This window comes from Diabrotica virgifera, chromosome 7 (assembly GCF_917563875.1).
Source record: "Diabrotica virgifera virgifera chromosome 7, PGI_DIABVI_V3a".
Lineage (NCBI taxonomy): Eukaryota > Metazoa > Arthropoda > Insecta > Coleoptera > Chrysomelidae > Diabrotica > Diabrotica virgifera.
The window spans coordinates 43,858,384-43,930,472 of NC_065449.1; positions in this window are offsets into that span (position 1 = coordinate 43,858,384).

The following is a 72,089-nucleotide window of genomic DNA, read 5'->3' on the forward strand; positions in this document are numbered from 1 at the left end:
TATAAGAAATTAGATCGGACAAAAACTATTGTAAATAATTAAAATGAAGTAAATGTTAGTGTCACTAAGAATCTGCATATTAGTATGAACGTTCTCATAATCTCAGTGTCTAGTACGTCGAAACTATTCTAGTAAACTTTGAAAAGTTTCTCTTCTTGGTTGACATCTTCTAAAAATTTCATGTGTTTGTGTTGCAACGATGATTTATTTTTCTTATGAAGAAATAAGTACTTGATTTGTAAAATCCTCTTTCATAGTATAATAAAATAGTTCTAAATACTATTTTTCAAATTAATTTCTTCGAAGTTCACATAAAAAAAATGGATAAACCGTTGGGGTGCAAATGCACCCCGCACCGTTGTTTACGTAAGAATCTGGGATCCGCTTTACGAGGGTTAAAAGAAAATTACTAAAACAAAACAAAGTTATCAACTAATAGACGCATCTGTAAATGAGCGCAATGGGCGCATCTGTAAAAATATTAGTACATTTGGACCTTGAGAGGTGACTCAAATTTTTTTGCAGAAATTGCTTGAAAATAACTCAAATAATAATAATATTTGAGTTATCCTCCCTCTCAAAAAGGTCCGTAACATTGTTTAAATAATCAAAATGTCAAAAAATTAAGGAAAAATTCGATTTTTATCTTAGTTTTTTTATTATAACTTAAAAAGTATTCATTTCCGAGAAAAGTTAAACTAACATAAAGTTTGCATAATTAAATCTCCTACAATACAAAAGTAGTTAAAAGCTTAAAAAATCGTCACCCTTGTTGCAAAATAGCAATAATTGCGAAAAAAACATACAAAAACAAGTATTCGCATTTTACGTTTTTCAAACATTTATGTTACACTTATGACCTTCATATTTCACCTAGAAAAACTTTATGATACAGTAAAACAGTACTGTAAATTTCATTAAGATCGGTTCAATAAATTTTGCAAAATAAATTTTGCAATCCAGCTTTCGCAAAAAAATTCATTTTTTCAAAATGTTACAGGACTGAAAATAAAGCAGATAGCAAGTTAAAATTTTCATTTGCAATTTGCAAAATTAAAATCGATTAACTACCACGGCGGCGTCAGGAATTTTTTTAAATAAACATTAATTATTGGTGCTACGCGCAGGACAGCGGATAGATTGCTCTGATTGGGCATTCCAATGACCTTTAAGAATGATTGATACATTTTAATTTTTAATACATTTCGATATAAAGAAATAAATTTGTTTATTGCAAAATAAAAACACATACTCTATCCTTTGAAATTACACTTTTTTTAGCAAAAATTTTCTTTGTTCATATATTTTAACTTAGAGAATGAAAGTTGGTTATTTTTTAACATATGCAATTGTTTAAACAATATTTCACAAACAATAATAAAATTAGTTTGATTTTTGTGGAATTAAAATATTAAAATACCAGAAAATATAGATTAAGAAAATAATATATTAGATAAAGATTGGAAGAAATTTTGGTGGAAATCAACTTGTGTGAATCGAACACCGCTGTCCTGCGCGTAGCACCAAAAATTAATGTTTATTTAAAAAATTTCCTGACGCCGTGGTAATTAATCGATTTTAATTTTGCAAATTGCAAAAATGAAATGTAAAGTACACTTCTGATTAAAAAAAAATTCAACTTCCTATCTGCTTTATTTTCAGTCCTGCAATATTTAAAAAAATGAATCTTTTGGCGAAAGCTGGATTGCAAAATGTATTTTGCAAAATCTATCAAACCGATCTTAATGAAATTTACAGTGTTTTTTTACTATATCATAAAGTTTTTCTGGGTATTTATGAAGGCCCTAAGTGTAGCATAAATGGTTGAAAAACGTAAAATGCGAATACTTGTTTTTGTATGGTTTTTTTCGCAATCATTGCTATTTTGCAACAAGGGTGACTATTTTTTAAATTTTTAACCAATTTTACATTATGGAAAATTTAATTACGCAACTTTTATTTTAGTACAACTTTTCTCAAAAATGAATAGTTTTAAAGTTATAATCAAAAAACCAATAAAAAAATCGAATTTTTCCTTCATATTTTGACATTTTGATTATTTACACAATGTTCTGGACCATTTTGAGTGGGAGGATAACTCAAATATTATTATTTGAGTTATTTTCAAGCAATTTCTGCAAAATAATTTGAGTCACCTCTCAACGTCCATCTCAAAGCAGATGCGCCCTAGACTATAAATAAAATCCACAGAAATTGCAATCGAATAATTATTCAAAGAAAAATAGAAAACATGTGACATATTATAGCGTTACAATTGGATTTGTAGTTAATTAGTAATTGACCTTTACACGCGCCCTCATATACAGGGTGTTTCATTGGGAAACGGAAATACTTTAACAGTGAATAGAGGTCATCGAGCCGGTCTTAGATATACTACATTTTTTACCCTACCGACTTTTATAACCGAGTTACAGGGTGTTTTATCGATTTTGCCCATTTCTTTCCTAAGCCATAACTTTAGAACCAACCTGTATATTTTTTTGATATTTGGTACACATATGTCTCATTCAAAACCCAAACGACCGACATACTAACCATAAGAAAAATCCAGGTCCGGATTAACAAAAAATTATAAAGTAATTGTGACCTTAAAACAACACCCTGTATATTCAAATTTTGAAAATCTGTTTGCATTACGTATTTTTTATGGGAAATAAGCCACAATTTTACTAAAAAATGAATTTATTAACGTTTCGAAGCCATTTTTTAATTTTTATTTAATTATTAATTATTTATTTTAATTATTAATTTATTTATTTATTTATTAATTATTTATTAATTATTAATTATTAATTTATTTTAATTATTAATTTTTTAATTTTTTATTTAATTAAATATAAAACAATTTTACAAAAAAATTTATTTTTTTGCGACGGATATTCTTGAGTTGGGATTGATTTCATGTAATCGAATGAACTATCTTTTAGTAAAGTCGTCCCAGGAACGCAACTCATAAATATTGGCAATATCATTTTAAAGTCTTCTACTTTAAAATGTATAATATACATCTGAATTGCCAATATAAATGAGTCAGATTAAATAAATTATTAGAAGAATTTTTTTACTTAGCAACAACATGTTTGTTTTATTTTAATAGTATTTTGTATTTTGACACCGAAACCCGATTTGGGCTTCGAAACGTTAATAAATTCATTTTTTAGTAAAATTGTGGCTTATTTCCCATAAAAAATACGTAATTATAAAAATGCCACAAGGAAATAGCTTCAGAACAACATCTGTTTGCATATTTGAAAAGAGCACAAAAAAGTAAGTTTAATCGTTCTCTTCAATTTTTCGGCCAGATAATTTTATGACTTTAATTTTGAAATTATATCGAATTTTTTAAGAACTCTGACAATAAAAAGCAGATATTATTAACTTTTACTTATAAATTATTAAAGTTAACGAATAAATACTCATTTTAAAAATAATCAATACTTATTTACCACATTGGAACGACCCAATTACCAATGACAAGAAAAATCCAGGTCCGGATTAACAAAAAATATAAAAAATCCACGAGGAAAATAAACTTCCTGTAGCTGGCTGTATACCATAAATCACAAAAATACCAAGTTTCTTGTAAAAGGTATATATTAAAATACCCTAAATAAGGGACACAATACAAAACGTTTTCGGATTAAGGAATCCATCATCAGTGTTTAAAAGCCAAAATTTGCATGCCTGAGCCACCAAAATGTATAGGGTAAAAACCCTTTAAATGTAAATAATAAAGTTATTTTACATATTTATATAAAATTCATCGGATGTTATAGATAAACCTGGATGTTACCCAGGGCAACACAGGACTTTCCCCACGTGGTTGGGACTTTTTTTGGAGAAAACCTCACATACTGGATTTCAATGGCCAACTGACCATTGAACTGACCAAAAAATATAAAGTTATTGTGACCTTAACCAACACCCTGTATATTGAAATTTTGAAAATTTGTCTGCGCATTTTAAAAGAGCATGATAAACTGTGATTAAAGATTTATTTTAATTTTTTTGCGCCGTTGATTTAAATATATCCATTTTGAAATTATATTGAAATTTTAAAGAATTCTGAGGTTAAAAACCAGGTGTTATTAAATTTTTAAAAATTTAATGTTAATGAACCCATACTTATTTTAAAAATACTTAATATTTATTTACTACGTTTGCTTCATGGATTCTATGGATTTGTAGCTGTGTGCACATCATTAAAAATTAGAATTGCGAGAATTGGGATATTTTAATGATTTAGTAAATTATTAAAAAAAAGCTATATCTAATAAAAAAAAAATGTTTAAACAATTCAACAATTTAACATAAATTAAAAATATTTGAACTATAACAGTTGCTCAAAATCCGCCATTTTGTTCGATGCATTTCCTTGCTCGTTTTAAAAGATTTCGAATCGATTTTCTAATTACATTGGGATTGTTCTTAATTATTTTGACAGCTTTTTGTCATCTTTACAGAATTAATCAATATTATTTCAAAATTGCCGCAATTAAATTATCTGCGCAAAAATTTGACATGCACCTTTTAACTCAGTTTTTATGCTCTTTTAAAATACGCAAACAAATTTTCAAAATTTCAATATACAGGGTGTTGTTTCAAGGGCACAATTACTTTATATTTTTTTGGTTAATCCGGACCTGGATTTTTCTTGTGATTACTAATTGGGTCGTTCCAATGTGGTAAATAAGTATTGATTATTTTTAAAATGAGTATTTATTCATTATATTTAATAATTTATAACTAAAAACTAATAATATCTGCTTTTTAATGTCGAGAGTTCTTAAAAAATTCAATATAATTTCAAAATTAAAGTCATAAAATTGTCTGGCCGAAAAATTGAAGCGAACCATTAAACTTACTTTTTTGTGCTCTTTTCAAATATGCAAACAAATTTTAAAAATTTGAATATACAGGGTGTTGTTTTAAGGTCACAATTACTTTATAATTTTTTGTTAATCCGGACCTGGATTTTTGTTATGGTTGGTATGTCGGTCGTTTTGGTTTTGAATGAGACATATGTGTACCAAATATCAAAAAAATATACAGGGTGGTTCCAAAGTTATGGCTTCGGAAAGAAATGGGCAAAATCGTTAAAACACCCTGTAACTCGGTTATAAAAGTCGATAGGGCAAAAAATGTAGTATATCTAGAACCGGCTCGGTGACCTCTATTCGCCATTAAAGTATTTCCGTTTCCCAATGAAACACCCTGTATAACATAAGTGCACGCGTGTTGTATTGTGTACATCGCCATTAAAATATTGCATTTTGACGATATGTATTTGAATTCAAACCTCAAAGAAAATAATATATGTAGAATACATGTTTTTATAAAGTTCAAAGCCCGATTTTACAATATAATTAGCAAAAAAATTCAAAAGCAACGATTCACGAGAACTGGAATTTGACGCTATGGCTTTATTAACTCGTATTTCTTGTTCTTGTAATTTCCTATTCTTACTGTTTTCTTGGTTATGTGTACATATTGAACAAGTAGCAGCAATAAAGACGTGTTCTTTACAAACCGACTGTTGCATGCAATGCAAATGATTGTCGCAACTCGATTCTTTTGCCTACTGAAGCAAGCACACCTTTTTCGGATGTTAGCAGGGGGCTCAATATGCTCATTTAGAAGCTTTTTATATTGTGGAAGGAAACGGTGTGTACAAGACAGAAAATTTTTCATTTCATGTCTTTCTTCGAGATGAGGTTCAGTCAGTGACAATACGAGCGTTTTGAGGTATTGTGTTTTGTATTTACGTGGATTTTCAACCTGAGCGGCATTGCACATTACTTGACTATTTATTTCGTTTATGTGAAGCAGCTAAAAAAAGAACAACTAATGCCATCTTATAAATCTCCTAGGTATAGAATACTTGCTACACATAGTATCAAGTATATCGACTATACACCTTATTAGAGTAATAAGCCATATAATTATTTTCCTAACAAATGCAGAAAGTCATACTTTTTCGCACGCGATTGCAGTTTGCCGAACGACGCGGAGCGGGAGTTCGGCAAGCAGTCGAGTGGAGAAAAGAGACTTTCTGCAAGAGTTAGGAACAACGTTTTTTCTACGAGTCTTTAAAAAATGAACAAATCTTAATCAATTAATTTAATTAATATGAAAACACATACACAAATTAATTCTTTGACAAGGTTGTCAAAACCAAACTTTCAATATAATTAGTTAGCATGACGACGATCTTGGTTTCCATGACGATGATTCAAAACGACTGTTATGGGCCATTCCACGAACATACGCCTGTTTTGGATTATTTCGACAACGAATATTTTACTGTGCAACATAAGAAGTACGAAAGTAAATGGCGCTAATAATTATTCCAATAAACAACAATGTAATTTGCAATTTACTTTCGGTCTTCTTATTTTGCACAGTAAAATATTTGTTGTCGAAATAATCCAAAACAGGCGTATGTTCGTGGAATAGGGTATATTAGATTTGTTCTAGCAAACAGTCAAACTAGCCAGAAACCATCAGCAAACAGCTGGTCAGTGAGAGAACATAATACAGTCACCAGTGCTATCCCCTCTACTCGCGCTGGTCCGCTATTCGCTGATGGTTTCAAACCGTAACCTAATAGGTTTGTTCTAGCATCAGTTTCAAACGGTTTGAAACCATCAGCGAATAGCGGACCAGCGCGGGTAGAGGGGATAGCACTGGTGACTGTATTATGTTCTCTCATTGACCAACTGTTTGCTGACGGTTTCTGACTAGTTTGACTGTTTGGTAGAACAAACCGAATGTCTACCGATTTGACTTTCGAATATTATGTCAAAATAATTTTATTTTATAGAATTGTCGCGGTAATTTCATTAAAACAGGAACACAATAAGATACATTTGAAATAAAATAGTAAATAATATCTAAATATTAGTTTAAGGCTTGTATTATAATTATTTTAAGGCCATATTAAAATATCTACACGCGTGCGGAAAAGTAAAACGCGTGCGGAAAAATCAAACGCGTGCGGAAAAGTAAAACTCGTGTGGAAAAGTAAAACTATCTAAACTAAAACGCCTGCGCAAAAGTAGACATTTTGGCACGCTCGTTGAAAAATATTTTTTTTTTAATTTCTCACATTTTTTTTACCTAATTTTTTCTTTGTGTTTCTTTGTAAATAGTATTCCTTAACATACGGCACTGCTGAGTATCTCAAGATGCATTGAAATTCCTTTGCGGTTTTTTGCTAACTTGTGAAAATGTAACATATTTCCGTCCAGGGTAAGGGTTACATAAAAACTGTATCCTTTCAAAACCACAGGAGGTATATTTGTAACCACAAATTAGACACCAACGTCTTTCTGTAATAACCTTTTAATTCATTTAAATAAAATTAAATAAGCCTAAGCCTAATAAGTCCTAAGCCTTACACTAGAAAGTCTTAGGACTAAGTAAGTAAGTTAGAAAGTGGCCATAATTATGTCACTGGAATTTCTTAGGAGTGCTGGTAACTTTCCTAGGGAAAAATCAACACTTCTGTTTGTACTGTTTAAGGAGGCATATCTATCTTTATCTCGCAATTTTGTTCGATTTCGTAAGTGCCGCAATAGTCCAGTCATTTGGTAGTTTTTGGATTTCGGTATGCTCTTTTCGAATTTCAACTTGGCTACTTCGTATCTCCACCGCTCGCGCCGTCAGTTTGAAAAAATAGCATCTAATAACATTTGTTTTGGAATATCTTCTTTCCGACGAATTTTACGAAAAAAATATATATGTGTTATAGTCAAAGCCCGAATTTCAGGCACTCCTAGGTTTGACTAGGCAATCCTCAGATCAGACTGACGGTTTTAGTCAACACCCGAAATAAATTACAGCTTCGGTCTTTTAGTCAAGCCGGGTCTCGGTGAATTCGTAACTATTTTAATCCCCCATCCTAATTACAGGCCAACTCGTAACTCTGGCGCGCAGGTAATTCTTCGATAATCCACTAACTACCGGTGAATTAGTAACTTTCATTTTTAAGTAATGTTGATAATTTAATACCGGTATTCCAGGTATGTACCTGTAAAAATTACTCTCTTTGAAGGTGGTGTAAAAGGTATTCATTATTTATGTATTGTCTCTTGGAAGAGTTACTAGAGAAAATCCAAATAAATTTTGTGAAAATGACTGAAATTCTTGTAACAGATAACAGATTTCGTAATGAGTGCACGTGGGTGTAAGTTATTGGTGGTAAATAATTTTAAATTTCGATTAAAGAAAGTGCTAAAAAGTGGAAAACATTTATGGTACTGTTCTGCATCTGGTTGCAAGGCAACCTGTTATACCGACGGAATCATACGGCCTGCTATCATACGGCCCCTATTTTCATTTAAAAAAAATCATCGATTGAGTCATCACGCTCAGATGGATTACGTCACTATTATGATATGTACAACAAAAAATTAGAATTTAAAAATAAAAATCGACTTATTTCGTGATTTATCTCCAGAGACGCCCATTCTCGATAAAATGAATTTATTCCAACTCAAACGTCCTCACTGTATTTGTTTATAAGCCAAAAAATTGTTTATAACTTTAAAACAGTGCTGAGGCCTTTTAGACAATCCGATTTTAATTCTGTAAAGTGTATTAGATAGGTAGAGAGCCTCTTTATATGTAAAAAAATTAGCAAACTTCTAAATGGTCTACTTTCTGTTCAGAAAGTTTTTAAAAAATTTGAACTTTTTAAAAAAAAATTAGATTGCAAAATTATTATGCAAAATCTATCAGGTCGATTTTAATAAAATTTGGTGGACGATTTAAGTATGTTATAAGGATTTTCTATGCGAATTACGAAGGTTCTAAGTGCAACCATCCTATCGTAGTGACAAAAAAAAAACAAAACAAAAAAAAAACTAAAATAAAATACAAAAAAGAATGCATTTATTTTAATATTAAGATTAATATTTTTATTTGTAAAATGTATACACTATGTGTTCTTGATAAACATTAAGTAATATAATATATTTATATTTATTAACATAGTATGTACATTAGCTGTAATGAGTAGGTAAATAAGAAGTAAAAAATTGTAATAATATTATAATAACCAAGTTTCACTAATTGGCAATATCTTTAATACATTTACTTTTGATTGAGACTGGCTGAATGACCATAGTCCAAGCCAAAAAAGAAAAAAAAAAAACAAAAAGTGCAACCAAAGTTGTTGAAAAACACTGAATAAAAAGACGCTTATTTTGTCCCCTTATTTTGTATTTATTGCTATTTTGCAGAAAGGGTAATAATTTAAGACATTTTTAACTAGTCGTGTATCATAAAAAATTCAGTTATCTTTATTTTAATTCCCTACGACTTTGCTCCCAAAAGAATCGTTTTAAAGTTATAAGAAAAGAATAGAGACAAAAAATAATGCTTTTCGAAATTTTTAAATCTTTAAATTTTTTATTAATGTTCCGGGCATATTTGAGAAGGAGCATAAGTCAATTATTATTATTGAAGTTGTCACCTAACTTTATCTGCAAAAGTCCGAATGCCACCTCGCACATCTACAAATAGACGTTTTTTTACAGATCCGCCCTGGTCTATACATATAATATTGTTTCAATCAAAAGAGATTTCAATTTTTGTTTTTTTATATAGGTACATATAATACACAACATGTTTTTAAGCAAACCAAGAACCATTCGCTTATATAATAATATATGCTATATGCCCCGTGTTGGCTTAATCCGTTACTGTTCAAATTTATTTCTTACCTTTTAACCTAACAACTATTAAACAATGGTTTCGAATTCACCTGTATAAAGTTGCGAGTTGGTCAGGTAGAAAAGTTACGAATTGGCCGGTGTACATTTTGATTTAAAAAAGTTTGTCATTAAGAGTTACGAGTTGGCGCGTGTCCGTCAAGCCTAGTAGAGACTAAGTTGGTCAGGCAAAGGTCGAAATTTAATTTTATGAAATCGGGGTTTGACTAGACTTCAAACATAATTTAAAATATGTGTCAAAGATAAAAAATGTTTGTAGGTCTTTCGTTTGGCCCCCAAAGGCGATTAAAAATTCAAATTAAAACAGGTGGCCTAAAACGCGTCGTGACGTCATTCGTTTTTAGATTTACATTTTTCCAACAAAGTAAACAGAATTTTAAATTAGACGTTATAAACGTCAGTAGAAAATACATTTATTTGACGTTACAAGTGTTTTGACCGTTTGAACTATTCATAGAAAACTGTACTTTTACAAAATGGTTGTATTTTCCGTAGTAAACTTTCTTTGCTTTCCTTCAATAACTATATCAAACTCCAATGTCAACAAACTGGTATATATTATTACAATGACATACGATAAATGTTAGAATATAAATATTTTTCCTTTATTTCGCGACGAGGTATACCAAAATAGGTGGAGGCCAATAAACTAACGAAGAAGAAGAAGAGTATACCTAATTATAACCATAAACGGAACCATATAGTTAAACTGAGTGACGTCACAGGCTGCTTGACCTATTTTAAGATACCGAAGACTTTAAATTTGTACTTCTAAGTTATTATGAGTTTTTGAAGCGTGAAATTTTGGAAATCCCATTTTTGTACAAAACTGAACATTAATACGTAATAAAAAAAAGATGTGCAATTTCCCTATTGCACAAATGCTCTAAAATTATCGAATTTTTCCCGAGTGACACTTTGACAGTTTTAATTTCACGACCCAAAAGGAGTGAAATTATGTCAAAGTGTCACGAGGGCAAAAATTCGATAATAATTTTAGAGATCGAGTGCAATTTGTTGCGATTATTTCATGAATAAAACTGTTCAAAACCAAAATTTTATTGTAATTTATTTATGTAAGCACAAATTAGTACAATTAAATACACAGTTGTTATAAATATTTGACGGTTGAAAGTCACTACTTTTATAATTTTTAAAACATTAATTGTCATTAATGTCACTGAATGTATTTTTTCGTAGCAACGAAGGGCATCTGACGTAATATACTTGACAACGGGATATTATCAAAAATTATCACTTTAACTTTTATTTCTGTAGCTTTCTATTGGTCAGAATATCCTATGAATGAAATAATCGCGCTAATTTCATTAAAACATTCACAAAATGAGATAAATTTGAAATAAGTTAGTAAATAATATCTAAATATTAGTTTATTGCATGTATTGTAATATATTATAATGCCATATTACAAGGTATTTTACTTTCCGTGCGGGAAAATGTACTTTCACGCACGCCGTGCGGGAAATTTTTTCCTTTCTTGGTTTGAGATTTTGAGAAAGTACATGTTTAATCGCATACATAGAGCTGTGAAAAGAATCTGAAGATCTATATCTTCGACGAACACTATTACAGTACCAAATGCTGGTGAAACATTTATTGCGGTATTGACGATTAGCGTATCCGCATCTTCCGAAAATATAGAATCGAGTAAAAAAGGTTTGGTGCATTAGGAATGTAAAAAATGTATCCGTATGTTCCGTTTCAAAGTATCTTTTTAGGGGTAAACCGCTCCCCTATAGGATGTGGGATGGGTAAAATAGGATGAGATGGGATGAGATGGGATAAAATACAACATCACGTGTAATTAGAAGAACATGTTATTAAAAATATTGTTTGAATATACTTATTTTTTCTTCCCTTTAAATCTCTAATTAATATTTATTAATAAACTTTTGTTACATGGGTTATCATATTTAAATGTATAAAAAATAAAACTCAATTTGTAATTTCCATTTGTTTTAATAAACATAAAACAAAACAATAACTTTTAACTCTTCGCTCTTTATACATTCATAAATATTAAAAATAAATAGTGACTTCATAAATTGTGTAGCTAAGGTCTAAATATTTAATTTCATTTAATGTTTAAATATTTCATCTAAATATTTAATGGCATACATTAAATTATAACATAAAGTATTCAAAGGATTGGTAAGTAAAATATTTGATATAAAGTAAGTAAATACAGCAGTTGATTGTACAATTAGTATGGACTGATCTTTATTTTCCATAAGTATAAAAGTATATTTCATACGAGTATGAAAATAACAATCTATATGGGTTTTTATTTATATTTTTTATAGGTATACCGGGTGTCTATGAAATTTGAAATCTAACCTTCATTTTAGCGATAATATGTAGTCCAACAATATATTGAGGAAGATTACTGAACAACATGTTTGCTTGGGAATTTGATCCCAATAAATGCCTCCTTACTTCCCAGAATTATTCTCTTTATTTTTGTTAACGTGGAAACTAACTGTTATTACAGTTGTAATTAAAGTTATGTTTATTAATTTAACGAATCAGTAACGGGATAAACATGTTTAACACATTTTATGTTTCGTGTCTCAAAATATATTAAAAGCCTTTAACACAAACAAATATTTAAATACATACAAACTTTTAACAATATTTTTAAAAGTTTATCCCTCTTATTGTTCCTTAAATTTACATATACCTAGACAAAGGAATAATGAAGTAATTCGTGAAATATTTAAGTCAACAACCGTCTTTAGATATTACCAATTTTCTAGTCAAAATTTTGTAAAGGAAAGATTATAATTACCTGTTATTATAATAAACCTTGTGATTGGTTATAGCGTTGGGATATTCAATCAATGGTTATAGTTGATACAAGGGGTGGCTTTTAATACTTTAATACTTGGTCTAAATACTCTTCTTCTTCTTCTTCTTCTTCTTCTTCTTCTTCTTCTTCTTCTTCTTCTTCTTCTTCTTCTTCTTCTTTTATATAGGCAGTACTGCCTGTTTTTCTTCAACGGTGCCTTTCATTCTGCCCCTAAGTTGTCATTCTATCTTTTCCTTGGGCGTCCTATACTTCTCCTGCCTAACGGTGACTTGTCCCTGGCTATTCTTACTATCCTTGATTCAGACATCCTGCTTATGTGCTCATTCCACTCTTCTTTTCTGTTCTTTACCCAGGTATTTATATTGTCTATTCCACATATGCGTCTGATTTCCTCATTTCTTACCCTATCCTGTAGTCCTTTTCCAGCAATCCTTCTTAAGATCTTCATTTCGTTGGTTTCCAGATGTCTTCGTGTTTTGCTTGTATCTGGTCTTGTTTCGGCCGTGTAAGTCATAACTGGCCTAATAACTGACTTATATATTCGGGCCTTTGTTTCCAATCTTAGGTGTTTGTTTTTCCAAATTGTGTCGTTTAGGCATGCGGCCGTTCTGCTGGCTTTAATTATTTGGTGTTTTACCGCTTCTTCGATATTGTTGTCGGCTGATAGATTAATTCCCAGATATTTGAAAGTCATTACTTATTGTATAATTTGATTGTCTAACTCCAATTTGCATCTTATTGGTTCTTTGGCAATTACTAAGCTTTTTGTTTTTTGGACTGATATTTTCATATTCATTTCTTTTGCGTTAATGTTGAACTCGTGCAATAATCTTTGTAGGTCGTCTTCGCACTCTGCTACTAACACGGTGTCATCAGCGTAACAGAGTATTTTTATCTCTCTATTGCCCATTTTGTACCCTCTTTTTTTCTTCACTTGTTTTATTATTGCATCCAATATTATGTTAAACAGTAGAGGGCTTAGTGAATCTCCTTGCCGGATTCCTGTGTTTGTTTCTATGGGTTCTGTTATTATTCCATTGACTTTCATCTCTATTTTATTTCTTACATATATGTTTTCTATCAGTTTTATGATATCCAGTGGTAAATTTTTCTCGTATAGAAGGTGTATCACATCTTTTAATTGGATTCTATCAAACGCTTTCTCTAGGTCTATGAAACAGAAAAAGGCTGGTTTGTTATATTCTAATGATTTCTCCGCTATTTGCCTTATCACAAAAACTGCATCGTTACATGATCTTCCACTTCTAAATCCTTGTTGTTCATCCGATATATTTATGCACGCCATTATTTTCTCCATAAGTATTTTTGTTGTGAGTTTCAGTATAGTGCTCAGTAAATTCATCCCTCTATAGTTACTGGGGTCTGCCCTACCACCTTTCTTAAATAACGCTATCATTTGAGTGGTTCTCCATTCTTCTGGAATTCTTCCTGTATTTATTATTTTACTTATAAGGATATTCAGTTCTTTGTGAAGTCTATCTCCTCCGTACTTTAAAAGTTCATTAGCTATTCCATCTTTCCCAGGAGCTTTTCGATTTTTCATCTTTTTTAAGGCGTTCTTTATATCTTCCTCTTTAATTTCTGTTTTCTCATCCGATTCTAATCGTGGTGTTTCCAGTTCTTTGTGATTAGCTGTTTGATAAAGGTTTTTTAGGTAAGTTGTCCATGTATTTGTATCAATATGTTTTACTTCTATCAATTCCTTCATCTCTGCTCTTTGACTTCTTATCATTTTCCACATTTCCCTTTGCATCCCATAAAAGTCGTGCTCCATCTCTTTTGAAAATGCTTCCCAATGTTCTGTTTTCTTCCTTCTTACTATTGAGTTTAATTCATTTCGTACTCTTTTATATTCTTCATATGTTTGTCTCGTTCTTTTGGACTTGTATTCTAGGTAGATTTTCTTTTTTTCTTGGCATTTTATTTTTATTTCTTCACAGAACCATGGAGTTCTCCTTTTCTTTCGTATATGTTTACTTATCTTACGTTCTCCAAGTGCTTCCGTTGCTGCCATTTTGATATTATCTCTGATCTTCCTCCAACTTTCTTCTATGTCTTCATCCGGTGTAATGTAGTTTTCATTCAGTACTTTTTGCAATCTTCTCTGGTATAGATCTCGTGTTGACAAGTCTCGTAGCTGTTCTACCTTTATTCTTGTCTCACATTCAACAGGGTCTTCTTTCCTGTTTCTTTGTAGCTCTATTCTGATTTTTCCAAGTACTAGGTTGTGATCGCTTCCAATATTAGCTGCACTTAAACATCGTATGTCTAGTACTTGAGAGTGGTGGATGTTTCTGTTTGTCAATATATAATCAATAACGGATCTGTGTCCTCTTGTATTTTGGAATGTATATTTTTGTTGATCTTTATGTCTGAAGAACGTATTGTTTATTCGAAATTCGTTCTGAGAGCAAAAGTTAATAAGTAGTTCCCCATTTTCATTTTTGTTGTCTTCATTGAATCGTTGCTTTATTCCTGGTATAATAATGTTACCGACTCTTGCGTTCATGTCTCCTAAAATGTATATTATCTCATTGGCTGGTATTTCGTCGACTGTTTGTTGAAGCTCGTTATAAAAGTGGACTCTGTCGACTTCAGGTTTGCAGTTTTCTGGGCTATAAACTCCTATGATATTTATTTTTTGCTTCTCTAATTTGATCTTAGTAACTACGATTCTTTCTGATATATATTGACATTCATATATGTTATCTGCCCATTTTTTGTGTATCATTAAGGCCACGCCTTCTTTGGCTCTCATATTTTTTGGTACACCACCATAGATCAAGAAGTATTCCCCAAGCCACATCTGTCCTTTTCCTTTCTTTTTTGTTTCCTGGATCGCACATATCTCTATCTTATTTTCTCTCGGTTCCTGTTTTAAATACTTTAGCTATATTCTGAAACCAGAAATATGAAATGCCTTAAAAATGTTTATCCTGATACTGATTCGTTAAGTTGATAAACATAATTTCATTTATAATTGTAATAACATTTAGTTTCCACGTTAACAAAAATAAAGAGAATAATTCAATTTGGACGCTACGAATTGTCCGTTACGAATTTGTATAGTTACGAACTGTCGCCGTTACGAAGTGTCGCCGTTACGAACTGTCGATGTTACGAATTGTCCGTTACCAGTTGTCCGGTTACGAATTGTCGCGTTACGAGATGTCATGGAAACGCATAATATAGACTCCCCATGTCTCTGCATTCATCATCCTTTTCCCTTGCAAAGTTTATAATGGTTAGTAGTCCATTCATTAACGGTAAAATATTGCAAAACCTTTAAATTTTAAAGAACCGCTTGGATTGACATGAAATTTGGCATACACACAGCTAACAAGTCAAAGAAAAAAAGTGATATTGTGCCGATATGTGCTTTTGCCCTGGGGGTGGTTTTCACCCCCTCTTGGGGGTTAAAAAATATTCGTCCAAACAAAGTCAGGAAATGGATAAACTGGCTAATTTAAAGTAACTTTTGTTCTATAGAGTTTTTTCACTAAGTCAATACTTTTTGAGTTATTTGGCAGTGAATATGTTCATTTTTTCAACAAAATAACCACGCTTTTAGACGGTTTTTCGCAAATAACTCAAATTGTAAGTATTTTGTCGATAAAGCATTCGTAGCAAAAATATAGCCTATAAAAAATTTAAAAAAATAGTGAATATATCACGTTTTTTTTATTTAGTAGAAGTAGAGTTATAGCTAATGAAATATAGGTTTATATTCGTCAAATTCCAAGTGGAATATTTTAACGTGAAATAACCAAAAATGAAGCTCATTTCGGGGAAAACTCATTTAAACTTATTTAAAGTGTTTAAAAAAAGATTCATTTTTGTTTTATAAAAAAAATTTCTAGCATCAAAATTAAACAAGTTACGCTCAAAATAAAGTTAGTCCCTTTTGGTTTTGGTAAAAAAATCGAGAAAATCTCCCCCTAATTAGTATCTTAAATGAACTTAATCGTAACGACTTCACAAGTTTCTTGACTCGTGTATATATTGTTTATATGGTCTGTAAGTTTCATCGGTTCAAAGTCCTTATTATTGAAACGGCTGTAGTTAAAAGGGGTTGAACGAGTCACTGATCACGAATGTATGCAAATTTAGAAACACCAAATCTTGATCAATTTTTGTCTAACAGAAAAACAAAAAAATACATGATATTCAGAAAAGCAAATCTGACTTTTTTTGTATTTCGAGACTTTTGGTATCTCTAACAATTTTTAAGTTATTTTGAAAAAAAGCATATTTTTCAAAATTTAAATTTTTAAAAATTTTATTTTGAAACCAAATTTTTTCAAAAATAAACACTTTGAATCGATGAAACTTACAGATCATATAAACACAATACAGTCAAACCCGCTTATTGGAATAGCCTTAGTGCCAAGGAAAAGTATTCGTTTAACCGGGTTATTCTAATAACAGATCATTGGATGCTAGTAGAATGTTTCGGGACCTTAAATTTCTATTCCTTAAACCGGGATATTCCTATAACAGGTATTCTAATAAGCGGGTTCGACTGTATAAGTAAAATAATTTATGGAGCGGCAACGATTAATTTCATTTAAGTTGCTAATTAGGGGGTGGTCTTCCCGATTTATTTTTTTTGCAAAAACAAAAGGGACGAACTTTATTTTGAGCGTAACTTGCTTAAATTTAATGCTAGAAACTTTTCGTAAAAACAGAAATAAAGCTTTTTTTAAACACTTTAAAAAAGTTAAAATGGGTTTTCCCCAAAAAGTGCTTAATTTTTTGGATATTTCACGTCGAAATATTCTATTTGAAATTTGGTGAATATGAATCTATATTTCATTGGCTATAACTCTGGTTCTACGAGATCCAGAGACCTAACGCGTACACCATTTTTTTTACTTTTTTATAGGCTATATTTTTGCTAAGAACGGTTTTTTCGACAAAATACTTACTTTTTGAGTTATTTGCGAAAAACCGTCTAAAAATGTGGTTATTTTGTTGAAAAAAATGAACATATTCACTTGCAAATAACTCGAAAAGTGTTGACTTGGCGAAAAAGCTCTATAGAACAAAAGTTACTTAAAATTAGTCAGTTTACCCATTTCACCCCCAAGAGGGGGTGAAAGTCACCTCCAGGGCAAAAGCACACGTCGGCACAATATCATTTTTTTTCTTTGACATGTAAGCTATGCGTAAGCCAAATTTTATGTCAATCCAAGCGGTTCTTTAAAATTTAGAGCAAAAACCGTGAAATAATGTACTATAGGGAATAGGTATAAGAGAGAATTTGTTGCCGACTTAAGAAAGCCAAAGATTTTATTTTTAAATATTTATTTGTTTAACCCTTATCCGGGCAAGGTGGTTCCAACGGGCCTGAGACGCAAATTCTTTTATCATAAACTGATAAAAAAAATTTTATTGAATTTTATGCATCACTGAATTTGTTTAGAAGTATGTTTCCTTCAACATAGTCATGAGCTATTCAAAAATTCATTATTATTTTTGAAATTATTGCGTCGAAAGAATTTTGTCATGTAAATGAGAACACACACCCGTCTGACCCTATTTGTATTTAAACCTAAAGTCTAAATCTTTGTTACAGAAGTTAATCTGGCAGTCAGGTAATGTTTTTGTGGATTATCTAAACGACTTTTATGATTTCGGCAATCCAATAATAAACTCTAACACTGTTGCTAATAACACACTCGTATTTATATCTGGAATAGTTATCCTAAGTATAAGGTAGATATAGTACGAAAATAATTTGTTACTAATAAAATCGGTATAAGTTAGATATAAGTATTCCCACTTTATTCCGAAATAATAGTTTGGCAACGTCACAATCTTCTGCACAAATACATAGAACAACGATATATTGCGTCAAATATGTCAATTTTGATTTTTCTCTGTAACTGACAAACCAAATTAACCTAGGCGAAAAGTTTTCGGAATGATAAAAATGAGTTTTTATTGATTTATTTAAATACGTTTAAAATACCAGTATTCTTCTTTCATATGGTTTCGACAAAATTGCTGTATCATTATAATTTTCTGAACAATAACATTGCAAAAAATAGTTCTTAGGGGTTAACAAATTGAATAAAATTTAAACTAATTAACGTATCATCTTGAAATTTTTTGTGCATTACATGGATTGCTTGACTCAACTGTTCATGCAATATCAAATTCAAATAAGTTAATCACCCATTCAGTTTTCTAAAAACCTTACACGATCTTTAGAAAACCGATATTTAATTCTGAATTCCTTATCAGTGAATTGTGAAAAGCTATTTATTCTATCTTTGAGAAGTTTCCTTTTTCGTATATTTTCTATCATGTTAATTGAATTATCAACTTCTTCGACAGCCGCAACACCCCTTTAACACATTTTTGAAGTTATACTTCTTTACCGGCGATAGAGGGTGATTTTTTTTATATGTTAAAACCTATCATCCCGGCGCATGCGCAATATAACTTTGTTCTGATTGGATGTTCAAATGACATGTCAAAAATTATCCGATATGGCAGCTGTGGTTTGGAGGTAAAGGTAAAGATAAACAAATGTATAATATATTAGTTTTATTGTTGTGAGGACAGAAACAAAAAAGTTTATAATATTGTAGTGACTTTTAAATAGTTTTTAAGAGCAGCAGGTACGTAATAATTGTTAATGTATCATGGGTATAAACCTACCTATTTGATCTGCCAAAATACATAGTATGTAATACTTTTATTTATATAATTTGATTACCATCAAAATTTCTATCAATATTCACCTAATATATTGTTTTTTTACTCTATGTTTTGTTGTATTTTTTCAATTCTAAATCATTTCAATTCAAAATTAAAATAATTTGATCAATTTTCAAAATATCAAAATATCACAAGCACAAGTTTAATCCGTTTAGTTAGTCGATCTTCGTAAATAATGACACATAGTGTCCGTGGCTAAGCGGAGAAGGCGAATGAATTCCAATACCAACCGCTCTTATCAGCGCTGGTTCGAGTCCCAATAGAAACTTTCTTTTTTGTTTTTTTTTAATACATTTTATGATTGTAAGTATATTTATTATATAATTGTATTTTCAGAAAATACGTATTTAGTTAAAAAAATTTTCGACAATTAATGGTCAGACATCATTTGTGGCTTGTTTAATGTGTTTGTGTGTGTTTTATTCTTTTATTATTTTAATTTTTGGCACTGTTCTAATAAAAATGTTTGAGAAGTAGTAAGTATAAATTAGTTTAATATTTAAACAAAATATAAATAAAAAGTATATTAATTTCGTTTAAATCATATAATAGAAGTATAACTTCTTACGTGCGTACAAAGTACACACACATTCTTTTTTTTATTATATAATTACTGACAAAACAAATCAAAAGATAATAATATTTTTGTCTCTGGTGACACTGACAGTCAAAAAATAGGTTATACCAGACTTAAACAAGGGCGTGGGTCGGTATAAACTTGGACTAAATTCTTATACCAAGTGTAAACCAAGTATACCAAGTATAAATTATATCTAAGTTATTCCATATTTATTGGTAGTGATTTTGCCTATACCTGATTTATTCTCAGTATAACTTTTATACTTGGTTTATGAGTAACAGTGTAAACGTGTAACAAACAATGTAAACATATCTTGGATGTGAACATCAAAGAGATGCTTACAATTGGTGTTATATATATTCTTAATGAATTTTAAAAACTGATAATCATTGTTGGAATGCAATAATATTGTTAGGTGGCAATACATATTTTGAAAAAAATAATGCTTCTGCTATCAGTCGTTTGATATCGATGTTAGCGTCGACAACTAAGCTCCTAAAATTATATTTAATTACAGTGAAGGTAGATAATGCGAATAAAATATCCCGAAAACTAATCTATGGTTTTTTAATTTTATTGTTTTTTGTTTAACCTAATACTTAATAATAATTTAATTAATAATTAAATTAATAATAATTTAATTGGTCATGTAACAATTTGCTATTCTAGTTGGGAATAAGCTAATCTTGTAGCTTAGTCTCAAATAAAATATTAAATTGATATGAAAAAGTATTAATATTTTTCAAAGTAAAATAATATTCTTCTGATTTATGCGTTTTATTCACTTTGTAAAGATTGGTTTTGTCGGTAATTTATACATATGAGCTGCTAATTACGATAATCTCTTCTCAGAAAAAATTGCCTGGTTGATTTACAAAAGCATTTATTTATTTATTTATTATAACTTTATTTGGCTCCAAATGTTTATTACTTGTGAATAAATATTTTTTCTACAAAAGTTTTCTTGCATTTCATTATTTTGTACAAATCCTTCATGTAGATCGCACCCTCGAGGTAGACCGCATACTACAGTAGCACCTTTTTTTAATCTAGACAATTTAAATTTAACTTAAATAAAAAATAAAAAAAATATTAGAAATATATGGGTAAATATGAATAGTACATTCAAGAACAGTGGTGGACCCAACGGACCCGAGTTATAGGAATATATTAAATATATTATATAAATTTTGTATTAAATAAAACCTGTTTTTTACTGAGTCTGTCGTCTAACAGAGCTACCCGCCACATGGGATAATAACTCTGTCAGACTGCTAGATAATACATCTTATCACAGCCGCCTTTTTAACGCATTTCAACGACGCGTCGCGAAGACCGATCGAAAATTCGTTATCCGCAGCTCACTACGAGAAAAATGCATCCAATTTTCAGGGGATATTTCCAAAGCAGAATTAATGACAATAATCAAGGAGCATTGTGATATATATCGTCAATATACTGTTGATTCAATGTTGAATTCAAATGAAGTAAATTGGGCTCAAATGAGGGGATATGAGGCCTGAAAGAATTAGGTGAACGCTGTTGCCTGTATAATATAAGTGGATTAAATAATAGAAGAAAGTAATAAATTAATGGACTAATAATTGTTTTCACCCAATTTTGAAAAAATGTGAAAACTTTGAATTATCCACGTCTGTCTGTCCGTCTGTCCGTCTGTCCGTCTGTCGTTCTGTCTGTCTGTCTATCTGTCTGTGACCACAACTCCTCCGTCATTATACTAGGTTGAATGACAAACGAGGTGTAAAAGGAAAGCTAATAATTCAAGGATGGTACTAAAGGTGAGAAATTTGACCTAAACTGTCTGTCCGTCGGTCCGTCCGACCGCGAATATATCTCCTCCGTCATTATACCAGGTAAAATGACAAATGGGGTGTCAAGTGAAAGCTTATAATCCAAGGATAGTACTTAAGGTGATAAATTTGACCCAGGCTGTCTGTCCGTCTGTCCGTCCGACCGCGAATATAACTCATCCGTCATTATACCAGGTATAATGACAAATGAGGTGTCAAATGAAAGCTTATAATCCAAGGATAGTACTAAAGGTGAGAAATTTGACTTAGGCTGTCTGTCCGTCGGTCCGTCCGACCGCGAATATAACTCGTCCGTTATTATACCAGGTATAATGACAAATGAGGTGTCAAATGAAACTTTATAATCCAAGGATGGTACTAAAGGTGAGAAATTTGACCTAGGCTGTCTGTCCGTTCGAACGCGAATATAACTCCTCCGTCATTATATCAGGTAGAATGACAAATAGGGTGTCAAATGAAAGCTTATAATCCAAGGATAGTACTAAAAATGATAAATTTGGCCTAGGCTGTCTGTCCGTCTGTCCGCCCTACGGCGAATATAACTCCTCCGTCATTATACCAGGTATAATGACAAATGAGGTGTCAAATGAAAGTTTATAATCCAAGAATAGTACTAAAGGTGAGAAATTTGACTTGTGCTGTCTGTCCGTCGGTCCGTCTGACTGCGAATATAACTCGTCCGTAATTATACCAGGTACAATGACAAATGAGGTGTCAAATGAAAGCTTATAATCCAAGGATGGTACTAAAGGCGAGAAATTTGACCTAGGCTGTCTGTCCGTCGCTCCGTCCGACCGCGAATATAACTCCTCCGTCATTATACCAGGTAGAATGACAAATGGGGTGTCAAATGAAAACTTATAATCCAAAGATAGTACTTAAGGTGATAAATTTGACCCAGGCTGTCTGTCCGTCTGTCCGTCCCACCGCGAATATAACTCATCCGTTATTATACCAGGTATAATGACAAATGTGGTGTCAAATGAAAGCTTATAATCCAAGGATAGTACTAAAGGTGAGAAATTTGACTTAGGCTGTCTGTCCGTCGGTCCGTCCGACCGCGAATATAACTCGTCCGTTAGTATACCAGGTATAATGACAAATGAGGTGTCAAATGAAAGTTTATAATCCAAGGATGGTAGTAAAGGTGAGAAATTTGACCTAGGCTGTCTGTCCGTTCGAACGCGAATATAACTCCTCCGTCATTATACCAGGTAGAATGACAAATTGGGTGTCAAAAGAAAGCTTATAATCCAAGGATAGTACTAAAGATGATAAATTTGGCCTAGGCTGTCTGTCCGTCTGTGCGCCCGACGGCGAATATAACTCCTCCATCATACCAGGTATAATGACAAATGAGGTGTCAAATGAAAGCTTATAATCCAAGAACAGTACTACAGGTGAGAAATTTGACTTAGGCTGTCTGTCCGTCTGACTGCGAATATAACTCGTCCGTTATTATACCAGGTACAATGACAAATCAGGTGTCAAATGAAAGCTTATAATCCAAGGATGGTACTAAAGGTGAGAAATTTGACCTAGGCTGTCTGTCCGTCCGACCGCGAATATAACTCCCCCGTCGTTATACCAGGTAGAGTAACAAATGAGGCATCGAATGAAAGCTTATAATCCAAGGATGTAACTAAAGGTGAAAACTTTGACCTAGGACTTCCGGTTTTAGAAATACGACCAGAAGTACTGTTTTAAAGTCACAGTAGTAGTACAAGTGATATATTATTCGACGCGTCTTCGCAAGACGAGAACAAATATATATTTCCGGTTTCATGACTCTCTGTCCGTCCGCGAATACAACTCCTCCGTTATTATTACAGATATAATGACAATAATGAGGTGTCGAATGAAAGCTTATAACTTAAGGATGGTATTAAAGATGATATATTTGACATCGGACTTCCGGTTTTACAGTTCCGGTTTCCTTCCATTTCCGGTTAAAAAGTTCTAACCAGAAGTACCATTATTGTAGTCTCAGAAATATTACATATTATAACACATCAATTGAAGCGCATTGAAAGTTTGAATCTTTAGTTCCGGTTTTGAAGTCATTTCTTTTTAAATAATGATCACCCAAAGTTTAGTAAAAATGACTCAAAACTAGTAAAATCGTATATCAATCGACGCAAAGTTATACGAAGAGTTCAAATATCGACTTCCAGTTCTACTTTCCATTACTTTGGGTGAAAACCTAGAACTTAAGAAGTCTAATTACTTGTTTATTAAGTAAATAGATGCAAGTAATTTAAACCAATATTTTTTATTTTTTGGATTATTAAGTAGTACCGAAAGCCACTATTTTCGAGACGATTTTTTTCAATTTTGGAACAATTTTTTTTTATTTTTGAGACGATTTTGAGTATGTCTGTGTCTAATAGGTTAGGTTGGGATATTCACACTTTTGGTAATACCGCCTGCAAAATTGCTAAATTTCTTAAATGACCGTATCCCAAAGAATACACCGAGTACTGTTTGAGAAGGAACTCAGCTACTTTATTAGCTGATGGTGGTGTTAGTATAACCAATTTGAAGATAGTGATATATAAAAAATTATTTAAAAAACAGAATTCACATAGCATCACCGGTTGAAATGGGTCGTAACGAAATTAATATTACTAAAATTGTAAATAACAATATGCTGGTACCTAAAAAAATGCGGATAGGGCTAATAATAATAACAATAATTTCAAGTAATATGTAATGTATTCGTGAGAGTACTATTATGTTATATTGGACAATTCGAATAGAATATAATTTTCGAGTTGTTTCTGATGCCTTGTGTCCGTTTCTTCTGGATCGACGATGATAAATAAATGTTTAAGTCATGGAGCAAAAAAATGGTTTTATTGAGAGCTACTGATAATTATTACAATGGTATGTATGGTAATTTTGAACAGTTAGGTACCTAGTATCATGTGCAGTGTGTGTATTGAGTAAGTGTCTTGTTACTTTGCAAAAAAAATTGATTTGTTTTTATACCAAATTGCAAATAAAATGTGACAACTGTCATATTTAACTAAAATGTCTTGTTAGAATAAATGTCATAAATGTGTATTTATTACGGACTAACCTTTTTTTCTATCATTTGTGACGCACTGAAAAATGCTCATGAAAACAACCATAACTAAGAAAGAAGCATGTGTTACATAAATGTAGCGCTAGGTCATTACAGTACCGTAACTAACATAAAACAAATTCTTAAGAAACAGAATGAAATTTATTTTAAAACTCGAATATCTTCCTATGAAAAGTATAATTGCAGTCAATACACATGCCGACAAAACATTTGCTACACATTGTTCGAGTACTACTGCTACACCCCTCTTCTGCACAGCGACGTCTTTTTTTATGAAGACTGGCTCTGGCTGTCCCAAAACTGTCGCTTGTTAAGTTTGCAATCGTATCCGCTCACGATATGAAGGGCAATGAATTTCTTCCGCCGTAATAAGAGGATCTGGACAGTTTTAAAAAATGGCATACCTACTTGTTTCTGCTACTAACATCTGGATAATATGTATTATCATCTAACATTTTTTCGAACAGAGCAATAGAATCTTCGATATTTTTTTATAACTTCGCACAGCAAAAGTCGCACATGTAATGGAACTAAGTCACAATTCTCGTTCCAGTTGGTTTTACTGTTGAGCTTATCTTTTTTTGGATATCGACTCTCTCTTCCTACTTTTCGGGATTCTCATTTTCTATAGTTTCTCCGTCTGTGTTTTGTTCACATGCATCATCTAAAGAAGTTTTGTCATCATCACCATCTGTATATTTTTTAAATCCAATTTACACTTTAGACAGAAGTTTACGACCAGTTATATTGTCTAAAATGCCTCCTTCATCCTCATTTCCACAATCCTCAACTGTTAGTTCACTGGTATCCTGAGACTCAAATAAAAATTTCATTTGCATCATCTATATTTGCTAATTCTGTTGCTTCTTGTTGAATTTAGATTCGTTTAAAAATAAATAAAGGGTATTCATACTTATTTAAAGAACGAAAACGATACGTACTCCGGAGTGCCTAGCGTTACATATTTATATGTAACTCTACAGTTCAACTTCAAAGCTGGTTTTGTCAAACATACAGAATAGACAAGGACGGATCTGCTTTGAGGTGGATATGAGAGGTGGCATTCAGATTTTTGTAGATAAAGTTAGGTGACACCTTCAGTAATAATAATTGACTTATGCTCTTTCTCAAAATATGCCCGGAACATTAATAAAAATTAAAATATTTAAAAATCTCGAAAAATATCCATTTTTTTTTTCTACTCTCATTGCTTACAACTTTAAAACGATTCATTTGGAACAAAGTCGTAGGGAAAGAAAGTAAAGATAATTGAATGCTGCATAATATGCAACTGGTTTAAAATATCTTAAATTATTACCCTTTCTGCAAAATAGCAATAAATAGAAAATAAGAGGGCAAAGAAGTCTGTTTATATTCAATGTTTTTCAACCACTTTAGTTGCACTTAGAACCTTCATAATTCGCTTTGAAAATTCTTACAATATACTTAAACTGTCCATCAAATTTCATTAAAATCGATCTAATAGATTTTGCAGTATAATTTTGCAATCTAATTTTTTTTAAAAAAGTTCAAATTTTTTAAGGACTGAGCAAAAAGTAGACCATTTAGAAGTTTTCAAATTTTCTTATATATAAAGAGGTTCTCTACCTATCTAATACACTTTACAGAATCAAAATCGGATTATCTAGGCAACTTCACTGTTTAAAGTTATAAAAAATGTTTTGGCTTATAAACAAATACAGTGAGGATGTTTGAGTTTAAATAAATTCATTTTCTTGAGAATGGAAGACTATGGAGATAAATTCCGAAAGAGATCGATTTGTATTTTGAAATTATAATTTTTTGGCATAAATATCATACTACTGACGTCATCCATCTGGGTGTGATGACGTAATCTAAATATTGGAATTAATTTAATTCAACATCATTTTTTTTATTTAAAACCTGTATAAATAATTATATTGTTTATATTAGTGAATAAAAAAATTGAATAGCCTTTCGATTGAGCTATCACACGGCACCTATTTTCATTTAAAAAAATCATCGATTACGTCATCACTTCCAGATGGATGACGTCACTAGCATGATATTATATACCAAAAAATTAGAATTTAAAAATAAAAATCGACCTGTTTCCGTATTTATCTCCAGATGCGCCTATTCTCGAGAAAATGAATTTATGCCAACTCAAACGTTCTCACTGTATTTGTTTATAAGCCAAAAAATTGTTTATAACTTAAATAGTCTACTTTCTCTTCAGAAATTTTTAAAAAATTTGAACTTTAAAAAAATAGATTGCAAAATTATTCTGCAAAATCTATCACGTCGATTTTAAAGAAACTTTGTGAACGATTTAAGTATGTTGTAAAAATTGTCTAAGCGAATTACGAAAGTTCTAAGTGCAATAAAAGTGGTTGAAAAGCATTGAATAAAAATAGGCTTATTTTGCCCTCTTATTTTGTATTTATTGCTATTTTGCAGAAAGGGTAATAATTTAAGACATTTTTAACCAAAAGTTTATCATAAAAAATTTAATTTGTCTTTATTAAATTGTCTTTATTTTATTTCTCTACGACTTTGTTCGAAAATGAATCGTTTTAAAGTTATAAGCAAAGAAAGTAGAAAAAAATCGATGTTCTTCGAAATTTTTAAATATCTTAATTTTTTTATTAATGTTCCGGGTATATTTGAGAAGGAGCATATGTCAATTATTATTGTTGAAGTTGTGACCTAACTTTATCTGCAAAAATCCGAATGCCACCTCGCACATCCAAAAATAGATTTTTTCACAGATCCGTCCTGGTCTAGAAGTAATGAACTATGTTCACAGACACCAACAAAAAAGCACTATTTAACAATATTTTTTTACTCACTAACTAAAACAACTGTCAGTCTGGCTTTGCACGGAAGGCTTTCTTATGTTTGTTTTGAATGCCTTGTACTACCATCTAAGTGATTGTAGCCAAACTAAAACTTCATAAAAGCCCACTAAGTACCACTTCAAGCGTTACATAAAAGTAACACTAGGCATAATGGGTTAAGTATAATGAGTATGAGTATGTAGATACATTAACTAATATATCCATTGACTCTGGTGAGAAAACAGATTATTAACTTTGCATACCAGATGTAAGAATAAGAATCAAAAATTATGTAAACAATCAGTGGAAACAAGAATATTATAAATATAGTCAACATTCCTACTCATAATATGCACTCATACAACCCATCACCCCCAGCGAATTTTGGTTTAAAAATTACTTTACTCCACGTAGATACATTACATCTATATGAATTATCGGAAAAGACTTAAGGATCATTTCAAACCTCTACCAAGAACAAAAGGCTAAAATCAGAATAAAAATCGAAACATCTGGAAAAGCAATATCGAGAAGGGTGTAAGACCTGCGATACGCTGATACCACGGTCTTTCTGTCAGATACTGCTGAAGCACTGCAACGCCTAATGGAGTAACGACAGCCTGTAGACAATTTAGAATGAAGTTAAACACAAAGAAAACAAAAACGATGATCATCAGCAAGCACCAAAACAGAAGGGTGAAAGGCCAATGTCGGAATAGATCTGGAAAAAGTAACAAGAATAACGTACCTTGGAAGTAACGTTGATGAAACTTGGGACCACTCGCTAGAGAACAGAACACGTCTTGAAAATGCAAGTACAGTGTTTTATAAAATGCAAAAAGTTCTATGGAACCGCCAGCTAGATGTGTCATTGAGAACTAGAATACTCAAGTGCTAAGTTTTCTCCACCTTGCTTTATGGTGTTGAAGCCTGGACAATGACAGAATCCATACAAAAAAGAATCCATTCATTCGAACTCTGGTGCTAGCGTAAAATGCTCAGAATATCTTTCATAAGCCATACGGCAAATGCGAAAGTGTTGCGGAGGATGAACAAGGAAAAATAGCTTATACTTATAATAAAAGAACGGAAAACACAATAATTTGGTCACATCGTGAGAAATCAAAAGTATGAACTGCTACAACTTATAGTCAAAGGCAAAATCAATAGCAAAAGGGGGCCAGGAAGAAGACGCAACTCTTAGCTTAAAAATGACCATCGACGAATATGACCTATAGTCTGGGCAGATTATCGAAGAATAGGTCATTTTTGGGAAAAGTTATTTACCAGAAATTTTATTGCCAATATCGGACCTTATGATCCTATATATTAATAATATAGGTATGAAGGTATGCAAAGTCCGGAGATAGTGTGCTACTTTTCTATAAACAAAATGGCGCCCGAAAATCCTGTTTCTTTCAATATTTGCTCTATAATTCCAAAGATTTTAACTTTACACCAAAAATACTCAAATAAAAATTCACCGTAATTAAATTCTGCATAGAGACGTGTTTTTCCTGATTTAATTCGACCAGAATTTTCCCCGGAAAATGCGGGTTTTTCCAACAAAATCTTTAATATTTAACGGAAATTTTAGATAAGTAATTGTTTATCAATAATAAAATAACTTGGTAATGTAAAAGCTCTTTTCATATAGATTATAATTCTAAAAGCCTATGGAAATTGAATGAACAGTTTAGCAACAATTAAATTGGAAATTAAAAAATTACTGTCACTATAAGAACCACAATAATTAAGATACATAAGAATATTTACGATTTTTGAATAAAAAGACACTGTATGTACTTATATAATGTATTTTACAGAATTGAAATTGGACTATTTAAGCGGACTCAGGAATATTTTAAAACAATAAACAATTTTTTGGCTTATAAACAAATAGAATATCTCGGGAAATATTAAATTAAATTAAACCGTGAAAACGGTATTAGAAGAAAAGCGGCAAACGCTTCTTCTAAAAGAAAAAATGTTTAATTGTGATGAGTGGGTCCTGAGAAACAGCCGGTCAAAGTTTACCGGCATTTACGGCAAAGATATAAACAATAGGTTCATAATTTTTGAACTATCACCTTCTTATTCCGGTCCTCTTTCTCCACATCAATTTCCATAGCTTTATAATACTCATGACATAATATAATAATATAATAAAAACTATCTAGATTACGCGTGAAAATTGCCAAAAATAGCAAAATTCCAATCAAAAATTAGATTGGGAAAATGTAATCTCAAAGTTCAAAATCGGTATACGTTAAAAAAATGCATTTTCTCGGCTTCCCGTGGAGCAATTTTCTTCATTCTTTTTTGTTCCCAAGTAACTCGAGTAGAGCCATCTAACTAACGCATTATTAAATATCAAAGTTGCTTTTGGTTTGTTATTGATTGTTTGATATTGGTTTGGATTGTTTAAATAATTATACAGCTTTCAAATAAGAATATTTGTGTTTTTATCGTTAAAAGGTAAACTTGTAGTAAGTTTATTTAAAAAAAGTTTACAACTGAAAAAAATATGTAATTTTCTTTTCTTATAAATTAATTTATCTATTGTACCAAAACAAAAGCAACTTTGACATTTAATAACGCGTTAGTTAGATGGCTCTACTCGAGTTACTTGCGAACAAAAGTAGAATGAAGAAAATTGCTCCATGGGAAGCCGAGAAAATGCATTTTTTTTTAACGAATACCCATTTTGAACTTTGAGATTACATTTTCTTCAACCTAATTTTTGATTGGAATTTTGCTATTTTTGGCAATTTTCACTCGTAATATCGATAGATTTTATTATAGTATTATATGTTATGAGTATTTTAAAGCTATGAAAATTGGTGTGGAGAAAGGGGACCGAAATAAAAAGGTAATCTTTTGAAAATTAAAATCCTATTCCTTATATCTTTGCCGTAAATGCCAATCAATTTTGACCGGTTGTATCTCAGGAACCACTCACCACAATTAAACGTTTTTTCCTTTAAAAGAAGCATCCTGCCGCTTTTTTTCCAATACCGTTTTCATGATTTAATTTAATTTAATAATTTCGAGCTATTTTATTTGTACTATAAGCCCAAAAATTGTTTATAATTTTAAAATATTCCTGAGTCCGCTTAAATAGGCCTATTTCAATTCTGTAAAGTACATTAGATAGGTACAGTGTGTTTTTATACAAAAATCATAGTTATTTTTATGTATCATAATTATTTTGGTTATGATAGCGACCGTAAATTTTAAATTAACAATTCAATTGTTGCTAAACTATTTATACAATTTGTATCGACTTCTGGAATTATAATCTAATCCATAATATAAAAAACGAGCTTTCATATCACCAAGTTATTTAATTATTGATAAACAATTACTTATCTAAAATTTTCGTTAAAAATTAAAGATTTTGTTGGAAAAATCGCATTTTCCGGGGAAAATTTTCGTCAAATTAAATCAGGAAAAACACGTCTCTATGTAGAATTTAATTATAGTGAATTTTTATTTGGGTGTTTTTGGTGTAAAGTTAAAATCTTTGGAGTTATAAAGGAAAAACTGAAAAAAACACGATTTTCGGGCGCCATTTTGTTTATAAAAAAGTAGCACACTATCTGCGGACTTTGCGTACCTATATTATTAATATATACAATCATAAGATTCGATTCCAGCAATAAAATTGCTGGTAAATAACTTTTCCTTGTATTTTGCTAATTAGCACACTATATAGAACTATTCAGGACGGCTGCACAAAAGATTAATAATGGGTAAATGTAACGGCCAACGTCCTTGAGGATAGGGCACCGTAAGCAGAAGATTATCAGAATGAAATCTGGACACGCCTGTTATCTGGCCCATCTGGCAAAACTTCAAATTTTAAATTCCAATATATGTGAAGATTGCCAAAAAAGCAGATTTAAACCACTTTTTCTTTGAATGTACAAAATATATTCAACAAACTGACAACTTAATAAAAGATTTAAGTAAGCACAAAATCCTTCCACCCTATAACATTTGCTCCCTTTTGTCTTTATACAGGGTGTTTCATTAATAATTGTCCATATAGTAACTGGAGAAACCTTAGCAGAAAATACGAAGATTTAACCTAAAACTTTTAAATAAAATGTGGTTCCTTACTCAGTTTCAGGGTGTTTTATCTAAAAATTTAAAAAGTATTGTTGCTCAGTATTTTAAAACTATTTGGCGTATACTTTTCATACTTGGTAAGAAGTATAGGTGCTACAAAAACTACTAAATTATGTTAAGCAAACGTTCCTGGCCATTACCAGAGGCGTACGACGAGGGAAAGTGAATAGTTGATCCTTTCTAAATTCTACGCCACTGGCGGAATTTCTATTTAAGTTCAATTTTTGGATGCTCCAATACTTTCTATGAAAATAATATACTCTTCATTCGTAACGATAAAGTCATTAGTTTTCGAGATCTTTGAAGTTAAAAATGAAACGACACGGTTATTAAATATAAAATTAATCAAAATAACTGTGCCGTTTCATATTTACCTTCAAATATCTCGAAAACTAATGACTATCGTTACCAATGAAGAGTATATTATTTATGTAGAAAGTATTGGAAAATCTAAAAATGGCACTAAAATAGTAATTCCTCCTGTAGCGTAGAATTTGAGAAGGGTCAACCATTCACTATCTCCTGTCGTACGCCTCTGGTAGTAGCTAGAAACGTTTGTGTACCATAATTTAGTAGGGTGTATAGAAGTCGCACTTTCTGCTAAGTATAAAAAGGATGTGTCGAATAGTTTTAAAATGCTGAGCAAAAATAATTTTTAAATTTTTAGATAAAACACCCTGTAACTCAGTAAGGAACCACATTTTATTTAAGTGTTTTAGGTTAATTCTTCGTATTTTGTGCTAAGGTTTCTCCAGTTATTATATGGACAATTATTAATGAAACACTCTGTACATATATGAAACCTGTATATGACTCTTTAACAGAATTTATTTCGAAAAGTAATCTAAACTTGTAAGTGCAGATGAAGTAGTAACCTTTGTTTTACTCCATTTGTTTTAAACCTCCTCTTCGTGGCTCAGTCTAGTTTGTGTAATTTTATGTCTTGATGGGTCCCTAGACGAGAAGCGAGTAACCATGTTTGTTCCAAATATTTTTACTGTCTTTTACCATGTAAACTTGTAAGCAGCACTGAAAACGGAATTGTCATTCAAAAAATGTTCTAGGATATAGCACGAAAGGGTTCCTGTTAATAAATATACCTTTTTTCTATGACCGTTTAATAATATGCATAATATTCCCTATTTTTGAATAGATAATAACACCCATTACTTTGCCCGTGAGCACTAGTTCATTACTCACGCACTGAAGTTACTCACGGGTCATTACTCACGGGTTGAAGTTATATTCAAGTGGTGAATGGGACTTTTAATATACTTATTATTAGCGAATAAAATTACTTAAACTTGTTTATTTAATAAAATAATCATTGTAATTTATATCAATTAACTTCGAAAAATGTTTAAAGGATTTTTAACTGTAACAATGGGTTAGTATATTTTTTGCGTTTAAATTTCAAAATTTGACATTTTAAGATTGACGTTATTAAAAGGTAAACATAAACATTTGGGTAATAATTCCGTGAAAGGGTTTACGGATGTGGAATTTATATCAATTAATTATGTTTCACTTACTGTTGATTGTACAATAGATTTTAATTGAGAGCAAACGTTCTTTTTCATGTAGTTGCGTTAAAATATGTCTTATTCTTAAAAGCCACCGCCATTATACCATGACACTAATGACAATTACTGTTTCATAAACTCAAGAAGGGTAATTGTAACAGTGTTGCCATAGTTATATAAAATATGTTTTCCTATGAAAAATAAAATCTTTGTGTTTTAAATAATGTTAGTAAGTAGTTGAAAATTATATTTGTTTACTAATCCAAATAAAAAAAAATAGAAAAAGTATAGTATTCTACTCGCATGTAATGGCTATTACTCACTCTGATGAATTACGACACTCGCCTACGGCTCGTAACTTCATCACCGTGAGTAATAGCCATCATTACGCATGCTCGTTAAATAATATACTATTATAAAATATTTTTTAATTGATGGATTCGACCGTTACTTGATGCAAGTTTCTTGCTAGTATCTAACAATAAAACACTGAAAACGTTTATTTTCTATACTTCCACAAAATTTATTACAACTATGGGACTACAGCTGTTTCGGCAGAGTGCCTTTCTCAAATGATTTAGTTTACTATGGGTTTTCCTTTAAGTCTTTAACTGAAGAGGTTGATGAGTGGGGAGCTGTTTGTCTCGAGTTGGTCATTCAGAATTATATGTGTATTTTTTAATTTATTTATTTCCATAGATTCTAATAAAGGTAGCTTAAGGCCTTTATTTTGAATATGCAGAATTTGAAACACTTCATTAAAAGAATGATTATAATCTAGAAGGTGAAGTGCGTATGTAGAAGTGTCTGTTTTTCTATTGTTGAAAGCCCTTTTGTGTTCTGCTATCCGTTTGTCAAAGGTTCTGCCAGTTTGACCGATGTAAGTTTTCGGACAGTCACCACAAATTAGTTTGTATGCACCACTCTGTAGTTGTTTTCTCTTTCGGCTCTTATTAATCTTAATATATTTGCTTAAGTTATTTTTAGTTCTGAAGGCTGGTGTTATTCCTTTCTTTTTTATGTATCTGGTTATTTTTGTTGTTATCTTGCCAGTAGTCTATCCACCACCACAGAAAAAACCCAGTGCTTTCTGCTCTATCACATATACTGGCAAGATAACAACAAAAATATCCAGATACATAAAAAAAGAAAGGAATAACACGAGCTTTCAGAACTAGTAACAACTTAAGCAAATATATTAAGAACAATAAGAGCCGAAAGAGAAAACAACTACAGAGTGGTGCCTACAAACTAACTTGTGGTGACTGTCCGAAAACTTACATCGGTCAAACTGGCAGAACCTTTGACAAACCGATAGCAGAGCACAAAAGGGCTTTCAACAGTAGAGAAACAGACACTTCTACATACGAACTTTACCTTCTAGATCATAATTATTCTTTTAATAAAGAGTTTCAAATTCTGCATATCCAAAATTAAGGCCATAAGCTATCTTTATTAGAATCTATGGAAATTAATAAATTAAAAATACAGATATAATTCTGAATGACCAACTCGAGACAAACAGTTCCCCACTCCTCAACCTCTTCAGTTAAAGACTTTAAAAAGGCAAACCCATAGTAAACTAAATCACTTGAGAAAGGCACTACTCTGCCGAAACAGTTGTAGTCACGTAGTTATAATAAATTTTGTGGAAGTATAGAAAACAAAGGTTTTCAGTGTTTTATTGTTAGATAAAATAATTTTTAATTAAAATTTTTGTTACCTACGGTATACTGCCAACAACAGGAAATCCATTTCATTGTGAACTTCATCTTCGTTTTTAATTTATTGGAATGAGCAAACAAGTTCATTTATATGATCGAGTGTCCATTAGCATCCACCTTAAAGTTCCGTCAATTGCATTTTGAAAACAATACTGCTAATTCACGTTCCCTATCTTCGTCATTTCGGACGCAGCTACAATCAATATGGCCCTGATTGACTTGTTGACACACTTCATGTTTCAATAAACATACATTGTAATTGGATTAAATTTGCCAATGAAGATGAGAGGTTCAAATAAAACGCTTACAAAAAGTGTATTTGTTGACAAGTTAATACCAGTAAGAGTAAGTTATAATAATTATAGATATAGTAATTATAATAGTTAATACATATAATATAGTTAATAGTATAATAACAGATGAATAAAAATATATCCCACCTTACTAGTTCATCCACAAATATAAACTAAAGATGGCAAGAATTAAAAATCAAAATAAATGAAAACAACAAACGAACTAATTGGAAAAAAACCACAAATAGAAATTAAACCAGGGCGGATCTGTTTTGAGGTGGATGTGAGAGGTGGCATTCGGATTTTTGCAGATAAAGTTAGGTGACAACTTCAATAATTATAATTTACTTATTATGCTCCTTCTCAAATATGCCCGGAACATTAACAAAAAAATTTAAAAATTCAAAAATTTTGAAAAATATCGATTTTTTTCTAATTTCATTGTTTATAACTTTAAAACGGTTCATTTTGGAACAAAGTCGCAGGAAAAGAAAATAAAGATATTTGAATTTTGTATAATATACGAGTGGTTTAAAATGTCTTAAGTTATTACCCTTTCTGCAAAACAGCAATAAATAGAAAATAAGGGGGCAAAAAAGACTGTTGTTATTCAATGTTTTTCAACCACTTAGGTTGCATATAGAACCTTCATAATTCGCTTAGAAGATCCTTATAACATACTTAAACCGTCCACCAAATTTCATTAAAATCGACTTAATAGATTTTGCATAATAATTTTGCAATCTAATTTTTTTTAAAAAAGTTAAAATTTTTTAAAATTTTCTGAACAAAAAGTAGACCATTTAGAAATTTTCTAATTTTTTTAGATATTAAGAGGTTCTCTGCCTATCTAATACACTTTACAGAATTAAAATTGGATAATTTAAGCGGCCTCAGAACTGTTTTAAAATTATAAACAATGTTTTGGCTTATTAACAAATACAGTGAAGACGTTTGAGTTGGAATAAATTCATTTTCTTGAGAATGGGCGACTCTGGAGATAAGTCCCGAAACAAATTGATTTTTATTTTTAAAATTTCTTGGCATAAATATCATGCTATTGACGTCATCCATCTGGGTGTGATGATGTTATGTAAATATTGAAATTCATTTAATTAATTTTTTTTTATTTAAACCCTGTGCAAATAATTATGTTAATGTTTATAGTAGTGAATACAAAATTGAATAGCATTTTGATTGAGCTATCACACGGCACCTATTCTCGTTTAAAAAAATCATCAGAAATCGCAGATCTATGACGTCACTAGTATGATATATATACCAAAAAATTAAGATTTAAAAATAAAAATCGACCTGTTTCGGGATTTATCTCCAGAGACGCCTATTCTCGAGAAAATGAATTTATGCCAACTTAAACGTCCTCACTGTATTTGTTTATAAACCAAAAAATTGTTTATAACTTTAAAACAGTACTGAGGCCGGTTAAATAATCAGATTTTAATTCTGTGAAGTGTATTAGATAGGTAGAGAACCTCTTTATATGTAAAAAAATTGCAAACTTCTAAATGGTCTACTTTTTCTTCAGAAAGTTTTTAAAAATTTTAACTTTTTTAAAAAATTTAGATTGCAAAATTATTCTGCAAAATCTATCAGGTCGACTTTAATGAAATTTGATGAACGATTTAAGTATGTTGTTAGAATTTTCTAAGCGACTTACGAAAGTTCTATGTGCAACCAAAATGGTTGAAAAACATTGAATAAAAACAGGCTTATTTTGCCCCTCTTATTTGGTATTTACTGCTATTTTGCAGAAAGGGTAGTAATTTAAGACATTTTTATTCAATCATTTATCATACAAAATTCAATTATCTTAATTTTATTTTCCTACGACTTTGTTCCAAAATGAATCGTTTTAAAGTTATAAGCAAAGGAAGTAGAAAAAAATCGAAGTTTATCGAAATTTTTAAATATTTTAAATTTTTTATTAATGTTCCGGGCATATTTGAGAAGGAGCATAAGTCAATTATTATTATTGAACTTGTCACCTAACTTTATCTGCAAAAATCCGAATGCCACCTCGAACATCCAAAAATAGACGTTTTTTCACTAATCCGCCCTGGTCTAAATAAAGGCTGGTACGATCAAAACTGCGAAACAGACAGAACTCTAAAAAATTCAGCCAGAATGACATGGATCAACAACCCGTCAGAACAAAATAGGGAAGAATTCAAAATAGCGATAAACAAAGCCAACACAATAAATAAAAGAAGAAAAATTACTGGTTAAATGAAAAGCTGGAGGATATTGAAACAGGCAGAAAAATCACAAAATAAAGAATGTTATAAAAGAGTCAGAGCTACAAAAAATACTCCCAGCATTAAAACAAGAGGACTAAAAAACCAAAAAGGAAAAACTGTGTTTGAAGACAAACAGATCAGTAAAATATGGGAAGAATACTATGAAAAAATGCTATTCACCACGGAGGAAGCACACCGCGATGAAGAAGTAAGACCAATAATACAAGATAACGACGAAGTAGAAATTTCCTTAGAAGAAGAAGTACAAGAAGAAATTAAAAACCTCCCAAACGGAAAAATAGCAGGAGAAGATGAAATAGCAGTCGAATTATTAAAATACGGAGGAAGAGAATTACATGAAGTAATAAACCAGCTAATACAACAAATAAGGACACAAAACAGAATACCAGACGATTGAAACAGAGGTATAATAGTACCTATACAGGGTGAGTCACCACTAACCGGACGGAAGATTACAGCTAAACGGTAAAAGATTTGAAAAAAATTTAAATTGAATAGTTTGTAAGTTGATAAAAGCTACATTTTAAAATTATTTTGAAATATACAGGGTGCCCCAATAAATGGCGGCGTATCAAAGTTTTATTTTTTCTTATGGAACACCCTGTATTTTATTGCATTTTTTATTGCATTTTATTGCATTTTTATTTATTGTCTGCAAAAAATAAGGTATAGTTTCATAAGGCTTCCCTATACCTATGTACAGAGTGTTCTGAGTTATGTTGACTTTTCTTAAAATGTAAAGTTTTAAAAGAAGGCTTATTCTCAAGTTATTTAAGAAATTATAAAAACATTACTTTTACATCTAAATAGTTGGATATTGGTTGAATGTATTCCATGATTAATTATTATACATTTGTCTACAGGGTGTTCAAAATTTACAGTTTCATTATAGGAGTATTCAATGTGTCATATGAAGCTTGTTTTAAATGGAACACCATGTATATTAATAAATAATTATACTAACCAAATTTACCTCTTTCGAATTGTATATGAATGTCCTATACCTAGGTGTCATAATTTTTGCGTAATTTACAATTATTTAAATTCTTAATCTGTAAATCGATTTAAAAAAAAAGATTAATGTCATTGTATGACATTGTCAGTTTATGACAGTACGGTCTGGTAATTATCAAAACTATAAACATCCGTGTATGATATTCAATTTTTTTTACTTAAAAATGGCTTTGGAACAGCCAATTACATTCAAATTTAATTGTTCCTAAAAATGAATAATCACATTATCTATGAAAGAGTAGACATCCTACTTTGCATTGGGGAATATTTTTAAAATTTTCTCTTAGCTTCTAAAGTTTACGCTTAAAAGTATCCTGATAGAGGACACCCAAAAAAGGACGTTTTTGAGAAATTTCTCGATAGATTCCGTGCTGCTGGTAATTTTGCATAGGTAGGAAAAGTTAAATAAAAATAAACCATTTATTTTTGATGACGTCAACGAACTTGATGTCCTGCTTTCTGTTACGGAAAACCCAAATACTAGTACCTAAGTGAAAAAAAATGTCGAGTCAATTGGAGATCAGTCTAACAAGTGTATGTAGAATCCAAAAGAAAAACCACTATCATCCGTATAAAACTCAACTACACCAGCATTAGACAGAACAGGAACGTTTAACTTTTCGTTTATAGACTCTAGAATTTGGAGAAGATCCTGATTTTTTTTAAGAATGTATTATGTACAGACGAACCTACCTACTTTTAATAATAATCGTGAAGTTAATAGACATAGCTTTCATTTTATTATGATACAGTAAACAAACATTTTAATGTTGATCGCCAACACCGATGAAGTGTTAATGTTTGGGGCAGTATTCTGAGCCAGTACGTTATCGACCCATATTTTTTTGACGAAAATCTGAATGGAGCAACTTTTTTAAATTTCTTAAAACAAGTTTTTTGAATCCTTCTTAAAACCTTCCACTTAGCGTGCGAACAAACATGTGGCTCCAAGTGTACGGAGCTCCTGCTTATTTTTGACGTGATGTTAAGAACAACCTCAACATAAAGTTTAGAAATAAATGGATAGATTGATTCGGTCCATATATTTGGCCACCTAGGTCACCAGGATTGACCAAGATGAATTTTTTTAAATAAGGTTATATTAAAAATATTGAAAATGCTGCACTTCCTAACCCAGAAACCTGTGTTTAGTACAATCTTTGATTAATATACATGGTGTTCTAATAAAATACCCATCATATTATGCTACATTGAATAATCTAATAATGAAACTGTAAATTTTGAACACCCTGTAAATAAATGTGTAGTAATCAATCATGGAATGCATTAATTATAAGATAATTACCAGACCGTATTGTCATAAATTGACAATGTCATACAATGACATTAATTAACTTCATCTTTTTTTTAAAATCGATTTACAGAGTAAGAATTTAAATAATTGAAAATTACGCAAAAACTATGAGACCTAGGTATAGGACATCCATATACCATTCGAAAGAGGTAATTTGTTAAGTATAATTATTTATTAATATACATGGTGTTCCATTTAAAATACGCATCATATGACATAATGAATACCCCACTAATGAAACTATAAATTTTGAACACCCTGTAGACAAATGTGTAATAATTAATCATGGAATATATTTAACCAATATCCAACTATTTAGATGTAAAAGTAATGTTTTTATAATTTCTTAAATAACTTGAGAATAAGCCTTCTTTTAAAACTTTACATTTTAAGAAAAGTCAACATAACTCAGAACACTCTGTATATAGGTATAGGGAAGCCTTATGAAACTATACCTTATTTTTTGCGGAAAATTAAAAAATGAAATAAAATACAGGATGTTCCGTAAGAAAAAATATAACTTTGATACGCCGCCATTTATTGGAACCCCCTGTATATTTCAAAATAATTTTAAAATGTAGCTTTTATCAACTTACAAACTATTCAATTTAAATTTTTTCAAATCTTTTACCGTTTCGCTGTAATATTCCGTCTCGTTAGTGGTGACTCAGCCTGTATATAAAAAAGGAGATCCGGAGGAGTGCGAGAATTACAGAGCAATAACTTTATTGAACACCACATATAAAATTCTAGCAAACATAATAAACATGAGACTTAAATTATGCGCTGAATTAGGAGAATACCAAAACGGGTTCAGACCAGGAAGATCGACCATTAATTCTATACATACAGTGGAGCAAATAATTCAAAAATCGAGAGAATACCACAGAGAAATACACCTAATATTCATAGATTTCAAAAGCGCTTTTGACACAATTAATACAACGAAAATGATGGAGGAGATAGAGAGTCTTGGAATCCCAGAAAAATGAATACATATGCTAACAGTAAGCCTAAAGAACACCACAGCAAAAATTAGTTTCAACCGAACAACTTCAAACGAAATCAATATAAACAAAGGCGTGAAACAAGGCGACTCTATCTCAGCGACACTATTAAACCCAGTGATGTGGGAGGGAGCTCTTTGGTAGTATATTCTGCTCTATACAGTGCTAGTCAAAAGTCCGTACCCCCCCCCTCGTATCTTTTGAAAGCTTATACCTATAATAGTGAAATTTGAAGGGAGGCAATAAACGGACGTAAGCTTCTTAACTAGTCATGACAGGTGACGTAATAGTGACAGATGACGTTACAGAGCCACTGTGACCGACAATTTTAAATGGGACCTTATGGCAAGTGATACCTCGTTTAAAAGGTTTTGAAAATACCTATTCAGTCATACTAATTTTGTTTGAGTTTAAGTCAATTTTGATGTACAAATGAAATAAATATAAAATTGTAGTTTCGCATTTAATTAATAAAAATTCAAAATTCCGCCTATGATTACTTGTCAAACAGGTTGACGTTGACGTAAAAACTACTAGAGAATTAAAAAACGTCAACTTTTTTGACAAAAAATCCATAGGCGGACATTTGAATTTTTATTAATTAAATTCGAAACTACAATATTATATTTATTTAATTTATTCACCAAAATCAAAATCAACTTAAACCCAAAAAAATTAGTATGACTGAATAGGTATTTTAAATACCTTTCAAACGAGGTATCACTTGCCATATGGTCCCATTTAAAATTATCGGTCACAGTGGCTCTGTAACGTCATCTGTCACTATCAAGTCACCTGTCATAACTAGTTAAGAAGCTTACGTCCGTTTATTTCCTCCCTCCAAATTTCACTATTATAGGTATAACCGTTCAAAAGATACGAGGGAGGGTACGGACTTTTGACTAGCACTGTATAAAATACATAATTATAAAATTATATTGTATTATATAAATACATGAATAGGTAGTTAATAATTGTAATAACTAATTAATAACATATTCCATATATAACGTATAAAAACCTGCCCGTCGCCATATTGGATGTAGCACAAAAGTATCAAATCAAGTGGTCCCATTTAGTAAATACAAAATCATCCCTTATGTCGTATCCCCTCTCTCACATATCACTGATTTAACCTGATGTTTGAAGTAATAATAAGAAGAACAAACTTTGCAAACAAAAACATTATTACAGATCAACTTCAACTGGTAGCATATGCAGATGGTATAGTCATCATAGCGAAGACGAAGATGACACTTATAAAAGCAGTTGAAAAATTAGATAAGGAAGCGCAGAGAATAGGGCTACAGATAAATCAACACAAAACAAAATACATGACGATAGGGAAGGACGACACAACAAATCAGAAATATCTAATAACACAGAACCATCAATTTGAAACTGTATCAACCTTTAGCTACTTGGAAGCAACAATAGTGAAAACCGGAAAAGAGAGAACAAAGGAAAGAATTCTGAAAGGCAAAAAAACATATGGAATGAATAAAAATCTACTGAGAAGCAAAACCCTAAATAAGAAAACCAAGATGAACCTATGAAAGACCTTAATAAGACCTGTTGTTACATATGGAATAGAAACAACAACGATTAACAAAAAAGAAGAAGATAGTCTTCTGAAATTTGAAAGAAAAATAATGAGAACAATACTGGGCCACAACGTAACAAGAGAGGGAGAAATACTAATGAAAACAGATGCCGAAATTGAAGAAAAATTAAAGAGAGAAAATATAAAAATCCACAAGGAAAAAGTTTTCCTGTAGTTGGCTGTATACCATGTGATACAAAAAAACAGTAAAATCCTGTATAAAAGGTATATTTAAAAGCCCTCAAAAGGGCCACATCAAATTCACATAACTAGTTTTCGAGTGGTTTACCAGTCATCATAAGTGCTTACCTAAAATGAATATAACCTGATAAAAAAGGCAAAGATGTTGAAATTTTGACTAGGGTTAAAAAATAGTCGGTTATACTTACGTGCAATGTACATGTCTACCACCAAGATAGTATTATACAAAAATATGTGGGTCAAAGCCCAGTAAAATTAGTCCGTCAAGGAAACATAGGTATAAAATGCTACCTTAAGCCTGGATTTTTAAAATATTTTCTAATTTGCCCTAGGTAACATCTGAGATCTAGATATGACTTGTTCACATGTTGGAAGTGAGACGGCAAGTGAAAATGAAATGGTTGGGAACCTCGGAACGATGACAAGACAAACGACAGTTCCACAGGTAGATAAAAATAACCTGTCATATTTAAAAGTAAGGTATGCAGATTGCTAAAATTAGAAATGATGTAACAACACACTCCATTGTGAAAATTATCATTTAAAATTCCTTAAACTAGTTGTTATAGTAAAAATGGATTCACGTAAATTGTAAGTGGAACTAGTCAGGCAAACCACATTACACAGAAGTTTTGTGTTCGACAACTAAATACAGTAATAAAATCTTATTATCATGAGATCTAAGATTTAAAAAAGCAATTTTGTGGTGATTTAAAGTTTTCGAATGTATTTAACTTATTAGTAGCTGTTGGTTTTTGTGTAAGTGTGTAAGAAATCACAATGGGGGTATCTGAGGTGTAAAAATGTCTTAAATAATCTAGGGGATGTATCATTAAGAAAGCACAAACTCAAACTGAGGCGACTATTTCCTAAAGGCATCGCAGGCTGCCCGGATCCCTAAGGGTCCAAAAACCAAAACCGTAATAGGATGATGACAGTAGGGGCTAGGGGGGTATGAGATGTCTGTGAGGAAATTAGTGAAAAAGAAACAAGAACGAGACCCAGAAAGAAAAAATTAAACTGTTGATTTGGTTTTGCTAAAGATGAGTATTATATGTTGGTGATGACAAATGGAGTAGTTATGATGATAATAGTCGTATGTAGAAATATAGTGGTGGGTTGTATGCAGATGAAAATTTGTTTAAAATGGATGTTTGCGGATGATGATATCAGTAATTTATATGTATGTTATGAATGGATAAAATTGGTGAGATGGCTGAAGATGACAAAAGGATTTTTCTTTTAACATACCTTTTATACAGGATTTTACTGTTTTTTTTTTAGAGAAAATATAGTTAGATACATAAAATCGCTTCGCTTAGAATGGACAGGACATATACAGAGACGCCCACAATCAGATATGCTGAAAAGGATAACTAGCTGGACACCACTATGGCCTATACTGCGTTTCACGGTCACCTTTCAGTACAGACTCTTATGAAGAACAGTGTTGCCAAGAGATATTAATAATCATATTAAATAAATTTTAAAGTATTTTTATACCTCACTTGGTCTATTAAATTTGTCAGTATGTATGAGAAATCTTGTAAGCTGTCAAAGCAAAGGGAGTTTAGCTCTGTGTTAGCGCGTTCGACCGGAGATCGAGAGGTCGCCGGCTCGAATCCGTGTGTTATCTAACTTTTTTTTTATTTTTAGTATTGTTTTAATAAAAATTTTTAGAAAGTAGTAAGTAAAAATTAGTTTAATCTTTAAATAAAAATAACCTGTTAAAAGTATATTTATTTATATTTTACATTATATTTATATCTTTAATATCGTATAAACATATCTTTCATATTACCTATCTATGAATTATTGAAAAATAATAAAACCCACAGATTTTCAAAGCAAGATGTTTTGGACTTCTGGAATATTCTATTTAGACGGACTTTAAGTTCGTCTGCTTAAAACCGGCAACACTGAGCTGCAAGGTTCCATAAGTTTTATATTGGGATATGCTGCCCACACTGCAAAGTGACTGCGAAACGCAGAATAGGTGCAGAGGAAGGCACAAAAGAAGATGGCTGGATGATGTAGAAGAAGACACAAGAGCAATGAATTTAAAAGACTGGAAAGTTCAGTGCAAGGACAGGAAGAAATAGAAAAGAGTCACGAGAACAGCGAAGAAACACAGCAAGATATAAAATGACAGAGGAGTAATCCACCGCACCCAGAATAGAAATTTGAACGCTATGGCGTTAGCTATAATTCCTAGGGATTGTAATGCTTCATGAATGAATGAATAATTATGTTAAATACCCATATCCCGTTTCACCAACATTCGTCCAACAATATACAGGGTGTCCCGAAAAGATTGGTCATAAATTAAACCACAAATTCTGGGGTCAAAAATAGGTTGAATAGTTTTCGATATATTGAAAAAAATCGATTTTCATTTTGTAACTTCAAAGGGCTGTAACTTTTTTTATGAGTACATTTGTACTAAGGTAAGTTAGGTTTAATCGAACTATTTTTTACCCCAGAATGTGTGGTATAATTTATGACAATCTTTTCGGGACACCCTGTATAATAAAAAGTGTCTTTGGCTGAGAGATGATGTAGCGTTTACTCTATTCTACTTATAGTCTAGCCGCCAGAGAAGTCACCGTGTCCTTTTCAATTCTGATAGACAAACTCAACGGTTTCTTATGGAATTGTTATAAACAATTTAATTGTTTATAAGGCTCTGGCTCATAAACTAAAAGAGATAAAAAAGAATATTTTAAATAAAATTTGTTCGCTAATAAAAAATGAAGAAATATGCGTTTACATAACTTAAATTCAACAACTATAACTCAAGATATTGTAAAATTAGTGCACAATGCAAATTTCATATTGCAAAATAAGTATTTTTCGAAGATTTATTGATCGTAACTCGGCTTCTGCGTATTCAAGTGAGCCTTAGAATAGCTCATTATAAAGCTTTATTTATTTGCTTCCAAACAAATTTTGTTACATTATTTATCTTTATTTGTTATAAAGTTATACCCGTTTGAAGTTATAATTTTCTTAAAAAAATTGTACATTAATTTGTTTATAAGGGTTTCAAGTAAATTTGTGCTGTAAACATTTATACTTTAATTAATAATAATGATAGAAGGACTGAAAAGCAATAATTTAAGCTTAAGAAAATGTTCGTAGGTTTATTTTTGGTCAAGATATCGATATTTTAATGACGCGCTATGAGATGAGGCGCAACATCGGCTCACAGTCAAGTATTTTTCGACGCTTTATCGATCGTAACTCGATTGCCACGCATGCAAATGAGCCTATATGTAATATACATATAAAAATGGATCGAGTTATTTTGCAGCATCATCATTACATATAAAACGAGCATTTATGTTTTGGTGGGATACACAATTGACGTGCATTGATGATGCTGCAAAAGAACTTGATCCACTTTATATGGATACTATCCACTATCGATTGGATATCTATATGATATAGATCAGCGGTTCTCAACCTGTTTGAGTGATGTACCACCTAAAGTTATTTCTATTATTTTTGGTACCACCTATATTTTTAAATTGTATTATCAATACTTACTAAGTACTACTATTTTAATTTTTTCTGTGTTTTGTGTACCACCGCCAATAATGATATGTACCACCAGGGGTACATGTACCACAGATTGAGAACATCTGATATAGATTATATCTATATCATATAGATAATTAGACTCTGAAGCACCAGAAAATTTTAGTTTACTGCCTACAAGAACAGACTTAGTACCACCATGTAACTGTAGAAATTGCTCTAAGAACTTATGCAGATGTAAAAAAGCTGAGATTCCCTGTATATCTCGATTTAGATGAATGAAACAAAAAGTTTGTAAAAATAGTATTAATAAATAATATCAACTGACTTTTTAATTCTATTTCTGAAATATTAGTTTTTAATGTATTTTTTCCCATTTAGTACAAAAAATAGAAGACAAAGTAAATAGAATGAAAGGTGATACGAGGTACAGTATGATGATTTATTAGGATCTATCTAGGATTAGGATTTATCTAGGATAGGATATTTATATTTTATTAGAATCTTTGAAAATGAAAAATGAAGATAACGTATATATACATAGAAATTATAATTTGCATCGAGAAGTTAGCGCGTGAACCTTTACGCGGTAAGCCGATCTTGCGCCTCAGGGCGCACTATTAAAATATCGACATCTTGGCCAAAAATAAACTTCTAAACATTTCGTAAGCTCAAGATGTTCCTTTTGAATTATTCTATCATTATTGTTAATTAAAGTATTAATGTTTAATAGCTTAAATTTGCTTGAAACCCTTATAAACAAATTAATGTACAATTATTTTTTAAATTATTATTTAAAATGGGTATAACTTTAAAACAAATGAAGATCGGGTAATTTAACAAACTCTGTTTAGAAGCCTATTAATAAAGCTTTAAAATGAGTCCTTCTAAGGCTCATTTTCATTCGTAGAAGCCGAGTTACGATCGATAAAGCTTCGAAAAATATTTATTTTGCAATTTGCATTGTGCACTAATTTTACAATATCTTGAGTACTGTTGGAATTTAGTTTAATAAACGGTGTTTCTTTGATTTTATTAACGAACAAATTTTTTTTAAAACATAATTTTTTATCACTTTTAGTTTATGAGCCAGAGATTTATAAACAATTTATAAAACAATTAAATTGTTTATAACAATTTTTTTACCACTCGGATCGAAATCCACCCTCGAAATTCGTAATCAGCAGCCAAAAATCCAGAAGAAACCGTTGAGTTTGTCCATCAGAATTGAAAATATTTGGCGCCTAGACTATTAATAATCATTAATTAATTGTCTCCCGTTATTTTGTATCTATTTAACTCGTATGTGTTTGTTTATATGTATTCAGTTTCAAAAGCTAAAATAAACAAACGTATTGAATTAAACTATTTTATTAAGAAGATTTTAAGATTAAAACTGAATTTACTTAATTAAATCTGAATTTCTGAATGCTTAATTAATTCCGTTACAATTAGTAATAATAATAGGTATAATCATTTACACAGATTAGATTTACACATTTACAAAGATACAGAGTAGAGAAACTCGTGTATCTTGCTAGTAATATCAATAAAATCTGGAATATCGTAGAAATTAGATGCCGAATAGGGACGAATAGATCAAGGTTTTGTATAATAGGGGAGTACATATAGATTTTCACTTCGGAAAAAATCAAACAAGATAGAACTTTCTGTAATTTCATTAAGAAATGTTTAACAAACAACATATCAAAAAGTTCTACTCGAGAAGTGGGTGCTTCATTTTTTATTAAACAAATGAACTACGAAATTAGATGTTTTTTTAAATAACTTCGAAAATATAAATTTTAGAAAAAAACTGACTAAAAAAAAAATTAACCATTGAAAAATTTTACAAAAAAAACCTTATATAAAAATTTTTCTAAAATTAAATATGTATCTTCTATAATTTTTTATTTATAACGCTAAAGTCACCCTTCTCACAAACATTGGCGCACTGTAAACTAACGTACGGCGAAGTGCACGGTTGAGTTATTTTAATGTAATTCTTTAACTAATTGATTAATCAAAATTTTACAAATTGAACATGAAATAAGAATAATTAAGCTATCTTATGGTTATATTATAATAGAAGGAAATAAAATGTATGGGCATAAGTACGGTGTGGGGGAAAATGAGCCTTACATGAATTTTGTTTACAAATGATTTAAAAATGTGTAACTAAAACAATTTTTCTTATAAAACTCTCAATTTTGCACAACTTACCTTTCAAGCATCTTACTAAATGATGTTTCATTCAAAAAAAAATCTCAAAAATTTAATTCAAATGATATGACGTCTCAAAAATTGTATTTTTTGAAATTTTCGTAGTTTTATAGAATTGCCACCACTTACGGTATTACTCAAGTTTGAACAGATCTATTACAGTTTTATAAGTGCTCTTTTAAAGCTTAGGATGTATTCTTTAAAATGCACTACATAAATTATTTTACTTTAGAAATGAAATAAACTATTTCTTTTTAAGAAAATTAAGAAAGATAACAAAAATGTAATACAAAAACCGAAAATTACCAGCTAAAAAATGTTTATATAAAGTGATCAAAACTTTTTTCTGTAAAACACACCTAAAATGCATTTAATAATAAGCTTTAACAATAATAAATGTTCAGCAAAAAAATGTTATACAGAATGTCTGCGTAACTGGGAACCTATTGATAACTTTTTTATTATCAGTTTACGAAAAAAAGTTATTCTTTATATACTACTCTGCATCGTATATAATCTAAGATGCAATTATCAAATACCAAATTTAATTAATTTTATACGAGGTATGTCAAAACATATGAATTTCACTTAAGAGTAAAGTACTTTTACATTTCACAATATCGAAAATTATTATTAAGAAAAGTTGTTTGGAATTAAAAAATTAGTTTTAGTGTTCAATAACATATTTCTAATTAAAATATTGTGAATAATAAAGGCACTAAACTTTTAAGAAAAATTCATATTTTTTATATACCTCATATAAAATTTAAACAATTTGATATCTGATGATTGTATCTTAGATTTTAGACCAGGAAGAGCATTCTATGAAGAATAACTTTTTTTCGTAGAAGTGATAATAAAATAGTTATCATAATTGTAATAAAATGATGAGTATCCGTAATTTGAGAAAAAATTGATTTTTTTTCGATTAGAATGATGTAATTGTATATTTAGACATAGTTTTTAATGTCAAACATTTTTTCATAATAGCATTTTTTGATATTCTGGAATATAAAGGTACTTTACTCTTTAACGAAATTCACATTTTTGACATAAATCCTATAAAATTTATAAAATTTGATATCTGATAGTTGAGTTTTAGATTTTTGACTATCCAGAGCATTTTATTAAGAATAACTTTGTTTCGTAAAATTGATAATAAAAAAGTTTTTGATGTGGTTCCTAGCTACGCAGACACACTGTATAAGAGCTTCTGTATGAGAATTTTCAAATTGCAATGCCATATTCGGATTCAGCATAATCAAAGGAATATAAACATATTTGATCAAAGTAAAATAATGAATTTATCGATATATTTAAAATTATGTATGCAAAACAATTGTTATTGTTTAAACAATTAATAAACAATTAGCGGCCAAATCTGCGAGTAGAATTTTTACTTTAACATGTACACAAACTAACAACAAAAGTTTTAGAAAAATATATGCTTGTCTGAATTTTTCCGAAACAATGCATGTTTTCGTTCTAATTCCACTCCCCCATAAATGAGAAACGTACTTTGCAGCCACGATCTTAATATTGACATTAGAATGACATATTGCTCTATCTAATCTTTCCAGTCCAACTGTATGGGCTAGAAGCGTGGACTCTGAGTCTATGACGCTTAAAATTCTTTGAGTATACAGACGACTACTAAGAATGAGCTAGATCTACAGAGTTAGAAATGAGGTCCAGGGAAAGATCCAACGTAAACGTCGGCGTCGTCCGTGGATAAAATACATCATCAAAAATCTAAGACAATAATGCAGAAAATCGACTAAAACATTCTTTAGAGCTGCTGTTAATAATATTACTTGGATAAGATCAGCACAGTTAAAACTTCTCTCTGAGCCTGGAATCGTTGTTGGATTCATTCATTCGATTCACTTCATAATATAGTCAAGATGTAACTAAAATAAAGATTATTATTTATTAGTGCAGTAACTATTATTACTATTTAAAACCTAGTAATTTTGTGCAGTAAGATGAACCGGCATGCAACTCTTTGCATTCGATTTGAGATAGTGTCAGGAAATTTTGTGAACTAAATTGTATCTCGAAGAGATGGAAAATGAAAAATTCAGAACTTGGAATATATTGACGGAAATGAGTTGAATTTTTATACTCGGGGGGTTTTGAGGGTCGCTGAATACGAATTTCGTGACAGCGATGGTCTGCGAAGTACCTGCTGCCCGGGTTTAAACTCGTCGCCTGGAGTTTTATGTTATAATCGTTCAAAATCAGTCAATAACCATTACTCGAGGATTTTGGGGTCGCTGAATATGAATTTTTCATTAGTAAATTTTCACAAAATACCTTTATAATATATCTATATAAAAAAAAAATCCAAAAATTATATTTGAATTTTTTAAATTTCAATAATTTTTTAAATAAAAAATTTAATATAAATAAACTGCTCGTCAAAAGTTAGGGATATAGAAAATTATGCTGATTTTCATAGTTGATTTTTTCGCGAACAGATGGATTTCGCGATTTTTTTTTATTTTAGATTTTCCTTTAGTATTTACACAATTGTGAAAAGGTTTACTCAAACTTATTTTTTGTATTTATACCGGGTAGAAGAAAATAAATATTTTTCTTATGTTAAGTTTAAGACACCCTGTAGGGAGAACGAGGTGCAAATGTGAGTATACATCAGAATCGTATTGTAGTCTTATGTTTTGTGAACATTTTTCTGTTTCAATGTCCCTGATACCTTTAAAAACAAAAAAATAGACGGTTTTGTAATTTAACATGTGCTTTAACCGAAACAAAAGTTTGGGACACCTTTTAGGGAGAAAAAGGCACAAAGGTGAGTATTCCTCGATATTATGTTGTAGTCTCGTATTTTGTAAATATTTTATTTTTTTAACTTCTCTAATATCTTTAATAACAAAGAAACTAGACGGTATTATTCTTTAATATGTGTTTTAACTGACGACATGCATCACATCACACATGTGAAACATAGAAACACATATTAAAGGGTAATACCGTCTAGTTTCTTTGTTATTAAAGATATTAGATAAATTAAAAAAAAATATTCACAAAATATGAGACTACAACATAATATAGAGGTATACTCACCTTTGTGCTTTTTTTCCCTACAAGGTGTCTCAAACTTTTGTTTCGGTTAAAACACATGTTAAATTACAAAACCGTATATTTTTTTGTTTCTAAAGATATCAAGGACAATCAAAAAACAAAATGTTCACAAAACATAAGACTACAATACGATTTCGATGTATACTCACTTTTGTACCTGGCCCACCCGGTATAAGTACAAAAAAAAAGTTTGAGTAAACCTTTGCATAACTTTGTAAATACTAAAGAAAAATCTAAAATAATAAAAAAATAGCGGAATCCGTTAATCTGTTCACGAAAAAATCTACTATAAAAATTCAGCAGAATTTTCTATATCCCTAACTTTTGACGAGCAGTTTATTTAGATACCATAGTAAATAATGAATACCTAACAGAATTCCAGGCGACGAGTTTCACCCTGGTGATCAGGTACCTTAAAGACCATTGCCGTCATGAAGTTCGTGCTCACAATTTCGACCCACAAAATCCCCGAGTAATGGTTATTGTCTGATTTTGAATGATTACAACATAAAACACCACGCGACGAGCTCCACCCTGGGCATCAAGTACCTCGGAAATCATCGCCGTTAAGAAATTCGACCCACAAAACCGCTGAATATAAAAATTAAACTCATATTGGTCAATATTTCCTGAGCTCTAAATTTTTCGTTTTCCATCTCTTCAAGATGCCCTTTGAAAATGCACTTTTCTCATGCCCCAAATGCAATTTTATCTCCAGGAGATCAATTTAGTTCACAAAATTTCCTGACACTCTAACGTATCGAATTCAAAAAGTTGCATGACCAGTCATCTTATTGCACAAAATTCCTAGGTTCAATGCTTTGTTGTCTCGCCTATTTGTCTTTCAATGTTCAACTAAGCACCATGTACACATTTTGTAGAAATTCTTAAAATTTTTCAGTCTCATACTTATTTTCTACGTATATAATTCCAGACATCGGCATAATAATAAATCTGGCATAATAATATGATATGACACCGACCGTGAAATTCTTCAGTTATTGAGAAATTTGTTTGTTTCCAACATAACAGAACAGAAAAAAGATCAATACGTAACGTGTTTTATAACGTATGCTGATTTTTGGTTCTTTATTTTTTTTTCTGTGTATGAATGTGTGCATCGGACGTTTTATTTCTGGACCATATGTGGAGTTAAATTTGTTAGTATTGTCCATTTTTTTTGGGTTTTTGTGCAGAGACAACGCAATACGTTTACAATGTTTGTATGCGTGTTTTCATGAAATTGCCGCAAGATTGTGCTTTATAGATTTAAAAGTTAAAATATAAAGGACCTCAACACTTTTCTGATGTTAAAGTGGTCTCATACTCCAGGGAAATAAGGCAAAAATATACCATGTTCGGGACACTTGAGCAGCCAGGTTGCAAATGGGTTTTTTGGGTACTATATACCTAATACATTATACATACAAAAATGCCCGTCACAGTTCGGACGAAAAATTTAGTTATTAACAAATAAGTGTCAAAATGGCAGTTTTTTCGTTTAAATCGTTACGGGTAAAAATAGGGTAATTAAATATCTTATTTATACTATTATCCTTTTAGTAGATGAGCCAAGGTTTAAAATAGCAGTTTTTGAATTTCGGTTCGATCATTTGTTGGTTCAGAAATTGCGAAATAAGGCTAAAATTTCGAAAATAAAAAAATTGCTATAAATTTTGTGGAAATGACCTTAAGACTTTTATATTGCACAAAAAGTTGGGACAAACAGTCCATATAATGCACCAAAAATTTTAAGACGATTCGTCAATTAGTTTAAATCTTATTCAATTTGTTTATACCAATGAGCTTTTTCTTCGCAATATTGTTGTTCAGAAAATAGTAATGTAATAGCAATTTTGTGAAAACTATATGAAAGAAGAAAAGTAATGTTTTCAAAGTATTTTAAAAAAATCATTAAAAAGTCATTTTTATCATTCCGAAAACATTTTACTAAAGTAGGGTCATTTTTAGTTCATAGACAATTTGAATAACTTTGTTAACATTGACTGAAGATTAAAACTACTTTGTGATTTGAAAAGCTGGTATTTTTATACGAATTTTCAAAAAAAAAAACTTTTTGCCTAGGTTAATTACAGTCAAAGTTACCCACTTATTTATTTAATTGACAGCTATTTTGTTTATAACAATTAAGCAACTCAACTAGCACCATTTCGAAGTTGAAGGTATATAGTTTATGTGTAAAAGTTTGAGTAAACTTTAAACTTCAACAGAGTTGTTAATAAAGCTTTAAAATTAACGTTCTAACGAAATCGATTTGTGGTCGGTGGAAATGAACATTAAAATCCTTGCACACAAAAAATGAAACTGATTCTTCAAACATAATATGCTGCGATTAATATCTCCAGAGCTTGTTGATGGATTTTGATCACAATTTTTTTTAAATTGTATGTACTCGTAGTCTTGTAGAGTACGTTATATACGTAAATCCCCACCTAACATTTCAAAATGTTAGGGGGAGTTCCCCTTATCACTCAGGGATATGAAAAATAGATTACGACCGATTCTAAGACCTACTGAATATACATATATAATTTCATAAAAATCGGTCAACCGGTCTCGGAGGAGTATGACAACTAACACTGTGACAGGTGAATTTTATAGATGTAAAAATGTAGATGGGTATCAACAAATAGGTGTTGGTGATGGAAAAGTGTGAATTAAGGGTTGCATGTATTTTTTAATCCTACATCATATAAAATTAAAATAGACAATTTTGTCCAAAAAAATTTAAAAAATGTCAGGGGGGCAACCCCCTTATAACTTATGGGTATGAAAAATAGATTAAAACCTATTATCAGTCCCATAGGATATACTTGTAAAATTTCATAAAAATCGGCCAAGCAGTTTCGGAGTAGTATGGTAACTAATACTGTTACAGGAGAATTTTATGTATATTGAAGTAACTGTGAATTAAATAATAAAAGTGGCTAACTTTGACGGTAACTAACATAGGCGAAAAGTTTTTTTTTAATTTGTGTAAAAATACCAGCTTTTGAAATTCCAAGGTAAATTTACTCTGCAGTCAATATTAACAAAGCTATTCAAATTGTTTTCAAGCCAAAAATGACTCTAGTTTAGTAAAATGTTTTCGTAGTGACAAAAATTACTTTTTAATTATTTTTTTCAATAATTTGAAAACAAGAAAGTCTATTGTTCTTTCATGTGGTTTTCACAGATTTTCTATATAATTATTATTTTCTGAACAATAACATTACAAAAAAAGCTCTTTGGGATTAACAAATTGAATAAAATTTAAACTAATTGACGAATCGTCTTAAAATTTTTTGTGCAGTATGGACTCTTTGACTCAACTTTTTGTGAGATATGAAAGTCGTAAGGTCACTTTTGCGAAAGTTATAGCAAATTATTTATTTACGAAATTTTAGTTTTATTTTGCAATTTTCGAAGCAACAAATGATCGGACCAAAATTAAAAAACTGCCGTTTTAAACATTGGCTCATCTACTAAAAGAAGAATACTATAAATAAGATATTTAATTATCCTATTTTTACCTGTAGCGATTTAAACGAAAAAGCTGCCATTTTTGACCCTTATTTGTTAATAACTAAAATTCTCGTCCTAATAGTCCAAGTAATGAAGCTTGAAATAGGACAAAACCTCGCAAAATTTAACAGAATGGATCGATTTGCTTGAAAATTTGAGAATAAGTAGTGGATAGTCCAAGGATCAAAATCTATATGATGCCGAAAGGCGCTTTTACCATGGGGGTGGTTGCCACCCCCTGTTGTGGGTGGAAATTTTTGAAACTGGAAACCGCAAAAGTTGGTAAAAACGTTCATTCTAAGCAAAAAATGTTCTATACATTTTTTTGATAAAATTAATAATTTTAGATTTATTCGCTATCGAATGTGTTAGTATTATATCGAAAAATCAATGTTTTTAATCAGTTTTCTGCTAATAACTCCAAAAGTTTTCGTTTTATCAAAACAACCTTACTTAACAATTACTATTTGAAAAAATAAACAAAACCGTGTTTTTTAATTTTCTTTAAGACCAATACTAATCAAGATATACTTTATTATATGTTAGCTCTCGTTTGTCAAATGCTAAATATTGTAGTTTCAAAGTCAAAAGACGGGAAAAATATGCATTTTTCGAGAATAACTTGTTAAAACTAATTTAAAGAATTTAAAAATATCTATCTCTAGAAATAAAAAAGAAGTCTCTAGCTCAAAAATTAAGTGACTTATAATGAAAAAAATGTCAGTCCCTATTTTTTTTTCAGCGCAAAAGTGGTCGGAAGCAACCCCGTAATCACCACCCTAATTAAAACTAGTCATTGACCTTATTTGGTCTTATTTATTTATGTATTATTAATAGGTTCAAAAAGTTTTACCGACTTAGAATGATTCGTTTTTAAAAAAATGAAGTTAACAGCGATTAACGAATATTTGTAGTTTGGAAAAAATGGCCTTTTCTTTTGAATAGAAAGATTAGCATCATAGATGTGAAAAAATGTTTAAATATTAAATTGTAGCTAATTTAATTCCCAAGTATTTAGTATGAAAAAAATGTTCCTATGATAAAAATTAAGTGAGCTATTGACAATTAAAACTTGTAATAGCATGCAAAAACCACCTTTACCAACCCTTTCAAAGTCACCTCTTTTTGTGACTAAGGATTTTAATAAGATTTAATATTAATAGGCTTATAGATCTTGTAAAAACCTACAAAATTCTTTTATATCAAACTTTCTAAGATACAAAATAAAAAAGTTACGGTTAAAAAATTAATATATTTTTTGAGAAAAAAAAAAGGAGAAATCTCATTGGAAGCATAATAATGTAAGTTAGCGGTGTTTTTAGTCATTGGCCTTATTCATTCTTCTTTATTTGTGTATTATTAGTAGATTCTAGAAGTTTGACTGGCTTAAAATGATTAGTTTTTAAAAAACTGAAGTTTTTTTTTTATTAACAAAAATCGCATCAGCCAAATTGGCTATTAGCGAAACAATAATGGTGAACAATAATTTTTATTACATTTGTGTTTTTATATATTGTATAAAATGTTAATTGCACTTAGGGACCTCTTTAAATTTGACATATTGCACTGTAGGCCTAAAATGTCACTCAGTTTGTTTGGTATATTGTACAATATGCGCTTTGGCGTTAATGCTGCGCAATTCTCCAATAAATGTTTGATTGTTAACTTTTCTTCACAGTTGTCACATCTTGGTTCTTGTTTGTAGGAAAACACATGACTATTAGTTAATCGCGTATGACCCAATCGGAGTCGCGTTAATATTACCTGGTCTCTCCGACTTGTTGGTAATGTTGGCCAGGGTTTTATCGATTTTTTAATTTCGCGTAGCTTGGCCGATGACACTTTCCACTTTTCTTCCCACATATACCGCACTTTACGTTTGACCGCCGCTTTCACATCCGCACTCGTAAATGTTTCCGTACACTCCGCACTATCACTAGTTGCAGCTTCTTTTGCAGCGTTGTCTGCCGCTTCATTTCCTTGAATTCCAATATGGGATGGTATCCAGAGGAATTTGATAATTTTTCCATTCAGTTGAGCGGTATGAACTTCTTGTTTTATTTTGATGACCAAAGGATTAGATGGGTAGACATATTGGATTGACTGTACCGAACTTAGAGAGTCTGTGAGTATGATATATTTGGTATTACTGGACGCATTGACAGCAAGGGTGGCCTGGTATAGAGCGTATAATTCAGCAGAGTAAATAGAGTACTCTGAAGGGAGTTTGTATTTATTTGTTGATGTTGGGGTTATGACTGCAGCACCAGTGCCTTCATTTGATTTAGATGCATCGGTGTATACTTGTGTATACTCCTTGTAATTGCGGAGTATATCATTGAAGGCGGATTTGATTAACTGTGGGTTTGTTGAATGTTTATCGAAAGAAATGAGGTGTGTTAGGCACTGAGGGTTCTTTATTTGCCACGGAGGAATTGAGGACAGTTTGGAAGGAAAGCACTCTGGGAACGGATAGTTTATTTGATTTAAGTAGCTTCTAATTCTTGCGTAGAAGGGTTTGGCCGTTCTTGGTTTATTTATGAAGAGATTTGGGAACTTTTCTGTAAAACAATTTTGTATAGTAGGGTTTTTTAAGTTACACCTGATTTTTGCGGCGTATGCTACACTTAAATAAACTCTTCTATCTTCTAAGGAGGGTTCTCCAACTTCACAATACAGACTTTCGATTGGTGTTTTGCGAAAAGCTCCAGATATTATACGTAAAGCGAGATTGTGAAGACTGTCAAGTTTTTTCAGCAGCGTATTAGCCGCTGTAGACCACACAGTAGACCCATAATCTAATTTTGATCTGATTAATGTTCTGTATAACATTAAAAGTGTTTGGCGATCCGCACCCCATTCTTTATTGGCCAGAGTTTTTAGAAGATTTAGTCGCTTGTGACAAGATAACATCAGATTTTTTATATGAAGTTTCCAGCTTAGGGTTTCTTCGAATGTCATGCCCAAGAACTTAATTGACGTTGCACGCTTTAGGTTTTCATCACATAGTCTTAGGTTGGGGATATTTGTGACGTTTCTCTTTGAAAACAGGATGAAGCGAGTTTTTTCAGCGGAAAAACAGAAACCTGTTTTTTGTGACCAGATTTCTAAGTCTTGTATAAAGTTCTGTGTATGACGAAATATATTTTGTATATTTTTACCTTTGCAGAAAACTACAAGATCATCTGCGTAGACTCGTGCCTTTACAGGCGATTTTAGGTTTTTGAGGATATCATTGATTGCCACTATGAAGAGAGTAGGACTTATAACCGAGCCTTGAGGGATACCATTTTCTGGATACATTATATCTTATGTTATGTTATTTGTCCTAACTCTGAAAGTTCTATTTTGAAGGAAATTTTTAATAAAGAATAGGCTGTGACCTTGAATGTTCCAACTATGTAATTTTTTTATTATATAGTCGTGCCAGGCTGTATCGAAAGCTCTTGATATGTCAAAGAAAACCGCTAGACATTTACCCCCTAGTGCGAATGCTTCAGAAATGTCACTCTCCAAATCTATGATATTATCTATAGTTGACCTTTGGTCTCTAAAACCACTTTGTTCTGGAATAATCAAATCTTGTCTCTCCAAGTGCCATCTTAGTCTATTGTTAATAATCTTTTCTAGTAACTTACACATGGCGCATGTTAAAGATATCGGTCTGTATGACTCGGGACTTGTCTTAATACTATTAGGTTTTTGTATAGGTATTACTATGGATTCATGCCATTTTTCAGGAAATTTGTGTTGAAGCCAAATAATGTTAAACAGATCTAGAAGTTGTTTGTGAGCGCTCGCTGGAAGGTGTTTAATAAAAATACTAGGAATATCGTCCGGGCCAGCGCTAGTTTCTTTAATATTTGATAATGCTTCCGTATACTCTAATTGAGAAATGGGTAAATTTAACGGTTCATCTGTGTTAGGAGTAATGCTAATTTTCTTATTTTCTTCATGTTGTTTGTAATTAATGAAAGATTTTTTATAATTAATATTACTGGATCGGTTTTTGTATGTGTTAGCAAGGATTTTAGCAATCTCAGTATTACTAGTAACTGCCTTTCCATTTCTCTCGAGGCTTCTGATATTCTGATTGCTGTTTAATCCAGATATTCTTCTGACTTTGTTCCATACTTCAGTCATGGGAGTGTTTGCATTTAACGTTGATACATATTGAGTCCATGACTGGCGTTTGGCATTTCTAGTTGTCTTCTTGGCTATTGCACGTTGTTTTGTATATTCAATTTTATTCTCGAGAGTCTTGTAGCGCTTGTATTTGTTAAAAGCTCTTTTGCTAGATTCAACTGCTGTTTTGCATTCATGGTTCCACCATGGGACGGGGTTGCGTTGTTTTATGTATGAAGTTTTTCCTATTGCTCTTTCTGCTGCTTCTGTGATAATGGTAACAATGTTCTTAAGGGTCTCGTCTATGTTTGAGGTGCTTTTAAATGTGGTCATACTGCTTTCGACTAAATTTGAAAAAAGATTCCAGTTAGGTTTTTTTAAATTCCATTTTGGGGTAAATGTCCGTCCACGTTGGTTTTTGTTGTTATGAATAAAAATTGGGTAGTGATCACTGTTATACAAGAAATCCAGCCTATCCCAGGTGAGCTGTGGGGTCAGACCTGGTTCGCATATCGTAAGGTCTATAAATGAACATTCACCGTTCTGTATATTAAATCTAGTGGGTCTGCCGTCGTTTAAGACTGAAAGGTTGGACTGTTCAAATATCTCTTCCAGCAATCTTCCTCTGGTATTTATAGTAGAAGAGCCCCATGAAAAGTTGTGAGCATTAAAATCGCCCAAAATAAGCCTGGGTTGGGGAATTTGTTGTAAGAGTTCAGTTAATGCTTCTGAGTCTACTTGCGTTGATGAAGGTAAGTATAAGTTACAAACGTAGATATTTGGACTCGAGTTATCTTTAATGCAAATTGCTTCTAGATTAGTTTGGAGAGGAACTACTGTAGTTTCAATTGACTTTTTTACAAAGATAGCTACTCCACCACTGGCTTTATCTTGGTTAGTTCTGTTTTTGCAGTAATTTTTAATTTTTTTTAAAGTTTCTATGTTTTCATTTTTGAAATTAGTCTCCTGAAGACAAATTATATCTGGATTGTGTCTGGACAGAATTATTTGGAGCATTGGAAGGTTATTATAGAAACCGTTAATGTTCCACTGCAAAATTGATGAGAAGCCCATTTATAATAAATAAAACTGAAATTTGGGATTGTCACAGAAGTTCATGACTCTATTCTTGAGAAAACTCACTTTCAGTCTCTGATGCCTCAGTATCCGAGTAAGCCATCTGTAAATGCTTCAATAGTTTCTTTCTAATTTTTGTACATCTAGCTTTAATCGATCTTTGTTTGAAATACGGGTATATTGCTGTTAGCATTTTCACTAAAGCTTCAAATTCGCTAGTGTAGTTTTTTATGATGCTGACTGGGTCCTGTGCACCATAAACATTTTCAAATAGATCGGATATTTGATCAAAATCAAGAACAAATGAAGGGTTTTGCTCTGAGATGAATGCCTTGGTCGGTTCCATGAGTACGTGAGTTGGAGTCTTTCCCTTACTTTTCTTTGGTTTTTTAGCTGGAGCAACATTAGTTTTAACAAATGGTTCAAGACTTTGGTTTTCTGAATTAGCATCTTGCGCTAGAGGAGGTGTAACAATGTCATCCAAACTGCGTTTTGAGCTATTTTGTGTGGACTGGGTTGTATCTATATTGATAATTGGTTGTGAGGTTGGAGTTTTTGAGGTGTTGGTTGAAAGTATTTCGGAAGGTATGGGTTGCGAAGATGATTGGGAGTGGGGGTTTTGGTTATAATTTTCAGAAACTGATTCTTGTATTGTTTTGCAATTTGCTGCAGTGTGGCCTGGCCTTTTACATGAAAAACAGATCAAGGAATCTTGTGCAAAATAAATTCTATAGTTGGTGTTATCATAATTCATTAATATGGATTCAGGTATTGGGGCAAGCGGTGGTGTGATAAAGATTTGTCGTCTAAAACTATAAATGTGGTTGAATTCCGGCAAACCGGCGCTTATTTTGAGAAATGACATGGGAGACATGGGTTGAAGGCCCAATTTTTCAATTTCTTGAATTAATACAGCATGCGGTATGGAGGGACAAGCGTTTGACAGAATTAGCCTTTGTGATGGAGTGATTAGTTTGCGTGCTTGGACTTTTTGGTTATTAATTTCTATGGATCCTCCATAATTATTCATGAAATTTTCAACAACATTTTTGTTTGCAAGGTACATACACACTCTGTTGTTAGAAAGCCTTGAGGAAAATAGGATATTTTTGGGCTCGATCAACTTTCCTAGTGAAATCAGATAATCTTGAAGTTTAAGGTTTTCAATGGATGGGAATACAATGGCTTGTTCTTTTGTTGGAAATTGTTGTTCAATCAAAGCAGTAGAATAAGTTTTAGTAGTGTTTTCCATTTGGGCGCTCCTGTAGTCAGAAGTCCCGGCAGTCGGATTTGACATATTTTATTTATTATTCAAAACTAAGTAAATCCTGAAATACGGACCTGTCTTACAACAGGTGATTTTATCATGTCGTTATAGATAACGAATAAACGTGTTTAGGGTTTTTTGTATCAAACCGACTTCTGATAAATAATAAATTCCAGTGAAATAACTTGGCTTTATATAATTTTAAAGAGTACTTACGTACAATAATTGAACGCACTATAATACACTTATATATGCGAAAATAAAATTTTTTTACTCATTAGCTACTATCTAAATAACTATTTTGTTTGGAGCTGACAAATACGCACCAACTAGTATACCTGCCAGGACCGAACTCCCAAAAAACTGAAGTTAACAGCGAATAAATAATTTTTGTAGTTTTGTAAAAATGCCATTTTCTTCAGAATAGAAAGATTAGCATCAACGATAAGAAAAAATGTTTAAATATGAAATTGTAGTTTATTTAATTCTTAAGAACTTGTTGTGAAAAAAAATTTTTTACGACAAAAATTGAGTGAATAGTAAATGAGTGTACTATAGAAGGACATTGATTTTTTTCCATATAAAACTAACATTTTCGATAGCGAATAAATCGAAAACTATTAGTTTTATCAAAAAAATGTATACAACATTTTTTGCTTAGAATGAATGTTTTTATCAACTTTTGCTGTCAAAATATAATAAAAAATTTCCATTCCCGAGATGGGGTGGCAACCACCCCCATAATAAAAGCGCCTTTCGGCATCATATAGATTTTGATCCTTGGACCATCCACTACTTATTCTCAAATTTTCAAGCAAATCGATCCATTCTGTAAAAATTGCGGGATGAAAAGCTTCGGTTCCTGGACTATAACTGTGACGGGCATTTTTGTATGTATAATGTATTAGGTATATAGTACCCAAAAAACCCATTTGTAACCTGGCTGCTCAAGTGTCCCGACAAAAACCCTATTTCCCTGGAGTATCAGCTAAATTCGTTAAAATTTTGCAGAGAGCCTTAGTCATGCTAATGAAGAGTTCTTATTGGTCTAAAACTCATAAAGCAATTATTGTTACTGAGTTACAGAAGTACATAACTGTCGTTTTTTAGTCCATTTGAATAAAACAAATTTGGAGAAATCACTTAGGAAGTGATTATACGTGAAAAAATAATGACAGTTTGCTATGAAACTTAAGTCCCCAAATGCTTCGTTTTCCAACATACGGAGGGTTGAAATTCTTCTTACAAACTGACAATTTATTTATTGCTTGGACACAGACTGACGTTGACAAATAAAATGTGGTGGGTTTTAAGAGATAGTTATTTCTCATTTTTGTGGTACGCCAATGAAAAAGTTCAAATTAAAAATCATTTTTTAATTATTCGTTTAATTTTTAATATTCTATTTATTTTAGAACATATGTGTGCATAGGACATTTTATTCCTGGACCATATGTAGAGTTGAATTTGTTGGGATTATCCTTTTTTTGGGTTTTTGTGAGGAGACAACGCAATACGTTTACAATGTTTGTATGTGTGTTTCTATGAAATTGTCGCAAGATTGTGCTTTATAGATTTAAAAGTTAAAATATAAAGGACCTCAACACTTTTCTGATGTTAAAGTGGTCTCAGTTAAATTCGTTAAAACTTTGCAGAGAGAGCCTTAGTCATGCTAATTAAAAGTCCTTTTTGCTCCAAGACTCATAAATCAATTATTCTTTCTGAGTTACAGAAGTAAGTGTCGTTTTTTAGTCCATTTGAATAATACAAATTTGTACAAATCACTTAGGAAGTGATTATACGTGAAAAAATAATGACAGTTTGCTATGAAACTTATGTCCCCAAATGCTTCGTTTTCCGACATACGAAGTGTTGAGATTTTTCTTGCAAACTGACAAATTATTTATTGCTCTGAAACTGACTGACATAAAAATGAAATGTGGTGGGTTTTAAGAGATAGTTATTGTTCATTGTTTGCCATTCATTGGAGAATTTTGTATTTAACATAGGCGAGCTGACTGGTAATGGTCTCAATATATTTAAAGAAAAACATGGTACGGCATTGAAAAACTTGAACTTAAAAATCATTTTTTAATTATTCGTTTAATTTTTGATATTCTAATTATTTTAGGATATAGAAGAATATTTTCTCAAGAAAATAACATATTATATGTGTGTAAAGTGTGATTGGAAAACCGCAAAAATTCAATCTCTCACTGATCCTGGTAGTTTCTCACTAAACCTTTGTAGTAGGATGGACCTATTCTTCTTATTGCGCCATCTTCTTTCGAAGGTTGACGATCCAAATGGCAACTGGAGTTTTGAAAACTGCTGCATGGAAAATTTCTGCAGATGATCAATTAAAGCGTCTCCTCAGATCTGCCAGCCACGATCTGGTCTTCCTACTGATCTTTTGCCCTATACTTTACCTTCCTATATGATTTGGAGTAATAATTCAAACCTCTCAAAACATGACCTTAGGTATTTTATTTTCCTCTTAATGTTGTTCTGAAGCTATTTCCTTGTGGCATATTTATAATTAACTATTTAGATGGGAAATAAGCCACAATTAAATTGAAAAAAAATAATTTTATTACCGTTTCGACTCCCAAATCGGGTGTCATTGTCAAAATACAAAATACTACTAAATTAAACAAAAATGTTGTTGCTTAGTAAAAAATTCTTCTAATAATTTATTTAATCTGACTCATTTATATCGGCAATTCAGACATATATTATATATTTTAAAGTAGAAGACTTTAAAATGATATTGCCAATATTTATAAGTTGCGTTCCTGGGACGACTTTACTGAAAGATAGTTCACTCGATTACATGAAATCAACCCCAACTCAAGAATATCCGCCACAAAATATCATAGCATGTGATCTGAAATTTAATTGTGGTTTATTTCCCATTTAAATAGTTAATTATTTTCCTCTCTTTATGAGTATTTTATTATGCATAGTATATTTATTAGTATATTTTATTATGCATAGTATTATGAGTATTTTATTATGAGTTATTATGCATAGTAATTATTTTTATTTACTCATACCCGGAAATGCTTCATCGTTGGTAATATATTGTACTCATGGAATTCTCAGAATCCGTCTGTATACATCTGTAAGACGTTTATTCTTTTTTTTTTCTTTCTCAAAGTCCATTGCCCAACTTTCACAGCCATACAGCAAGACAGAGAAAATGTAACCTCTGATCATTTGGATTCTGAGCTCTATTATAGACTAAGGTATGACCTTGTTAAAAATGTTTTCATGTTTATGAGTATTTTCCTTACTTGTTCGATCCTTGATAGAATTTCTTTTTTTGGGTTACACTGGCTGTTGATATTTGCGCCCAAATATTTTCTGGATGTTACCTGTTTTATTATTTGTCCCTTGGTATACAAATGTACATTTATTGTTATCTTCAAAAATACTAGTTTTTTTTTGGAAACTTTTAGATGTAAATCGAAAATTTCGCTAATCAATATGTAATATGAATGAAAAATGCTTTTTTATAATCAATCAAATATGCATATACATCTACATTTATATATCTACATCGTTGTGTTAACATATTTAAGGTAAAAAAACCTTTTGAGTGTTCCCAATCCGTTTCGAAGCCCGAATTAAGTGTCACTCGTCTGAAACTCACATTTCTTATAAATTCGTGTATGAATGATCCTGAAAAAAGTTTTAATATAAGTACATGAGACATTAATAGTACGGGATCCGAATATAGGTCGAGCTGTACCCATCTGCTTGCCGGATGAAACATTTTTTTTATTAAATTTCATACAAAGACCAATTTTTCTAGCATGGGTTGACTATCAAAATCGTGTCATAGCTATCCTTAAGGGGGTGCCGTAGGGGTTGAAATCAATATTTCAAGCACATTTTTTTTTAAAGTATAGTAGAATTAGGTTATTTTTAAATTAAATAGACATATTCAGTACAGTTCATAGAATATTCAAGAAACAAATTCAAGGAAAAATATTGAAAAATAAGCCAACGGTGGCAAATTTTTAAAGACACCTCAAAAAACAATGAATTTTGCGGTGGGCATGAGAACTCATCATTGGATCATAGTAAACAAAAAATTCAAAAAGAATTTATTAGCTTATGTGTTTTTCGAGGTAACGCTGACGAGTTTTTTAGTTTTATCGAAATTTGACTTTTTGATATCACTTAGAACTCAAAGCAACAAATTTTTTTGCAAAAAAACGGTGAAAATCAACATACTTATTTAGTATTTTTATACAAAAAATAAACAGAAAACAAGAAATATCTCGACATCGTTACCTCAAGGAATGTCTAAAGAAAATATATACAAAATTCCAGGTGGGTTGATCAAGTAGATTTTAATTACAATGTCTACAGCCTTTCAAAAAAGCAGTTTTGAGAAAAACGCTTTTAAAGTATTGTCAACTTTTATTTTCAATTTTTTTTTGTCTGTCAAAGCATAAAGTGATGCACACCGGAATATGTTCTTGAACCGCGGAGTAATTTACAAACGAAAAAGAGAACAGCTGTTGACCGTTTCTCATTACGCTCAAGCGCGCTGGCTCGAACTTGCTGCAAAGCGACTCGAAGGTAGGGAGGTAGGGAGAAGGTATTGAATATCCTTACCTTCGACTCGCTTTGAAGCAGGTTCGCGCCAGCACGCTTGAACGTAGTGGGCAACGGTCAACAGCTGTTCTCATTTTCTTTTGTAAATTACTCCGCGATTCAAAAAGATATTCCGGTGTGCATAATTTTACAATTTGATAGACAAAAATTAAATTGAAAATAAAAGTTGACAATACTTTAAACGCTTTTTCCTCAAAACTGACCCACTTGAAAAATTACTTGACCCACGCACCTGGAATTTTGTATATATTTTCTTTTAGACATTCCTTAAGGTAACGCTGTCGAGATTTTTTTGTTTTATGCTGAGTTTGTGTTTAACAATAATAAATATGTTGATTTTCCTCCTTTTTGCAAAAACAATTCGTTGTTTTGACTTCCGAGTGATATCAAAAATTCAAAAGTCGAAAAAACTAAAAAAACTCAACAGCTTTACCTAAAAAAACTTATAAGCTAATAGAATATTTTTAAATTTTATGTTTATCATGAGATAATGATGAGTTCTGATGTCGACCGCAAAATTCATTATATTTTGAGGTGTCTTCAAAAATTTGCCGCCGTTGGCTTATTTTTCAATATTTTTCTTTGAATTTTTTCTTGAATAATCTATGAATTGTAGTAACTGTGTCTATTTAATTTAAAAATGAAATAATTCTACAATACTTTCAAAAAAAAAGTGTGCTTGAAATATTGATTTCAACCCCTACGGTCCTCCCTTAAGGATAGCTATGACACGATTTTGATAGGCAACCTATGCTAGAAATAATATTTGTCTAGGTATGAAATTTAAGAAAAATAATGTTTCATTCGGCAAGTAGATGGGTACAGATCGGCCTATATTCGGATCTTTGACCTTAATATTCGATAGTTATATAATTGCATTAAATGTAGAAGTATTGATAAACTATATAGGTAAATCACGAGTTTTCAGAATTTTTGCCACAAGTTAATTCATTATTCTTCTAAATAATAAATAGGTATATTTAAATAGGTGATATTTACATTATTTAAATATAACAGTAGCAAAAAATAACCAGACTATTTTGTAAAGACATTTCGTTTTTTTGTTACCTACGTAGTTTTTCTTTTACATTTTTACTTTTTGTTTATATTTTATGACGTACATTTAATTATTACGGCTCAAAAAAATTTACGTTATAAAAGTCTAATGAAATTGTACGTGTATGAAAAATAACCCACTTTTTCAAAGATGACATGTACATCTTGCGGGATTCAGTTAATGCCGTCGGGTCATGAATTTTAATCCTCCTGAAATTCCAAGACTACAAACATGTTGCGAAATTGCATTCCTTATCTTCTACTAACAAGCTGAACAGAGAAAACAAATTTAAAATTGTAAATTAGCAGAGTTCTCACAGAATAAAAAAGCCTCAGTTAGTAAAGAATATGCAAACAAAGAATGTTTTTGAAAAAGTTTTGGGTAATTATTCCGAAACTAACAAAAGCGTTAGTGACACTGTTTTACATTTACCAGATTTTACTTCATAAAGCCGTGTTTGTGTGCCGTAAAAGCGTTACTGTTGGTAATTATAATAATAACATACACTGTTACTAGAATGCACTATAAACATTTTGGAAAAATTATACAAAACAAAAGAATAAATAATCAGTTAGAGTTAATATCCACAAAAAAGGAATAAAACAATATTTTTTTTAAATATATTATATTCATAATCATGAGAGAAATAACTTCATATAGTAAATTTTTCCTTGCTTGGCCTAATAATTTGGCCAGGTACTGTAAATTTTCTCTTTTATTTTCACCCCTGTAACTTATTAAAATTAACATTATAGAAGTTTTCAGGGACTTTCGGCCTCAGTAATAATGTAGTCTTCAATTCTGGGTTTAAATTTTTCAAAAGTATTTATTAGTTTTATACTGGGTCAGTGGGAAGGAACGCACCAAACTTTAAGACTGTATAATATACATAAAAATACTCAAAAATAACTCATATGTTGTTATCCGGTTTTCATTTGTTTACGAGATACGGGATGTTAAAATTTTTCTTACAAACTGACGATTTATTTATTGCTCTAAAACCGGTTGAGGTGTGCAAATGAAATTTGGTGGGTTTTAAGAAATAGTTATTGTGCATGTTTTGACATACAATTAAGAATTTTATATTCACCATTGGCGCGCGTACGGGTAATAGTCTGAAATTTTTTAAAGATAAAAATGGTACGCCGCTGAAATGTTTCAAATTTAAAATTTTTCTTGAATTCCTCGTTCAATTTGGGACAAAAAATCTATTTTCACTTTTTTCATGCGACGCTTCGTTTCCATGCAAAAAATAAAACATCTTAACGCTTACAAAGTTTTCGACGAAGTTTCTATATGAATGTGTAGAAACTTATTTCAAATCCTTTGTAAGCGTTAAGATATTTTATTTTTTGCATGAAAACGAAGCGTCAAATGAACAAACATGAAGATAGATTGTTTGTCAGAAATTGAACAGTGAATTCAAAAATAATTTTTAATTTGGAATATCTCAGTGGCGTAGGCGTTTTAGACTATTACCCGTACGCGCGCTAATGGTGAATATAAAATTCTTAATTGTATGTCAAAACATGTGCACCAACTATGTCTTAAAACCCACCAAATATCATTTGCACACCTCAACCGGTTTTAGAGCAATAAATAAATCGTCAGTTTGTAAGAAAAGTTTTAAACATCCCGTATCTCGGAAACAAATGAAAATCGAATAACAACATGAGTTATTTTTGATTATTTTTACGTATATTGTACAGTCTTAAATTTTGGTGCGTTCCTCCCCGCACTCACCCTGTATAGTAGATTTAAAGGGCGCTAAAATATGTCCCGCACGCGGGCGCCAATCAGCCTTGCGGGGGCCCTGTTGCGCCGAATGGGAAAACAAAAAGAAATCTCTTTCAAAATTAAGAAACGGAAACTTGAATATTTCAGTCACATCATGAGACATGATAAATATCATATACTCCAACTGATAATACAGGGTAAAATAGAGAGCAAACGCGGACCCGGAAGAAGCAGACACTTATGGCTTCAAAACTTACGCCAATGTTTTGGACTAACATCGATCGAGTTATTCAGAAATTCCGCAAACAAAATTAAAATTGCTATGATGATAGCCAACGTCCGCAACGGTCAAGGCAAATGAAGAAGAAGAAGAATTGTATACAGGTCAACACGACTTAAAAGCCCATGGCTTGGCATTTCTCTACTGTTTTCCTTCATTTTTTTTTCAAGGCTGCAGTTCTCGCAAGATGACCTAACAAAATATGTCTCTTAGCTCTCCGATCTTCGCATTTGTTCGTCTCCTCCAAACGTCTTCATCGTCTTTTACTCCCTCGAATATTTTCCTTAGGACACTCTGCTCCCAGATGTTTAGCATATTTCTTGATTTTTGATCATAACCCATATTTCGCTTCCGTAAAAGATTGTGGACTGCATCACTGCTCAGTTTATTCTCAATTGTACCTCTCTGGAGATTTTTTTTGCTTATAGTAATTTTTGTAGGCCTTCGACAGTCTTCCTTCCTCTCGAAATTCGTATCTCAATTTCTTGGCTTTCTTCCTCTTTACTTGTAAGAGTACTCCTAGTTACTCAAATTCCGTCATCTTTTGAAAGCAATTCTCTTTACTCTTGTTGTTTATGATAGTCTTCAGTTGTGTATCTCCATATGGTCTGTCCAAGTTCCATATACAGTTGCCTTTTTTTACTACCATTAATACTACATCGTCCGAAAAGGCAATAACCTGATTACCATTAAGGTCGACAAAAAGTAACTGATGATAGAAAAAAATATGGCATATGGAACCTATGTAAATCAATGGAATATCATTAATTATATAACACCTATGCAGTCAAATCACTTTACTAGGAAAATTAATGTATGCAGAATTAAAGTCAAAGAAAACTACTCAGAACCTTTTAAAGTTGATGAAGGACTTAGACAAAAATCCTGCCTGTCACCGACCGCATCATTATTCCAGTTCAATCAGAGAGTGCAGCAAGCACCTCTACCGGTTTCGAAACCGGTAGACCTGGTAGACCGGTAGACACCTCTACCGATTTGATTAGAGAATAATAAGTTTCGTAACCGGTAGATGTGCTCTCTCTGATTGAACGGGAATAATGATGCGGCTGTAGTTTCGTGTTGCAACGAAATTGAAAATGGTTATTAATTTTTTATTTATATGTTTACTTTGATTGGAGTACGAAGGGAACCATTCTCGTTGGAACTTTACCGCGCTGAGCAGATGGGACGTGAATTATAAATTGTAAAATTCCCTCATCTTCCTTAGTCTCAGCATCCGTTATGGCTTGCAAATTGTAGAAGCCTCGGAGGTGTTACCAGAGAAGGTTCCCATTGTTTTCAGTCTGGTAAAATGTAGAATAACATTTTTGGATGTTGTTTTATGTGCTTTTGGCGTTGTGGAGAAGAAGAAAAAAAATCTATGTAATTTATTCAATTCAAAATGCATTTTACTGATTCCACAGAATTCAGAAGATTCTACAGAAAGCATAAAAAATGGTTATATGATAAACTTGCTTTTCGCTTAAATTAAATATTCAAGCTCCCCACCTGCCTCTTGGCCGTTTGAAAATTTAATTTAATAGAACAGCAATGTCTATTTGTCAAATATACATTTTTTCTACTTTCTGACGTCAGTAAAATGTATTTATGAATTTAATGAATTGCATGCATTCCTCTTTTTGTGTCAATTAATTTAAAATAAAATTTTTCGACACCCTGTGTAATTAGTTAATGTTTATATTAGTAAATAGAAAATTAAATAACCTTTTAAATGAAAGGGCACATGAACCCTTTTCCCGTTTAAAAAAATCGTCGCCTACGTCATCACGCCCAGATGGATGACGTGACTAGTATGGTATATAATATGTCAAAAAAAATAATTTAAAAATAAAAACCGACGTGTTTTAGGACTTTTTCTTAAAGTCGCCTGCTTATGAAATATCAAATTTATTCCTTCTATTTGCACCATAGTGTATAATATACGTTTATACAAAAAATGCTTAATACCTTTTTAAAATATTTATATTTTTAATTTCATGCTACATACTAACATACTAGAACTGTGTAATAAATAAAGTACTGTGTATGCATACAGTTTAATAGTATATTAAGTATGGAGAACGGTAAGGGTTTTATACCGATCGAAGACAATTGTTGAGATCGGTTACCCTTAACGTTCGACATGCTTATAACGTTTTTTGCACGATTGATACCATTATAAATTATAAAATTAAACATTTTCGTCATATTGACTAGTTTCATTCATTTTATCAAGATAGATACTTTGGTTGTTAGGTAGTAACTAGGGTGCATAACAACAATGGAGAATTGAGTTTTTATTTAGTTGTCAATAATTTTAAGTACAATTTTGATTATTATAAATTAAAATATGAGCGAAAGTGAATTTGAAGAAATTGAACGGGCTTGGGAAGAAGGGTGTTCCGCAATTATTCCCGAAAAATCCAAAATCCGTTATCAAAATACCTATCCGTTTTAAAAAATGGTGCGAAGGCAAGAATTTAAGAATCGAAGAAAAGACTCTATTGGCATATTTCGTTCAAAGACATATGCAGTTGAAAGCTCCTGGAAGCCTCTGGGCAGAATATTCAATGATTAAATCCACCGTTTTTCTTTATGATGGCATTGATATTTCCAAGTTTTCAACTTTGATCGCGTATTTGAAGAGAAAAAATGTTGTGCAATACTAGTAATACTACTAATGTATGCGATTCTGCAGGAGTTTCTGTTAGAAGTGAAACCACAGCCCAAACAAGTGGGATTTCATTAAATAATTTAACAAATTGTACCAT